Below are 66,478 nucleotides of genomic sequence, written 5' to 3' on the forward strand. Positions count from 1 at the left end.
TAATAAAAATAAATATTATAATAAAAATCCTAGCACCGCTGGTCCTAGGAACTGCGTATGCTTAAATACGCGGTTCCCCCTAATTATAACACAAATGCTTAAACTGGGCTGAGATCCCGTAAAGTCATGAAAAATGACGAAAAAGTGGAAAGCACCAAAATTAAGAGGAAAGGCTATAGTCAGGCATAAAAATGTTTTTGTTGAGTTAATGCTATTGTAAAAGTACCTCATTTTTTGGTATTTCGCCCTTTTTAATGTTTTCCTGCAGCCCTACCTCCATATTTTGGAATTTGAAATAATTTTTCCAGTTTTAATACTGTATTTTTCATTTCATTTTTATTTTTTTAAATTGTGTTTTAGACTTCAGGTTTTTTTAATATTTGCACAGAATTTGCATTCGATTGATCATTTCCTCAATTTATGTAAAAATCTATTGGTGTTTGTGCACAAAAGCAAAAACATAAATAATTATATTTATAGACCTGTGGACGTTGGAGAATTAACATTTATTCTTGTTCCACTGAAGCAGAGCTAATGAAACCTGGGTAACAGCTGTTTCAGTGCCTTGTCCTGTTTATTATGTTAAGTTATTACAGCAATAAGTCAAATTCAGCTTTATTTATACAGCGCTCACTAGAACAGGGGGAAAAACAGGTCACATACAAACGGACAGAAGAACGAACATCAACGCAAACAAAAGCATGTCCACTTTGTTCATTAAACAGTCCGTCTTTATTTGGCATAGTTCTCAACTACTAATAATAGGTTCTGTTGGTGAATCGAAACAATACAACATACAACTCAGAAACTCCAAAAGGCATTTGACATCATTCAAACATTTGACAGTGGAAGCTCCAAAACGCAGCAAAAAATGATCAAAATAACAAATGGTGTGACTGCACATTGGCTGGATTGTCTAAGTTTGGAAACGGGACTATATTTGCAACAGTGTCGCCAGATTTCTACATTCTTGGTCCTGGAGGGCTGCTGTCATGGTTGGAGTCAATTACAATTACGGTGACCAGCATTTTTTTCCCAATTACAATGAATTTACAATTATTTTGTATTCTCCAAAAATCAATTCCAAATACGCAAACCTAATAAAAGTTAACCTCACTCTTGTGTTAGCTTTCTGTGAAATACACTAAAAACAAATATATATCATTTAATTTATTTCCTATCTCTTGGTTATCTTGTTAGTCTTCCTAATCAATGAAAATATAGGTTTTAATCACTTAAGTGTGTGCTTCTGAGGGTTTTTTGAGCCACTGTATCCCTCGATTTAATTTCTTTTAAATGGTCAAATGTGGCAAAGCTTGATATGGAACATATTTTAATAATGAAGTACATATGTGTAGAACTGTACACAGAACTGTAACATGGTTCCTCAGTTTTGCATTTAATTATAATTGACAATTTTTCTACAATTTTTATGGCAATTACAAACATTACATTTATAATTCTGCCATAATCGATTATTATTTACTCTTTTACAATTATAATTGACCCCAACTCTGACTGCTGTCCTACTTTGTTTAGATGTTTTAAATACTTCAACACATTTACACATTCATTAGGTTCAGGTTTGTTAGAGCATAGTGTTGATATCTAAACCAAAAACAGATACAAAAGTTGGCTTTTTAGGACCAGGAGCGAGGATTTCTGGAGAAGGCAAAGTAAAAAATTAGTTCATATTGATGTAAAAAAAAAAAAAATTTTCCAGCCTCCAGTCACTTTGTCCTTTCACACACAACCCTGCAGAAAAGTAAATCTGTGGCTGAATGATCAGTTCTGCTTTCAGCCTTCCTTAGACAAATATAGCTACAGTAATGTTGTATTAACACACAATCACATAAAAACTGTTTCACATTAGATGCAAAACAATACAATTGCTAAAAAAAATCAAAAAAAAAAAAAAAAAAATCAGTGCACCACCAAACTTTAAATAAAGCAGTAACTAACTAACCGTACGAAAGTGGACTTTCAATGTGGCTTTGTTATTCCTAAGGCATCTGACACTGCAACCTAAACAATGGCAGCGTTTCAAACTTAAAAAAAAAAAACAAAAACAAAAAAAAAGTTCAAAGGAAATCAAACTGTTAATCATTCAGTGTCAGATTCAGAAATAGGTCATTAACCTGTTTCACAATGAAATAATTGCAATCAAAAAACAAATCGCTGTGTTCAAAGCTAAAAGTTACACCAAGTCAAAGAATAAAACAGCAAATGTGAAGTCTGTAGTTAAGTGAGCTAAAAAATAAAAATAAAAGGAAATATTTGGTGAGTTTGTGGATTCAAGATGGTTACTTGTTAGTAACCAATAAACCTGCAGAAGATTCAGTGTCCAGACTCAGGCAAGACAGACTATGCACACCAGATGAGTGGTAAAACCAAAGCGCCTCATAAACATTTAAAACAGAAAAATATATATCTGGTTGATTTTTCCTTGATTTTTTTTTTCTTGTATTATTTTAAATAAAGAAAATATATACACAGACTGTAATATGTACACGTTGCTCTTCAGTGGTTGCCTGAGGTTCTCTTTATAGGCAGATATAAAAACAGTCTCTGATCAGCTTTGTGCTCCTGACAGCAGTGTATACAAGGCTTAAAGTAACACAGTCCTAATGTCTGGTTTGCAGGTAGATGATACAATAGCAGAGTTCGGTGACGGTGTGCTCAGATCGCTCCTCATAAAAAGCTCCATGTTTGGGATAAAAAAAGGTGAAGAAAAGCAAAAAGCTGCAGTGGAGCGAACTGAGTGTGAGTCACCTGTAGTCACACCGACTGACAGACAAGTGAGCTTCTCTGTGACATAACTGTGCGATCAGGAGCTGTGGATCGAGGGAAGCTTGAAGGCATTGGTGGGTCTGAGAGGAAAGCATGGGAGCAGCTGTTGGTGCGTCTGCAGCCTTCTCCTAAAACTCTGCTACAAACGACTCTTTACTGCAAAAGACAAAATAACACAAGTCAGGGGACGCATTTGTTTCGCTCATCGGTAGCCTCGCTTCCGTCAGCCTGCCACAGGGCAGCTGTGGCTACAATTGTAGTTTACCAGCAAGTATGGAGTGAAAGAATAATCCCTTAACTCTGTAAAACGCCTTTAAGTGTCTATGATAAAGCTCTATATAAAATTGATGCATTATTATTATCGCTCAGGGCCGGCGTTATCGCCAGGCAACCCAGGTGACCAAATTGCACCCCCCAAAAAATAATAACAAAATAAACATTTTAAAAGGTATAATAAACGTGAAACCCACTCTTTACAATCACTGTTCATGTTTTCTCTTAATTAAATATTACTAATATAAATCTAAAAATGATTTGATGAAATATAGATATAGATATTTGACATGAGAAGCAACGTTTTTCAATTTAAATGGACTTAAATCTAAGTAAGCTATATTCGTGCTTGTTTTTGTGTATTAAAGAAAAGTGCAAAATAGTTAGAATATCTGTGGCATGTAATAAATATACCAACTGATGAAGCTGATGAATTTTATTTGAAATTCTCTTCTCTACACAGCAGTTCATAAATTGGGTGCTATCCGTAGCACTGCTTCTAGCCCCGCCCACATCCTGTACCACAGAGAGTGGTCGACAGTCCACTACAATCATTTATCCAGTGACTTTGCTTATTTGTCAATCATGGACTTATTCATTTTGGCAAAAAAAAAAGTAATTAACTGCATTATAGAATTTTTTGTTAGTTATTTTTCTGTAATTAATTCATTGGAATTAACACAATAAAGTCTTAGCACTAATAATAAATAATATAATATAACTAATATAATAGCAGTATTTACTTGCAAAAAAAGAAAAAAAAAAAAAAACCAAATAAACAAAAAAACAAGTGACAGCCAGGATCAGCTGTCATTTATGTCAGTGTCAGCAGATCAGCAGTATCAGAGAATAAGCAGATAAAGGATTGGTTAAATGTGCACCTGGTCAGAAGTTAGTAGTTTTTCACCATTAACGCCAAGAAGAATTGCTTCCTCTGTGTTGTCGCTCTTCATCTCTACCACTATGTTATCTTTGCTGGACTTCTCTTTGGTGCTGCAGAAAAAAACAACCAGTTACCCAGAATGCAAGAACTGAATCAACTTTATTTAATGCAAAAAAACTTCAAAGAAAGGAGTGAGTTGGTAGTGCAGCAAAGTCTGTGTACCCTTCGTTCTTTGGTTATTCCGTTTTAAAACCAAATAAAAATGACAAATAATCAGTGTGGTTATTTATTATTTATTTATTAACTAATAATCTAAACTAATAATACCGCCAGCCACTCACGGCAGCCATCAACACACACAGAAGTTGATCACAAGAAACTAGGAGCACCAGTAGATTCATTACACCACCTCTGGTTCCCTTAATCACATCATGTGCATGTTTTATGTAACATCCATTTTTTGTTTTGATTTATTTATATATTAATAATGTTTAAATTCACCAGATCATCAGTAATGTGACTTGTTATGCGTTGCTGCTTTTTTGTCCAGTAGTAAAAGTCCGCCCTCGTCTGTGGGTCCCCTCTGTGTGGTGAGCTTCAAATATGGAGCTCTTGTCCGAGTTTCCCAGTAAATATCCAAATATCACACACACATAAGATTTAATTTTAAAACAGAAAAACGCTGCTTATCTGGTATTTCTGATTTGGTTTTAAGTCAGTAAAAAAAACAAAAAAAAAAACACACTTTATTTTTTATTTTGATTTGGTTTTAAAACAGAATAACCAAAGAGCGAATGGTACACATGATTCAGTGAGACATGTTTGAAACACACGTGTCATGGTTTATTTTCTCATTGCAGCACATGACTTGTTGGTTACAGAAGTTCTCACACTGTACTTACAGGTCCTGCTTTCCAGACTGTCCACAGATCTTGCCCTTTTTGTAGAGGAAATACAGCACGCTTCCCAAGATGGCCAGGAGCAGGATGCATATGATGATGACAGCAATGATAACACCATTGCTCTCTGTTGGAGAACAAGCACAAAAACAACAGCAGGGTCATACACTGCATTTGAATTGAAAAAAAAATGAGAAAGGGGGCGTGGACTGATTGAGGTGCAGAGTGGACAGAGTTTGACAGCGTGTCCAAAAAGAGAAGTAGCACGAGCATCATTCAAGTGACCTAAACCTGGCAACCTACAGAGAGGGAGATGCAAAGGTTTCCAGACCCGTGGGTGGACAGGTGTGCTTGTTCTACAGCATGACAACATGCAAAGGGGGAGGGGACAGTGATTCATACGCTCAGTTCATCATGAGAGAAGTGTGTGATAAATGATGAGAGCGAGGGAAGTGCACGGAGGAGAAATCAAAGAAAGCTTTGTGTCTTCATCGTGAAGGCGGGAGAGGATCTGCAACAGCGTGACATACAAACCTTTCTTGATTTTCTTTGGTGGGATAGCTGTTTCTGCTTGGACTGAGAAAAACCACATGAGCACAGTTATACCAGTGAGTGAATGAGTGTACGGCATACCACCAGTGTACAATGACAATCTACATCTGACCTTAAACGGGGCTGTGCAGTGTTTTTTTACGGTAACTACTTTAATCCTATTTTTTCTGTGGCTTAAGCAATCTACTTTGATTTAGAACAGTGTTCCTCAAATGGGGGTACGTGTACTCCTAGGGGTAGGTGATGACATTACAGGGGGTACTTGAGAGCGAGTGTGTGTAAAACTAACAAATAAAGTGTCACTGTTGGTTCCACCCCAGGCGGGAGATAACTGGAAATAATAAAAACTATAGAAATAAATCTATTCTGTATCTAAACTCTATTTTATAAACTATAAATGTAGTTCAACTAAAATGCAGCACAAAATATATATCTGAGCTCAAACATTGTTGCATTGAATATATTGTATATTTAAATAAACTATATATTTAAATACATTTTACATTTAAATAAGAACATTTTTATTTTATTTCTTTAAAGCAAAACTGAGAAGATTCTGACACTGAATATTGCCCCACGCATCATGGTTTGGTTAAATAATAATAACAATAATACAAATTTACACACAATTTGTCTCCATAAGTGGGTGGTCAGAGGGATGGAAATGTCATTTCTCACAAAAAATCTGATATATATGACATGAGACTGACTTCACCTTCTGAAATGGAAATAGCAATATGACATGAACTGAACTCTTATCAACATGTTTTGGGACAATATTACACATTTACACATTGTTTTTCACTGTGAAACGGCTGATCTATAATGTCTAGCTCTAGCAAACAGCTGGATGTTAAAAATCTCACGTGATCTAGTGCTTGTTTTCAATACATCTAATTAGGGAAAGCTAATTAAACAATGTAAACCAATGCCAAGATGACATTAAAATGGGTGAACTCCAAAACAGAATTCGGGAAAATCGGAGACTCACTATGAGAAATTTTTCATTCATGAATAATTTCAGATTAAAAAACCCACTAGCAGACTACAAACTGAAGTCATCCTAAACAAACAGGACCTTAACTCATCCTAACTGACCTAACAAATGACAAAGTTTTGATTAATTGGAGAAATAGAAATAAAGATATTCTTCAATCAGCCTTAAAAGTGAATAGTAATATTTTGTAATGTATGCGATGTGTTATTGGTAACCAGTGGAGCTGCAGGAGGACGGGTGTTGTCTGGAACACTCGGACGGACTGATCAATGGTTCATGACTCAACTTGTCTGGAACACTGATGGACTATCCTTCCATGCTATTCTGTTTGCCCTTCTGTTCACTAACCGAACCAGTGGAAGTGGATGTCTGCCACCTCTGAACCTGGTTCCGCTGGAGATTTCTTCCTATAAAAAAGAGGGAGTTTTTTCTTCCCACTGTCGCTAAATGCTTGTTCATGTGGATCTTGTTGGGTTCCTTCTTTCTTACTATGGACTTTATATTTTGTTCAGCGCTTTGAGATGTCTTTGTTGCATTTTGTGCTATACAAAAAAAGGTGAAATAAATTGAATATGGTGAGAAACTGTGTGTAACCTTTAAAGAGAGTGAAGCCACATCGTATGCATGTGTTTCCTCTGAGGAATTACTTTGGTTATTGAGTATTATCAATGTACGAGTGTCACATACTTATGACACTACCACGAATCATATGTAATATGTACGTGGGAAAAAATAACGTTTATTGCAATTGTAATTAAGTTTATGCACCGAATATCAACAGTCCACTGACTCACTGCGCATGTGAATGTTTTGATAGTTAAATCACACATCTCGGTGTACATTTTGTTCAAAATAAATATCTGCACGGCACAACAACTTGATGTCAAATCCACTTAAAAAGACATCAATGTTAATAATGAGAGAAAACAAATCTGGAATAGATGCACTTGGCGGCGATGGCTGCAGACCATCAGTGCTTGATTTGTGGCTTTAGCTTTCAATTTATATACTTAAAGAAAATCAATTGAACCTCCATCTGTGACATGCAGACATTAACAGGACATTTTGTTGAGTTTAGGATTGTGGGTTGAAGTAGTGATGTTCTTACCTGTGGATTGGGAAATAGTGGTAGGTTCTGGTGTGGTGGTGTGTGTAACTGAAAACAGGCAGGGGGCACAGACAGGAGGACACTACTAGTTACAACACTGACAGGTAATGACGGGGGTGCACTGACCGAACAGCCACACAACAACTCCACAGTTTCCCCAAAACAGAGTCAACAACACAGAGTCAAAGAGTCACAGGCAGCACTAAAAACAGTACGTTACATAGTTCAAGGCTTTACGACACGGTTACAACAGAAAAGCCACAAAGACAGGAAGTGAGCCATATGCACATATAGACACTAAAAACACAAACAGGAAGAACTCACTGGCTTTGATGTTGTAGGTGACAAAGTCAGCGCCGTATTTGTTAGACGCATTGCAGACAGCAGTGATGTTAGAGGTGACGTGAACAGTGAAAAGGCTCTCAAAACCTTCTTCAGTTTCTGTTGGAGTTGACGTCACAACCTGAAGAGAGTGAAACAAAGTGGTGGGGATTCAGGAAACCACCAATGTAGGGGTGAGCGATATGGTCAAAATTAATATCACAATTTTATCGCATTTTTTAAATTCAGATTATTTAGAGTAGACTATTGTAAAGTTATTTACTAGTAAAATAAACCAATTCACCTACTTGAAATCATTGGATAAAAGAAATAAAAGATAATTTAGGTCAAAGTACTTTTCAAATATTCCAAAAAACATTAGGTAAGATTTTTATCAAACTGGTTCCAAGTACAATTAACATCCAACAAAAAGTTATTTTAGCCACACTTTTTACTTCGTTTTAAAAAAAAAATAGTGTAGCAACACAGTCTAGTGATTTCCATTGGTTTTTGAAGTAACACACTCATGTTAATAAAATCCTACTTTGACAGGTCTTTTGAACGCCTCATTTCCCACAGTTTGGACAATCATACCCTTTACAGGATAAAACGTTAATGCTTTGGTTACATTAGGCGTGGGTGATATGGACCAATATTTTTCAATATACTTTTACAAAAAAAACAATAATGTACATTGTCAGTTATTTGAAATGTTTACCAAATTAATTGTCTGAAACACTATGTCAAAACACAGCATTAAAATACATTTTAATAACTGTTTTGCAATGTAGGAGCATACAATATTTTGGGGGGTATTGTAATGTTTACATGTAATTTTGGCATTGTTGTTGTGTGTGCGTTCGTTAAATTAGCCTGACCCAACGATATCCGAAAGAGACGTCTTCTCAACGTTGTTTCAACGTTGACTTGCTCAATGGGAGCTTGACATTAAATATTTCTTAAAAAGATCGCAGAGCATAATAAAGGTTTATGAAGTACACCTGGATATATACTGACTGTGGATAATACTGAATAATAATGATTTTTAACCAACAGAAGCACATACACACATCCGCATTTGTCTGTGACTGTGTGTAGAATTGCAAGGCTGTTTAAATTTCATGAGAAGTGAAATCGCTTCAAATGTTGAACATCATATCAAGGTCCAGATGAGGTCGTGGTCAGGATGCTGGCCTATTTTGGATGTCATATAGACGTGCAGATGTGGTCCAGACCGACTGACGTGATATGAATATGATCTGGAGGTCCGTGGACGTCGGATGTTTAGTGGGTAGCAGCACAAAATCAACTTTTTGTGCCACTTTTGACTTTTTCCTTCATTAAGGCTGAAATGTGTGATTAAATTCTGTAGTGTTGCTTCTTTCAGGGCAGCTCTGAGTTGCTGAAAGTAGTTTTAAAACCACTAGTTTTTGAATGACATTCAGGACGTGGTCCCTTTAAGAAATTCACAGCAAAATTTCCGTGAGCTGCAACGCAAAATACCATCTCTCCGTCTTCTACAGAAAGCCCATCCTGCATGCTTAGGGTGAAAAGTCTGATTAAGCTATTCTAGTTGGTGCCATTTGACACTTAATGGGAGAAACAGCGAGATGCTTTCCTCACTGGTACCTTTCCGTCTGAGGTGGTCCAAGTGATTTGTGGAGCAGGGTAACCCTTGCCATGGCAGGTCAGCTGTACCGACTTATCATAACTCTCCAACTCTGTGTCCTGCTCCATGATCTCTGGTGGACCTGGAAACAAAAAACAAACCCTATCAAAATAAAACATGGAATATGGCGATGAGACTCAAACAGTGCAGGTACATTCCTCACCAGAAAGGATTGTCCAGTAATTCCACACAGGCTGTAATCAAACTCACCCTCAACATCGACATGAAGCAGGCTGCTGGTGGTCATTGATTCAATCTCAGGAACCGTCACTACACACATGTAAGTTCCAGCCGTGTCGTACGTGACATCGTTCAGGATTAAAGTGTGACCCTTTGAAATCTCCTCCCCTTCCTGTGAGCACAAAAAGGACATCTCAGTCAGACATTATTAGTATTTAAAGATATATTATACATATCGAAATGAGTGAATGAAGTCACTGAGACAGATGCATAGAATTGTCTTTACTTCATTCTGATATCCCAGAGAATATCGTTAACTACTAGAACAAAAATAGTGTCGAATGAATCGCTGTCCATCATGTCTGGTGAAAACCACAACAAATCACGTGAAGAATGAAGTAAAAACACTTCTAAGTATCCGTTTACGGGACTCAAAATCCCAAAATGCAATGCTCAAAACTTTTCCAAAAATGTCAATAAGAGTTTATAGTGGAAATCAAAACAAACTTTCAAGCCTCAATTTCGACCTTTTGCCGTCCTGTTTGGTGTAAATGATGTTTGATTCATTGATCTATGAGGCTTACACTATGATATGATCTAATTTAATCATAGGTAGCAGCTTTACGCTAACTTTATTAGTATCTGTAGGTAGATTATTTTTTTAGTGGGTCAGCATCAGGGTTGGGGTCAATTATATTTTTAAAATCTGTTGCTGTTGTAATCATTATCAAATTGTAATTGACTTTGAAATTGTAATTGCCATGAAAATTATAATATAATGGAAAACTGGGGAACCATATTACAGTGTTATGGACAGTTCTACACATATGTAGTTAGCAATTAATAATTTTTTTTCTTTCCCACATTTTTCCATTTAAAAAATAATAAATACTTTCATTGACTAGGTAGCCTAACAAGGTAACCAATAGATAGGAAAGAAATTAGATCATATTTGTTTAGATATTTGTTTTTAGTGTATTTTACAGTTGATTTAGGACCCGTTGTCAAAGAGATGCTAACAGAAAGCTAACACAAAAGGAAGGTTAACTTGCAATTGTTTCTTTATTTCAGACTCAGTAATTGTGATTAATTGTAATCAAACTTTAGTAACTGAGGACCTGATTGTACATGACTTTCTGAGGATAAAAAATAATTGTACTTTCATTGTAATTGGAAAAAATTTTGGTAACTGTAATCGTAATTGAATTGTAATTGAACATGGGTAATTAAAAACGTATTTGTAATTGAAGAAAATGTTGGTACCTGTAGGTTTTATCACTCAGTCTTTATACTCACGATTACACGCTACAACTTTCAGCTTCGCTCGACTGCAGCTAAGCTTTAGCTGTTCTGCAGCCTCACTATGACTTCTGTATTGATTGAATTAGTGTGTGTGTGTGTGTGTGTGTGTGTGTGTGTGTGTGTGTGTGTGTGTGTGTGTGTAACCTTAAACCAGGTTGTCTCTGTCTGAAGAGAAGAGAGTGCATTGCACGTGGCTGTCAGCTGCTCTCCATGCACAACTTTTCTGTCGTCAGTCATCACCACAGCAGAATCCAGATCTAAAGTCAACAAACAGAGAAAACCATAATATGATAAAATAAATAAGTAAAGCACTGACAGGTGAGGAGTGTCTGGTGTGTATATCAGAGTTGAGGTCAATTATAATTGTAATTGCGTAATGGGTAATAAATTACAATGAGGACATAATTAAAATTGTAGTAGGAAAAAAATGTTCCTGTTGTAATAGTAATTGAATTGTTATTGAGTTCAGGTAATTGACTTTAGAATTGTATTAAAAATTATATAAAAAACTCATAATTCAGTCTAAACACGTCTTTTGGTTTAGAAACGATGACTGCCAAAGACGTCTAAAGACGTTAATTGTGTTTTTCGGCTGGGGTTGCTAGGAGACAGTGTGACAAAGGTCTCCGGTGAATATCTAACGTGTACCATGATGTAGTGACCAACTGGTGACATGTAGGTGGCAGCAGCGCACCTTTGGATGAGAGATCGCCCGTGATGGGCAGAGCTCAGAGGGAGAGGAAAAGAGTTTACGAGACAGAAAATGGCGCTACAAGAGTTGATGCTGAAGCTCCCAGCAGCTAGCGCACACTCGACCAGAACGCATGTGGAACTTAAGTGGACTATTGAGTGTCGTGATGGTGAGGGAATCAATCAAAAAACATATCATAAGAGATGCTAACAGAGAGCTAATACAACAGGAAGGTTAAGGTTTACAGGGTTATTCATTCGTAATTGAGTTGTAATTAAACATGGATAATTGAAGACATTAGTGTAATTGGAAAATGTAATTGACCCCAATCCTGGCGTGTATTGGTGTAAAACTCTTACAGTTAACAAACACTGTGGTATTTTGAAAGACTTCCTCAGCAGTGTCCGGGTCGAAAACGGTGCACTCGTAGACGCCACTGTTTCGACGGCTCACGTTATACAGCACATACACGTTGCTGTCTGAGCCTATTTCCTCCTGCAAAGAAAACCAGTGATCCCTTTACGTTAACAGGAAACTCTGACAGCACATGGATGGTACAGTGACCAAATGTCAAGATGAGCATGATGTTTATTTCCTTACCATCACGTGCTTGAATGTAAAGATGGAGGATGCAGGGTTTCCATCTCCGCTGCATTGAAGCTCCACTCGGTCCCCTTCCTTAATTTTTCCTTTTGGCGACTCAACCCAGATATCTAAAGCAGTATGTGGATCTGCACAACAGAGCATGGATTAGAGATAGCACAGAGTGGTAACGTAATACCTACCAATAACTGTCAGTTATTCAATATGTGATAAAGCCAATAACACCAACCATTAATTCCATCTATTTACAAATGTCTGTCTTATTTAGAGCTTTTAACTTGTAGAAAAAATTGCCTAGGGACCTGAAAGACATGTCAAATTTGTGCATATTTAAAAAATCTTTAAAATCATCGTTTTTTTTACCAATCTTAATGTACATATCATGTATTTACCGTATTTATTGGTGTAATGAAAATGTGTCTTGATGTACCTTTTTATGTAATGTTTCTGTATTTGTATGTTTTTCTGTTCTTATATGTACTAGAATCTTTATTTTATTTTAATTTTTTTATGGACCCCAGGAAGATTAGCAACTACCACAGTGGAAGCTAATGGACATCTAATGAACAAATAAGTAAAGTTATACAGTTTTAAGCAAAAATCATCTATCAAAGACTTCAGTTAAAAAATACTTTTATTTACTTATCAAGAACATTTTTGAGTTCAAACACCAAATACATGATCAGCTGCAGTTAAAGATAACTTAAAGATATTTTTTATATTTGATGCACCAATGTTGTTAATATTTGTGTTAATAATACTAATACCAAATACAATAAAAGCTGTAATACAAAACAAAAGATGAAATTGCTCAAAAAACTTAATATTGGTATTTAATTCCAACCTTGGATTTATTACATATTAACTTCCAAAGTTGTTCTGTTATTTTTTGGCAAAATATAAACAAATGTAAAACCAATAATTGTTGCAAAGCAGTAAACACCACTGTAATGATGTTGTTAGACACCTTTGTGATGTTTTAACTCACAGTTAACAGTGATGTTAAAGCGGCTGGTCTCAGTCATCAGTGTGGCTCCGGGTACAAAATAAGTGACCTCGCAGTAAAACAAAGCATCTTTGTCCTCCTTCGTCACCTTCATCCTCAACTCGCTAACGACAGAAAACAGTCCGCTGGATTCAGTGGTGACGCTGGACACCATGTTCACCTCTGAGATGAATAAAAGCCACAGGCAGGAAGAGAAAAACAATGAAACTATGAACAGCAAAAAACTAAGAAGATTGAAAAAAGTTGTTTTTGAAGTGCCTCACCGCCTGGCCTGCTGCGTAGGGGTGTGTTATCTCTGTACCAAGTGATGTTCGGTTTGGGGTATCCATTTTTCACCTCACATGTCCCAACCTCATGACAGGATAGAAATACAATTAGGAAAGATTAGTTGTCTTTTGTATTTTTTATGTTTTTTTTTTTTGGTTTTTTTTTACCTTGGATGGGTCATCCTCACTGACTGAGATTCCTGTTTGTACGGCTTCAACGGTCGGAAAGTTCGGTGTCGCTGCACAAACATTGGGAAAACAGTGAAGACAGAAAAAAGTTTCAGAAACAACAATAAAGCAATACTTTGCAACAGAGACGAATTCAGTCCAAATCCTTTCAGATTGTAGGAGTTTAGGTTTAAATAGTTAGTTAAATTAAAGTATCTGCCAATAGGTCAGTAGAGACTGAGTTCATGACAGAGAGACCAATTTTAGTTAGAGAACAGTGTGTGAGTGAAATGCAAGAAAGCTGATAAACTGATATAAGATTTAAACATCTATCTATCTATAAAGCAAAAAACTTTTGTGTGCATGCATGCGTGCGTGCAGGCGTGTGTGTGTAGAGCAAATATCTCCCCGACACGGTATGAGTTCGACCTGAAACTTTGTCAACGGCTTCCAAATCCGAGTGTGTGCATTTTTGAGTCATTTGGTGTTGCAAAATGTTTATTTTAAGATTATGGCTCCCTCTCTGTATTGAGCGCGCTATTTCCGGTTCTGGGTTCATGATGTCACTGTGTCGCAATTTGTTTGGATTTAACATAGAAGGTTAAATTTGCTCAAACCAGATGTTGCAATTAGATTTTTTCCATTATGTTTAAAGTTTAACAAGCAAAGTTAAAAAAGACTGGTGAATGTGAATGTGTTATATTATGATAGAAATATATTGTAACATCCCTGCAGTGTGTTAGTGTTATCTATCTATAAAGCAAAAAAGGTCTGCGTGCGTGCATGTGTGTATGTATGTGGAGCGAATATCTCCCCGACACGGTAGGAGTTCAACGTTCAAAACGCCCATTTTAATTTTAAGATTATGGCTCCCTCTCAGTAGTGACCGTGGTATTGAGTGCGCTACTTCCGGTTCCGGGTCATATGACGTCACTGTGTCGCATTTTGTTTGGGTTTAAAAAAGATCAATATTGAAATTGTTTTTGTACTGCTAAAAGTTATTTAAGTTAATATTTCATGATTATTTAAAATTATCCCAAATGATCCCAAACTTCCTTTAAATCACAAGTCACGGAGTTAACTTCCTCCTCCGTTTCCATTACTGTGCGCAGTGGCACCATATCACAAACTATCTGCTTCGTCAGAGGATTATAACTTTTTTGTGAGCAGATGGGTCCACAACATGGCTCCACGATGATTAGCGTTTGTTCTGCACAAGGGTGTGTGATATTCTTGCAAAAGTCTCAAATTGGAGTAGGTGCATGCACGCGGCAGATATGTGTGTGAGAGACTGCGCCCACAGAGGCGTCCACGGACAGGGACAGGTAGTGAGACAGACAGACACACAAATTTATGTCTTTTATCAGATTCTCTCTAAACCACAGCATTTGTACAAACTTCATTTATCAATTTATCACGCACATGTCCCATAGAATTAAACCAGGGAAATTGCACACGCTATTTTACCTTGCACCTGCAAATATACCTCTTTATAACACTACAGAGTATGTCCACCTTTTTTGTATTTCCAACCTTCAAACACACTCATTTGGCCATAATTGACAACTCTACTTAAGCTCCCACATGAATACATATTTTCGACGGGCAATGTACTAGTCTAATACATCTGATGCTGCGTTCACACCGGATGCATCACAAAATATCCGTACGACTGTTCAGAGTCTTTGTTGACGTCAGATCGTCAACACGGACACTGTTCACCCATTCAACCATGGAGTAGAAGCTGTGTGTGACCTCCTGGAGCTGTATGACACAGCCTTTATAACCGGGACCAGACTAGGAAGGATTTGGCGTGGAGAAGAATCAGCGAGGAGGTGGTAGTAGCAGGTAAAAGTTCTCTCTGTAGTTTTCATCTTTGAAAGTCGGCACAGAGCTAGGATAGCATTAGCCGCTAATCACACTGGCTTTTTTCACTGGTGGTTTATGTTTATGAGAGGAGAAAAGGGAGCGCAGCTCCTCACTTCAGCAGGCAGTGAAACTCACCGACTTGGATGTGTCGCTGGTGGGTGGGGCTTCAGTTCAGACGTGCGTATGATGGGAATGGGAAAATTTTTTGATCCTGCGGACCCTGCGGTACGTTTTGTGCGGCAGATGCATCCGGTGCCGCAGAACACGCATTTGGTGTGAACGCAGCATAAGAAACATTTACTGTGTGTATTTAACAGCAATGGGATGGTTTTTCCTTTTCAGAGAGCAAAATGGAAAACATGTGAATGTGTAACTTTAACAAAGGTATGATGACTTTTATCCACATTTAGTGCCTTGTCAGCTTGGTACTCTTCTTTTTAAAATATCTAGGTATCTAAATCGTTATCTTTTAAGATTTTTTTTTCCAACAGTAATATAATTTTAACTCTTAAAATAAAAATAAACTCTTAATATTAATTATTTATTCATTTATTTAGAACAAACGATCGAAAAAAATGGATGAAAACGAAAACGAATAAACAAATCTCAACAGAAATCTCTATGAAATAAAAAGTCACTTTCAATATAATACATTTGATTCGTTCATTAGGGGATAGGAAGAAGCTTATGCTTGTTAAGTCCTACCTCCATTCTTCACCATTAACAACTGCAAAAATCCAATGAAAAAAACTAAATTCACAATAAATACTCTAATTGAGCCATTAAAATTAAAAAAACAAAAAAAAAAAAACAAAATGCACAGGCGCCATCAACATCTGTCAGATTTACATTCTCCTTCATTTCTGCATATTAATTCTAATCCGAATTTTAGCACAACTAGCGAAAATCTCAACACTATAAAAATATATTTTCTGATCAGGAACAAGATTGTATGTTGTCACACCTTTGTAAAATGTTGTTCAAATGGTTTAGGTATATTTGGAACTTCATTTATTGACTGAAATCATATATGTTATATTCAACTAATAATGGCAGTTTAATTAATGGTAGAGTAGATTTTACCATATAAGTTAAGTTGTAGAAAATATCCCAGCCACACACACACACATCTACAACTCATTTCGTTGTGGGTCAAAAAGGTAAAAATGATGACTATTCTTCTTCAAAACTCAAACATAACATCAAATGTGCAATCCAATATTTTAGAACAGCAATAATAAATTCATAACAATTCATCTTACCAAACACCCTTAGCCTGGTGCGCCCCTCTCCGATCCCATCGGTGAGGCTTTTGATGAGGCAGATGAACTCCAGTTCATCGTCCAGCTGCACGTTGCTGATTGTCAGCACAACTTCCCCCGTCGCTCCAGTCCCATTCACACTGATCCGGTCCGTGTACGGTGTGCCGCGATCCACAACTTTCATGGTTGCATCCTGATAATAGATTCTCTGCTTATCACCTGAACGTGTCACCTGGAAATGAAACATCAAAGGTTTTACACAGACACAGACAACATAGAGTAGTGTTTTTATTTGTATTTGTGTGTGTGCGTGTGTGTGTGTGTGTGTAATTAGGACTCACATAGAGCCACTGCATGATCATGGCACCGATCCCATCGTCCGACGCGAACATGCAGGTGATCTGAGCCGAATCTCCCAGGAAAGCCTCCACCTTGTCTTCCATGTTCACCTGCACGTCAGCCCACGCTGACAGAGAGGAAAAGGAGTTCAATGTATAGGTTTGGAACAGGGTTGGTTAATCGTGTAATTGATCATTCATTTTATTTGTAATTGTAATTTTAAAAATCTGTTGCTGTCGTAATGATATTTGAATTGTAATTGAGTCCAGATAATTGACTTTGTAATTGAAATTTCCATGAAAAGTGTATAAAACTTGTCAAATATAATTTAACACAAAACTGGGGGACCATGTTACAGTTCTACACATATGTAGTTTATTATTAAAATATGTTCCATTTTAAGCTTTCCCACATTTGACCATTTTCAAAAAATTTAAATCGAGGGGTAAATTGATTAAAAAAAAAAAAAAGGCTGAGACGCCCACACAAAATATTAAAACCTATATGTTCAATGATTAGGAAGCCTAACATGGTAACCAATAGATATGAAGGAATTAGATGATAGCTATTTGTTTTTCGTGTATTTTACAACTGATTTGGGACCGCTTATCATAAAAGATGCTTTTATTAGGTGCTGTTGGTCTGGACCAGATCTCAGACAAACCTGACTATAGTTCCGGCACATCCTGTGCGTCCGAATGCGCAGTAAGCCGAATGCCGGTAGTTCTGTCACTGCCGGACCCGTCCCTGTCACGGCCATGTCCTTGTCATGGCCGCGTCCATGTCCTTCTAGCTATAGTTCCGTCAGTTTATTTTAGCCCTAACCCTAACCCAGGGAATACCCTTAAATTGTTTCTTTTTTTTCGTATATGTAGTTTTAAAGGTGGAATTTGCCATGTTAAGTATGTTAAAATGAAAAAAAAGAAAAATCCTTAAATCTAGCACCTTAGACCACTCGGCAATCATAATGCGGTGGAAACACAGGCACATTACACTTATGTAGAAAAGGTCCGGCAGTGACAGAACTGTGCATGCGCACAGGAAGTGCCGGAACTATAGTCAGGTTTGTCTGAAGTCCAGAACTATAGACACTTCATTAACTTATTTGTAATTTAAATTTTGTAATTGAGAACGTAATTGTAATTGACTTTGAGGGTAAAAAAATAATTGTAATTTAATTGTGATTGGAAAAAATGTTGGTCGATTGTAATCGTATTGAATTGCAATCGAACATGGGTAATTGAAAACATAATTGTAACTGAAAAATGTAATTGACCCCAACCTTGGTTTGAAAATTATCACATTGGATCATGTTTGTACTAAAAATATCAAAAGGGGAGGAACGTTCACACTATTCTTTTATTTAGAATTATAATTACAGGTAGTTGTTCCTTTGAGGTGAAGAATTGTCCTGATGTAGTTCATAGACTTGTTTATAGAACAGAACAGAACAGAACCGAATGATGAATGAATCCTAAGGAGCAGATACTTATACCTCCCAGGCTCTACATCATACAGCTGGTTGCACTTTAGCAGTTTGTGCCAATGCCAGGAAGAAAATGTACTATTTCAAAAATATGACTTCATTCCAGAGTTTCCCACTAGGTTTGTGACTGTGGCAGCTCACTATAACTCTAACTTGGTTTACCGCAGGTCCTAATAAACCGTTTATGGCGTCACACTTCATGACAAACGCAGTTGTGTTTTGCTTCATTTCAATAGATACGCATTTTGGTTTCTGTGACTTTTTTTATTTATAAGAAAACCCTTTTTAACAACATGCTTTTATAAGCGTTGACAGTTATCAAATACCGTCTACACAATATCAATCACTTTTGCCTTACAAAAAGCATAAAAATCACTCTTTATATGTATATAAACTAAGGAAAAATAGCCAATTGATCATTAGCAAAGCTTTAAAGTCTCATTATTTTATTTTCTTTGGGAAAAATATAACTAATATAATATAACCAATAACCAACCATTTGAATGGGGATGTAGGTGGTATTTACTAGTTTGTGATCAGACTGGCAAAGTAACCAAAGCTCCCCCTGTCTAGATCAGACATAGGCAACTGGCGGCCCGGGGACCACAAGTGGCCCTCGGTCTTATTGTGTGCGGCCCCCCAAAACAAATCCCTAATAATTACACAAAAAAACAAAAAATTACAAAAATACACAAAGTTTATCATAAAACACAAAATGACAACAAAGACAGACAACAATAACTTAAACAAACAAAATTACTACGAAACCACAAAAAACAACTTTACATTACAGAATATCTCCAAAGACACACAAACTGTCAACAGTGACCCCAAAAATGCACAAATCAACAGCAAAATGCAGAAAATGACAAAGAAATACACAAAATCACAACCAGAACACAAAAAACAAGACAAACATACATAATGACTCCAAAAAACACACAAAAATACTGAAAACTGACGTATTAATTCTCAGATCAGTCATTATTTTAAATGCTGACATAAATGTTAAAAATGTGGCCCTCAGATCAGATACAATTGCATTTTTGTTACCCCGCTGTGATACTGTTGCCCTTCCATGGTCTAGATGGTTAATGATTTAAAAATTAAGTGTGGCTCAAATGGCAAAAAAAAAAAAAAAAAAAGTGGCAAAAACTGCCAATGTTTTACATAATTTCAGATCAAAATTGATCAAATACAATGGAATGGTTCAACTGAATATTAGAATTTGAACAAACATTCTGAAAGCACACAATTAACAGCTGATGAGCTGTCGTATTTAGTTAGATGGCTCACAGGTTCTGTTGAATTTTACACAAAGACCTGCACCAAGCTGGTCAGAACTTGTAAACCAGATATTTTTTTTTATGATCAATAACACTCTGGGAAAATGTATTTAAATAACTCTGTGACTATGTACTTAAGGCACCAGCATTACCAACTAAAGTGATCAATGAAACAATAGCAACTTTAAAATCTATAAATTAATCGTATTGCTGGGAATCAAAGAAAGCATACAGGCAGAAAAAGACATAATGGACATTCAGAGAGACGAGCTAGATGCTATGTATGGCTGGAATGAAAAGCCCACCCATGTCCACATTAATGTCTTGCATTCCAGCATGTCACCCTCTCACAGCAAGAAAGGCTCAATTTACAGGCAGTATAGAAGCTCCACTGTTCCTCTGGGATCCATCGCTGAGGAACGACTGGTTTTCCCCTTCCAGGGTCACTCTTCAAGACACATTGCTCTCGTTTTAAAAAAAAAAAAAGGGACTCCCAAATTTTCACCACACGTAAAAGATGCAACCCATTCATATATGAGAATGTCCCTGAGGTCCCATGGGCTGGCCAACGCCTTCCTGCATGGTGACTGTAGAGTTCCTGATGGCTGAAAAGATGGCAGGCCATGGCTGCCATGTGATTGGCTGCCATCCTACTTTGACCATTCAATGTTCAGCAAGTTTGTAAATGATTGATTTACGGATAAGATCGTATATATTGGGCCTTTCCCAAAAAAAGAAATCATTTTAAATATCTATTTATTGTTTTTATTTCACATAATGCAATATCAAATACATCAGTGGTTCGCAAACATTTTGGGCTCAAATACCCCCTCTCTTATTTCTGAATCCAAGTGCCCACTTATTTGAAAATAACTATAGAGCATAATGATGGAATGAATGAGTGATAACACACATTTTAAAGAATCTCATTTTGTAAATAAGTGGAAAAAAACTGTATTTATTGCAGTGGTTCCCAACCCTTTTTGGATCGTGACCTCATTTTTATTCTTGAATTAGTTTTTGATCATGTTTGAACTCGATTTTTTTATTTATTTTTTTTAACTGTTTTTTAGTTCAACTGGATGTATTGTTCACAAAGCCAAAGTACAGCAATACAGTTGTTTAAGATTGTGTTGTTTTATTTGTATTATTTTTTTAAAGAATAATATTTAAAAAATTCAAAAATCAGTTTTCATTTTTCAGAAATTTCAGGCGACCCCATTTAAACTCCAGACTCCCACACATGGGGTCCCGACCCCAAGGTTGAAAAACACTGATTTAGTGGCTCCTGAATAAATTTATTTCAAATAGTTTTTATCATTTCCTGACATCTCCCGCCTGGGGTGGGACCAAGACTGACAGTTTATTTGTTAACTTTCTCTCAAGTACCCCCTGTAATGCCATCGCGTACCCCGATTTGAGAAACACTGAAATATATAGCCTATTTTATACTCAATATTAATCACCTCCCAAATAATAGTCATTTAATTTACTTCCTCAATAGTGAGCTTATTGTTACTCGTCCTCTGATTAATTTTGCTTTGCTGTTGTTACAGCTTCAGCGACTGTGAATGTGATTTTTTTTTAATGTAGCCTATGATGTCATGTACATGAACCAGAACAATGGTCCCATTTATATAAAAGCTGCTCTGCCCATCTAATCACACTTGAACCAGAGCAAAGAATCAGAGCGGTGATCCTGCAGATAGAACTAATGCTGACGACACCAGGGCAGCTTGATGAGCTCTCATTGGAAAACATCCATCATGCAGGTCCATCTAACCCTATTAGCGTTTGACCCCTGTAAGAACAACAGTATTCTATACACACACACATACCGAACCACTGTCTTCCTCCTCTTGTTTTTCCAAAATTGGCTCCTTGATATTTTTTCCCTCTGTGACTGTCTCCCACCTCTGCTGTGTGTTGCTGTTTACTATGCTCTAATGGAGCAGGATGGATGCTTTCCTGCTAAAGAAATCCAATTAGTTTCCCCAACCTAGACATTTCCTGGCCATTAGCAATGGAAGGACATCGCTGAGTCACTCACAGCCTCCCATCTTCCCCACGAGGAGTTATCTAGAGTGAAAACAAGGTTCAGGAGAGTAATCCACACTCAATAAGTCGCAATCTCTCTCCTTCCTGTCGGACATCTTGATCATATCGCATTAGTAACTTGATCAGTTTCTTTATGACAGATCTAGCAACAAAAAGCTAGCACTGCAACGTCACAGATCAATTCTGAAATGAAGAAAGTCATATTTGAGCCCATCTAATCTAGGTTAATAATACCTTTGAATCTGTGGCATGACACTTAAATTAGCAGAGCTTCTCTTTTAGATAAAAGATACTAATGCAAAGGCTGCTTCAGTCTTCATGAGCTGCTCCTTGCAAAAATAATCCTTTAATGAGTCAACACTACTTGTCAGGGGTAGACTGGGACAGAAATTCAGTCCTGACTGTCCAAATCACACCATGTAGAAGCTGTTAAATCAGTGATGCTCAACATGTGGCTCTTTATGTCTTAATTTATATTATTATTCCCCCAGAAAGCCTTAAAATGGCAAAAGGTTCTGACAGTTTTTTCATATTTTAGCTCCTTTTGCCAATTGATATCTTTTTTTCTTATTTTTTTGTTCAATTTCTTTTTGACACTTTTGTCCAATTGTTGTCCTTTCTTGAATTTCTCTTGGCCACTTTTAATCCAAATGAGCTAACTTTTGTCCAATAATTTTTCTATTTTTAACGTTTTTTCATTTCTTAATTTCAAATACTTTATTAACTCACCCTATGCCATTGACGTAAATATACGTCATTTCAAATCCAAACGTTCACTGCCATTGACGTAAATATACGGCAATTGTGTTTTTCAATGGTGGTTGCTTGGAGACACTGTTACGGACCTCTCCAATGAATATCAGCCTTGTACTATGATGTAGTGACCAACTGGTGCCGTGCAGGTGGCAGCAGTGCACCTTTGGATGAGAGATTAGCCGTGATGTGTACCATCAGCCTAACCCTACCATCACCAAAAAACAACTTCCGTTTTTGGGTCCGCACCGGGACTTGAACCGGCTACCCTCCAGTTCTCAACCCTGACGGCTACTCAGCTAGACGGCCCACCTGGATGATGCCCGGTATGCCAGATGGCCAGTCCATTCCTGATACCAGTATAATTTTATATATACATAACCTATCTCCTATTTCCACTTTTCAAAAAAATGTGATTTAAATTTTACACTTAGTGTCCAAATTAATTATTTACTTCACATCAAGAACTCATACCAAGTACTGTAAGTTCTTTGTTGTGAAAACAGAAAATAGAGTTACTTATATCTGACACGTACACCTTTTAATTTAGCACTGGAGCATCCAACAAACAGCAAAGTCTGACAATATTCCACAGCATTAAACAAAATCAAATTGACTACCTTAAGCTCAATGAAGCATTACAAGTAACAAAAAACCCACTACAAGTCGTGTCACTATACCTTCCCCAAAATAAGGCTGATGCATGTTGTGGCTTGGGACCGAACAATTGCTAAGACTTTAAAACTGAAGGTTTCCGATTGTTTTTTTCAAGTTTATCTTAATAAAACAAGTGGTCAACTATAGAATAACTGATTGAAGTACCAAAATTTAAACTCTGTTCTGCCTGTACGGTGTAGAAATATCAGCCATGTGGGAGTTTCATATCCCATGGGTGATGTAAGCAGTTTCTCCAGGACTGATCTTTCAAAGACACTTTAAAGATTTACCCTTAAAATCATACCTCAAAGGCCAGGGATTAGAACCTCCAAACCCGGGTCAATGTGTTATTGCATCGATTGAAGCTGGTGATCCTACCTCAGACACGTCATTCAACTATCCACTCAAACAGAACATTTCAGATCAAACAGAACAGCTTCCACACACAGACTTTATAAAAAAGATCATTTCAAAGGGGAAACTCCATCAGACAGTGGATGTCCTGAACAAAAGGTTTCCATTGCATTGTTAGCTAAAGAATTCTTGTGTGTCTGCTGAGAACAATGAGCTTCCTGACAGCAAACGCTGAGTGCCAGTGGAAATAGTTTTAAAGTTATTTCAGTCACGTGTCCATGTATACATCTGACAGAGAGCGTGAACACCGCTGTTCATAGGTATTCAACTGGGAGTATTTAGATTTGGATGTGTTATCTTTGAGTGTCATAGACATTCAGTATATTTCATGCCGTGGTTCTTCTGACAGGTACCGGAGATGAAAGAGATGTGACACATGATGGTTGAAGAGTAAAAACTGTTCTGAATTTCTCACTGGGACAGTTTTATCGACTGGCTGCCATCAATCTGCTACTGGCACGATGCCCAGAGAACCAGCTGGTGATCAGTGAGGAAAAGCAGTGGATGTTCACCCTGGAGACGACTGATTTTCAGTTCTGATAGTCACCATGGGCCCAGAATGACAGGATGCTTTAATTGACAGTTCAGGTACAAACCAGAACATGTGTGATGTCTGCTGAGAAGGTCAGTTTACATTGTACAGGACAAAACATGACAATTGTGTCCTCTTGAAAATCATATTTATATTTTATAATTCACTTTTTATGTTCCATATACTGTGACAGCGGAGATGTTCAGTGTTTCCTACGCTTGATTCAGTTTGGATGATATTAAAAGTTAAGATTGTTGGATAATATGGTTCCTGTTAGGTTTATTGATTTAAAAAAACAAGATTTTTTCATTATTTTTTTAAAGTCAAGTTGAAAGTTATCATACCAGAGACAAAGTTATGGGTGACATTGAGCTTTTGACTCTTACTTACTTCTCTGACTCAAAATATTATTTTTGTATTTATTCATTCAAAAACCTTTTCTCTACATAGGAGTGAATCAAAACATGTTTTAAGAAGTCAAAAATAAACTGATTATGTCAATTAGGACTGAACATTTTTGGAAATAATCTAATTGTGATTTTTTTTCCTCAATATTGCGATTGTGATTTAATATGCAATTATTTTTCAAGGGCCTCTTGTCATGTATTTTTCAATGAAGACAAGCAATAAGTCAATCTGTGTCATAATAAAACATTTCAAATTCATTTAAACTTTAAATAAATCTATTTAAAGTTTAAATAAATATAAAATGTAAATTTTAAAGCCCAGATTACAACAATAAATCTAACTGACTTCACGTTTCATAAAACATGAAAATATGTGAACGGCACTTCTTAAACACTATCTGAACTTAACAGGACAGTACAAGACAGGACAAGAAAATAAAAAATAAAAAAAAAAAAAATATATATATATATATATATTAAATAAAAAAAAAAATTGCAGTCTTTGCGATTAGAAAATCACATTTTTATGGCAATAATATCGCAAATGCAATTAATCGTTCAGCCTTAATGTCAATGACGAACTCAATTCAATTTTAATTCAATTCAAAACAGCTTTATTGGCGTGGGAAACCAGTTTGCATTGCCAAAGCAAGTGTGACATAGAACAATGTACACACAAAAAGAATAAATATTAAAAATAGCAACAGTTGAGTTGTGAAAAACAATAAAATAGAATAAAAATAGAGTTCCGCTATATATATGGAGAACAATTGTGTTATAAGTGTTAACAAAGGGGAAAAGGTTATGTACAGGGTTTTACATACTGTATATCCATATACACTGACAGATGAATCCTTGTCTACTAGTAGAAGCATGACAGTACAAACCAGACGAGACACAAACCCTTCGCCTTAACAGAGTCAGAAAACATGATGTGGTTTGCACATACTGAGGCCTCTGTATCCAAACTGTATCTAACCTGAGACACAACTGCAGCACTGCACATGTAATTAATTACATGGTTTCCAAAGGGCTCAGGAGGCCACTAGCACAAGACACTTTTGATTCACTGCTTTCCAAAAGGGAACATTTGGGTTCTAAGCAGAGTGTCTGTGATTTCTAAAAAGAGACAAGGGTTTAGTCGGAGATCCATTTTTTCTCAAAGAGAGCACATGATATTTGTTTGAATTACAGAGTGGCTTTATATAAGCTGTTTGGCCTTTCACTGGGGAAGATTTTAAGGTATTGTATTAATATTTACATAGCAAGGATATCCTCCTGCGTTTACTCCATCAGTGACAGCTCCGTTTCCCGTCCTGTCACGTCTAAAAATAACAACAGCCCATCAAGCTTGTTTGCTTACATGATACGACAGAGTTACAGTCCACTGAACGTGCAGTGATAGCCATCCCGCCTCAGGACGTGGAGACACCAGAGACGGAGAGCATGGGAAAACCATGTCTGCTTTTATGTAATATTGGGAACAAGTCTAAGAAAAAGGAAGACAGTGATGAGGTAACGAGAACGTGAGTCAGGGTAAAAAGAGATATATAGAAAACAAGAAGAGGCCTCTCTGACTGTCACCGTTGCCTGACATTTAGCACATAGACACACTCAGTGTCTCTACAGTGAGATAAAGATAAAAAGTTTTCCAGAGAAGAAAAGCAGAGAGCTGTTTTAACATTAAAACTTTGCTGACTCACTTCCTGAAGTTGCTCCTGCCAGGCTGATAGAGGGGACGTTTATTATGTCATGTCATTTTATGATGGCCATTATTTCCGTTGTCTTCCAAGTACCCCAATTGATGTGGGACCAAGACTCACTTCAGGTTCTAATCAAGATCATTTCTATCATTATTTTGTGCTTTTTTGTGTCATTTTCTGTTTTTGTGTATTTTGCTGTTGTTTGTCTGTTTTTTTTTTATTATTCAGTATATATTTCTCTGATTTTGTGAGTTTTTATGTCTTATTATTCTCTCTGTGTGTATGTTTTTGGTTGCTACTCTATCATTTTTGTGTATTTTGTAGCGATCTTGTGTATTTTTCTCTTATTTTGTGTGCGACTGTTACTGTTTTGTGTGTTGCTGGTAGTAGTAAATATTTTTCTCCCATAGTGTGTGTTTATTATTATTCAAACAGAGCAGCAGTGACAGTAGGGTGAACCTCTGCAGAAGCTGTGTTGCCAGGTTTGGTTTAGAGTTTCTGAAGGAGGCGTTAGGCTACATGTGAGGAGCTTTAAACAAACGCTGACACATGGTTTAATAGAAAAGGGAAATGAAGAAAAAGAGAAGACAAGGTGCTCAATCATGGAATTATTAACTACTTTATTTAGCGCTTGGTGTGTCAGTTTAAAGTGCTAAATGAGCGCTCTGTTTTGATAACTTTATTAGCACAGGCTACACACCTGAGCTAACGTCAGTAAGCTCTTGTAAAGTTATTTTTTAGGGTTATCTGCCTGAAAATTCAGAAGTAAATTTGTCTGGGAGAAAAACTGTTTTGTATGCAGAAAAAAAAAGTTTTAAAAACTGAAAGGAAAATATTATATTTTGTGTGATAAATATTTTCAGCAAAGCAGATTATATAATTACTTAAAATTATTGTTATTGTACTGAAACTTAGTTCTATGAAACTACACTAGAACTGAACTATTTAAAGACAATTTGTTGTATTTTTACATACAATGTGACTCTCAACTCTCTTTTCTCTTAGCGCATCATGTTAACGTTGTGTTATTATTTTTCTGTACATCCTGGCTTTGTTGAGTCTTGTGTCCTCCTTTTTGGTACTATTAAAATGGCCACCCGATATCACAAACAACATATATTTCTATCATAATATAATACAGTAGTCCCTCGTTATATCGCGGTTCATCTTTCGCGGCCTCTGTGTTTCGCTGATTTTTTTTAAAGTGCAATTTTGGATGCATTTTTTACAGTGTATGAACGCGCATTGTGTTTTGCGTCCTTTCTAGTCTGGGCCCGATTATAAAAGCTGTGTCATACAGCTCCAGGTGGTCACACAGCTTCTACTCCATGGTTAAATGGGTGAACAGACCGCTGTCTTCATCTGAATGCGTTCGGTATCAATGTTTGATCGCTAGCAGTGTGACTCTGAAGTGCTGTATGTTTGAAAACAGGTTTATGCTTTAAAATCTACGAAGGACTGAACTTTGAGAGCGTTTAAACAAGAGAGAAATGTTAATTCCTGTCTGAGAAAAGTGTATAAAGTGTGTGGCAAGTGGGTTTACAGCCTTAAAACATGTATAATAATTAAAATTATTATACATGTAAAATTATTTTTAGAACGTAATCCCTGCGATAAATGAGGGACTACTGTATACATTCAACAGTCTTTTTTTTTTACTTTGGTTGTTAAACTTTAGACAACATGGGAAAAATCTAATTACAACATCTGGTTTGAGCAAATTTATCAAAAAGGTCTTAAATATAGCAACATCCTCCACTTGACTTTGACTGCATTGCATATGTGATCTCCACAAAGCCTGTGAATCTAAACAGACATTTTTGAGTGACAGACAGACGCAGAGTAATTTCAGCCGCCCCTCTAATGATCCACTTGCAGAACAATATCCCCTCTTAGTTTAGCTCAACTCCTCTCAGCTTGATGGTGCAGAAGAATGTTATGAGAAACGATTGAAAAATGGCCACAGCAAGCCTCGTCACACAATCATCCGTCACATTAGTCCTGCTGTGAAAAAGCCGAAGGCATGAAGACACACACACGGACACCCACACACAGTTTTACAATAAAGTTTGAATTCATTATTTGGTAAGTTGTGGCGTAAAGATTTGAGATGGCTTGTAATTGGAGGGTTGCTCGACTGAATATTTTATAAAAAAAAATTAAGTAGAAATGAAATTGCCTCACAAGCACGTTTTGGTATATTTCCCATATTTATAAGCAATTTGCCCCCGTCAATTCTTGTGTAAAAACTGACGCGATATGATAGACTTCACCAGCTAAAATGGAAATAGTTATATGACACGGACTAAACCCTCACTGACATGTTTTGGAACAATATCACATATGTACACTTTTTTTGCCGTAAAAAATCTTTAATAGCCTGTAATGACGTCCTATTCGGGAAAGATGATAAAACAAAACAGAAATGTACAAACTGATGTCAAAATGACATGGAAATGAGTAAAGTCAGAAACAGAATTGGGGAAATTTTACCACTACCATGATCAGATCTCTCCTATGGTCCCTCCTACTTTCATACTCACATCCTCTATAATAAAAAAAAACATAATCATAGCAGCCAATATCAAACCTTGTAAAGCTTGGTAACTTAGGCTGATATAGAAATCTTCAGTGAACGTGTCCTGTCATAGACAGAGTTGGAGTGATTTAAGCATAAATACCATTTTGATTGGTAAAGGTGCTTTTTTTTCATCAGATCCATAAGGGAGATCAATGTGTGATCAAAGCTGTGTCTCATTCAATATTACAGCTGGGTTTAAACAAAAAAAAAAATCAATTAAATGATCTGGGAAATCTTAATCAATACCGAGCTCTTGGGTTGTGTATTGCCTGGCATCTGGCGATACGATATATTATATCCCGATATTAAAGTATAAGGCAATTATTGCAATTTTTTTTTAATATATGACTTAAGAAACAACTAATCTGTAAATTTGTACACCGTCATGAGAACATTATGTATGAAATATATTTTATTGGCATATTTTACACTCAAAATATTGGCTTGAACATGCCATGTGCCAACAACTTTAAATAAAAAAATAACATACAATCTGTCTGTGGATTTTAAACCAACTTTGACTTTAGTGCAACATGACTTTAATGCAACATAACTGAGGTATATGCCTAGAACAACAAATAAATGCAGAAAGTTAGTACTTTCTTTACAAGCTGGTCAACATGCCCAGGTTTCAGTGCACTACTTTGTGTAGTTACAATGTCTCCTGTAGTGGAAAAGACTTTCCTGGTTAAATAAAGGTAATTTATTTTTTTTCTTAACTAAAAAAAATTGATATGAATGCATTTAAAATCGATCCGAGAATTGCGCGACGTAATATCGCAATATATCGCCAAATTTAATTTTTTCAACACCCCTACCTAGATCCACCTGATACCATTCCATAAGTGTGCTGTGACGGGGCCTTACTGATGAGGCCAAGAACTTTGATGGACTTTTTGAAGATTAAAGTGTTTTTTGGGTCATAAATTGAATAATTACTATCAAAACCAGTGTGTGCATGGAAGCTGTTTGCAGTTGAGGTGACGTTTCAATTGGTTTCTAAAGGAACGCAGAGACAGACGGTGACAGCTGCTGCGACGCGGCGGCACATTCCTACGATGCCTGTGAGAAAACAAGGTCGGTCAACTCCTCACACGTCACGCTGACCTGCCAGGCACTTTCCCTTAAACACACACGTACACACACACTACACTCACACAAACACACGTCCCTAATGCTCTGCAGCCTAGTGCCAACGCAATTCACTCAACATGCCAGCGGAGTTAACAATATCTAAAAAGGCAGAAGAGACGGTGGACACAAAGAATGTAAATACAGTAAAGCAGAACAGGTCGGACCACACAGCAGAGGAGAGAATGGGATCACATTCCTAAAAGATTTCTCCTGATGATTTGACAATTTAAATCCATTTCATCAGACCACCTGTTGGAGAGAGATCAGCTGAGGAAGGAACTGGCCTGGCTCCCATCATGCCTGACTCCATCTCCCAGGAGAAGCACTGCTGAATCACAACTGAGGCACCACATGGGCTTTAATAGGACACTCTGAATTGACCTTCAAAGTTAATCTGTGTATTCCATGTTGTGCAGTGGGAAAGCTCCAGCACCCAGCAACCCTGAGAGATGCAAAGATGATGGATGGATAGATATTTATATTACTTGTGACGATATCCTGCCTGGCAGAGGTGCGATACTGGAATATGAGCCATATATACACAATAATGATGTGATTTCACGTAGCGCAAAATCAACAAGTTAAGAAATTATTGCAGGAATAATGGGACAGAAATAAGTTTCAGCTCAATGACAGACATAAAACAACAAATTAAGATTGAAAGTCTATTTAAAACTAAACGACTGTAGTCATTTGATTGAAACATGTTGCTTTTGCACTTACAAGACTATGTGAAAATTTGAGTTTCTCATAGAAACAGAGTCTCTACTTCAATTTTCTCCCCCAGTGAATGTCCACTGTGGTCTGTAAAAAAAAAAACAAAGTTTAAACTATTTGTCTTAATGTAATGTGTTTTGGTTTGAAGTTCAGTATCTGGTAAGTGTGGTTCTGTGTAGCACCTGAAACGTTGATAGCCTAGTCGTTGTCAATGCTTCCCAGTGTTCTATGATAACATAAAAGAAAGTGTTCTATTTAAATTCAAATGAACATAAAATGCTAGATTGACATTTATTACATTTGATGAAAACATTCTCAAGACTACAGCTAGTAACTCGTTAGCTTAGCTTACCAATGGGCTGCAAACTGAGAAAAGAATGGTAAACCAGAACTGCCAAGCCTCACACTTTGAGTGTGACAGTCACGCAATTTGACGCATTCTCACACCACACGCCACACTTGACATTTCTCACGTTTATATTTCCCCATTCAGTACTCTTTTAATTTCTTTCATGATAATGAACTTTGGTCCTCATGACTTGCCGTAGCTCGAGTAACTCTGATTGACTGACCGAGATACCCAAACCATGTCTCCTTGTGCCTAAATCTAATCAACCACGACAGGCATCACACAATGAACCAACCAGAAGCAACGTGAGGCGGGTCCGTGTGTGCGTTACAGTGTCAGTTTACACGTCAAAAATATAGAGATATGAATATTGGTCCATATCATCCAGGCCTAATGTAACCAAAGCAGTAACAATTTATCTTGTAAAAAATATGATTGTCTAAACTGTGTGAAATGAGGCGTTCAAACACTGCTTAAAGTAGGATTTTATATATATTATTGAGTGTGTTACCTCAATAACAAATGGAAATCACTAGACGGATATGCTGCCTTGTTATGTAGCAAGTGATGCTAATGCTACACTACTTTACTTAAAGTAAAAAGACTGTGTGACTAAAAGTAAAAAATGTCAGCCCTTTTGTTTGATGTTAATTGTTCTTGGAACCAGTTTGATAAATTGCATACATACAATTTTTTAAAAATAATTTAAAATTACATTTTCTTAAATTATCTTTTATTCCTTTTGTCCATTTAGGGCAATGATTTTAAGTAATTGAATTGGTTTATTTTATTGGTAAATAACTTTAAAATAGTATAAATGATTTGAAAGAAAAAAATCGTATATGTCTGTGCTAGACGTTCACTTAAATTAACATTCATTCAATAAAAAAATCACTTGATGTTTTAATGCTTTTTACATGATTTGCTTTTTAATGACCTCCTTTCTGTTGCAGACAAGGAGAGCTGAGGTAAAGGTTGCACTGCCTTGGGCCACAGTTTTTAAGTGATAGCCCCCTGTCTCTGTCATCAAGGCATCAAACTCTGTGACAAACACCTACAACATGAGACATGTCCCCAGCTAAATGATGCAGAGTTGGTTGAAATGAAATATTGACAAATAAATGTATTTTATCAAAATTCTTGTTAGTTTTCATTTCTAATTTCTGGTTGATTAAATGAAGGTGAGGACATCAGTCTTAAGGTAGAAATCAATGTTAAAACAGGGCAAAGCCATGTTAAAGAAAAGGCCAAATTTTATCTGCATTACAAAAATAAGTCAGAGGTAAAATAGATACATTAACACTAATTATGTTGCTACTGCCAAAATTTTACAAGGGCAGATATAGCATTTGTCAAAAAGATCTATCCAGTTTTGAGGACAAGCAACACTCTTTTCTATCAATAAACACTTTAATGAAGGAAACACTTTAGGGCCCTATAAATACATTTAATTTTTTCCCTAATTCAGTGTTTTCTGCATGAATTTTTTTAATTCCATTTTTTTTTATTTTTAGAAATATTAGTTTTTAACTCCTGTGAGGAAACAAAATAAATACTGATAAATAATTCCGGGTGGTTTAAATGGTGTTTGAAGCAGCCAGGATGGGAGGAGGTGGGCGGTGTATCTAATGAGTAGTCCCTTGAAACATTTCCCCTTAAAAAAACTTATTTTCTTCATAGTGACGACATTTCATCCACGTTCTGTCAATGGATTCCGTTTCTAAGATTCTGCCGGCGATTCCATTAATGTGGATTTTATATCCCTACAGTATGAATCACAGATGTCCAGATACAGAAACGATCTCTTCCACCTGCAGCTGCAGCTGTGAAGATTGAAGGTTTACACGTCAACTGCAAGGGACAGCCTTGGTTTCATTGTCATAAGTCAAACTCCTAATTAGTAAGAACTGTAGCTATTTGCTTGCCTGTCTGCAGAAGTATTCCCGTGAGCAGTAGCCCTGTCACTGACATACTTTAAAAAAAAAAAGAAAAATGTTTAAATTACATTACGTCTGACTTCCTGTAGTCTGAGGTCATTTTCTCATGTCTTAACTCTGAGAATTCAATCAAAGTGAAAACACTGTAAAAATCCCCCTCTTAACCTCACTCTACACCTACTGCCAGACTTTGTTTCGGTGTGTATTTTGTGTAGAACACTTCCTTATGCCTGCTCCCATGGTGGTACAGACGCCCCTTCCATCCTCTTTCCCACGTCCTAGGAACGACAAAATGGTCCCCATACCAGCCGCTGTGTAAAATAACACAAGCTGCCTGGAAGTATGGGAAAGAACAGGAGAGACCATTTTTTAAAGCACAGCTGATTGTGACCCTACAACGGGCAGAGAAATGGAGAGACTCAAGTCCCATGACATCGCTTCTCAAGTATGGGATACGTGTTGCTGGCTGTAGGCATTTTATAGCTAAAGATAGATTAGAGATATACACACAAAGACACACTGAAAGGCTTTTTATGCATTAACTCAGAGGACAAGTTACTCTGAAGCAGCTCTTTCCTTTTTTGGTGACTGCTATAAGCACCTATAAAGTGGTTTTCAGCTAATTCATGGTAATATATCAAATACCTGCCAATAACAAATGAATAATAGATTTTAATCGAGCTATGACGCTCATTCATTGGGGTTGTACATCACAATGGAAGTAAAAACTCGCATTGCATGTTCTTTCTCAAATTATTCTCAAACCTTTAAAGACCACCTAACCATCAAACCGCAGACCATCAAATGCTAAATATCCTCTTAAAAAAACTTATTTTTACAGTTAACAAGCTTTTCCAACATCAGAATCTGTCTCTGTTTAATCCGTTTTATCTGGTTTAATAACACTGTCCTATAAAAGCCACTGATCCACATTTACCTTTAATGCTAACCCAATGGTAAACTAATTCTACATCTCAGGTCACAGCAAGTTTATGGTTGTTTTGGTGTCACAAACCTGACCACTGCACTGTTTCAGTCAAATATTACAACAGAAAACACTGATTCAATTCCAACAAACATGTCAAATGAAGGATTACTTTAAAAAAATATTTCATTTTTAAAGAAAGCAACACATTTAAGGAAAAAGCAGCTTGAGAAACTATTTTAAAATTTAAAAAAGTGACCAACCTCATGGAGCACCAAGGGGTTTGGCTACACATTGGCTGCGTTCGAAAATGCATACTAACGTACTACACACCACTGTCTACTATATACTATCAGTATGGTTAAGATGATTAGGATGAACACTGTCCCCATTGGAGTTTCCCAAGATGCATTTCCACAAAAGTCTGAAGCACACCTTTGAAAGTTCTGAAGTAGAATATCAACATGTGGTCATTTGATCCATAAAATGCGGAAAACACATTTCATGCCAACATTTTGTTGATTTTCAGGGACCAGTCATTGTGCTGCTGACAAAACTTCTAGTTAACTTCAAAACGAGAAGCATTATAAACTAATGGAAAACAAGAAGAGATGCTTTTATTTTGAAACAGGGATGTTTGCCTTTTAGCTTGAAACCGGTGTCACGAACTGAGTTTACCTCGTACTGAGATTATAATAACCCTAACCTAATCCAAACCCTAACATAGTCCAATAAACAAATAAGCCGTGTCCATTCACTTTGAAAACAATAATAATTTTGCAAAAAATTGAGCACATGTGCATATATCCACATACACAATCTCAGTATGATGTGAACTCAGACTATGACACTGAGTTTACCTCATACTGAGATCGATTATTAGTATGTGCACAACTGGAAATAGAATTTTTGCTAGTTCCGCTCTGATTTTTGCTACTTCTGCCGTGCTGAGTGAGTGACAATCGCAGTCAACAACTTGAGTGAAGTAATTGTGTCTCATGCAGCAATCTCAATACGAATATGAATAGTTTATTCTCCAAAAAAAAAATCATTATAATAAAACTTGATGCAAAAAAGAATATTTTATTTTTTTTAAAAAAACAATTATATGATTATAATATACACTGCAATAAATAACAGTTAACCTAGTTTACAATACTAAATTGTTGTATTCATATAAATCTGAAATTTGATCACGACAGTCATTTTTTTTGTCATTGGTCAATTTTCTATCAACGGTCGAATAATGTTTTAAGCGTCATTTTTAAATCAGTAATCTCTATATGACATTGCACATGGCAATTTCAGCACGGGTACATCTCAGTATGTAGCGGTCACGTACTGAGATTGTAAGACAAACTGAGATTGTAAGACAATCTCAGTACGGAGGTAAACTCAGTCTGTGACACCGGTCCCAGGATTATTTTACGTTCCACTCGCAATGCATCATGGGGCAGTTCAGTATGACTAATGTGGCAACCGGGCATACTTCAAGAATGTCCCCGGTATACAGTAGTATACCTCGGGTATTTCTCGCATACTCAATCTTTCCATACTACCTAATTGGAAAGCACTACATACTCTTTAACGTATGTGATTACAAACACAGCCATTGAGAAAAATGAAAAGCCCAATAGGAGCAGATGTCTTAATAAAATTAATATATTGTTTAATTTCTGTCAAAATGAAATAAATATAGTCCCAGCGTCTTTGTAAACACTTCCACTGCTCACATGCTTCCCTCAACCATTCAGAAATTTTCAAATAATGGGTTATTTGCTGCGTATGCTGTCATATGTTATGCAGTGTGATGCAGCAAATACTCTGATAAAAACAATCATCTCTTTTTACTAAATCAACGGCATAAAAGTGTGTTGAGTCACAAATCACGTCCTCCTGGGCATCTGATGCTACTTAGATAGGAAGTACATCTAGCTTTGTTCGAGCACACACAATCCTTTATTTCATTAATCAGCACAAAGGCATGAGACATAAATGTAATAATCCAGTAATCAGTGTAACAACAAAGCAGCAGCAGCAGCAGCACAGGCATCCGTCTGATGTGTGGAGTCAGCGGGCCAGTGTCAGGGCTGACGGCTGGTACGCTGCATTAGATTGAAAGGATCCTAATGTGCATTAGATCAGCACAGAGCATTGTTTGACAAAAACAGCATCCATTATTAAGCAGGATCCTACACTGACAGAGCATGGGAGAGATCCTGACAGGCCTTTAGTCTCTGCTTGTACCTGCGCAGCTCACTAAATGCGACAAAACTTTACCACAGCTGAAGACGTTAAAACATTAGACTTAAGTTAAACATTTCTGGCACTTTTGTTTCAGCCTCAAGTCTTAAAGGGGCAGCACTGTGAAAAAAAATCACTTTATAATGGTTTTCCTACAGTGATTTACATTCCTTTAGCCTCATTCAGAGGACCAAAGTTAAAAAGTTTTCACTTTTTATAAAAAGGATTTTTCCACCCTCCAAACAATCCTGGCTCCTCCTACCCTCCAAAACAATGTGAGCTCCTCCCTCGCAAACTATCTCACAGGTAAAACAAACATAGCGAAGGCAGGTTGATAATACAGTTAATATCCTTGACGTTCAGTTTAAAGATAATTCGAAGAGCAGCGTGAGCACTCGCAATCAGTTTCATTTTTATCAGCCATTATATCGCCTCGTATCGCCTTTATGGGATGCTCTGAGGTGTTTGTGACCAAACGCAATGCAGCGGTTGGACAAAACAATGGACTATCATCTTAAAGGGACTATTCTTGTGGTCTGAAGAGGTGAGGATGACATGGAAGCAGCTCATGTGAGTGTTTGAAACAGCTGACTGTTGATAGTTTACTTCCCTGCGGGGTAGCGCGAGCGGTCATATCAGTTTCACTTTTAGTATCCGTTATACCACCTCGTATCACTTTTATGGGATGATCTGACGTGTTTGTGACCCAATGCGATGCAGCGGACGAACAAAAAACAATGGACTATCATCATAAATGGACTATTCCTGTTGTCAGAAGAGGTAAGGAGGAGAAGAAAGTGACTGTTAATGATTTACTCTTCCGCTGCTATAATATGCCTACTCATGCATATGCATGAAGGCCCAAAAACAGCCTGTTTTTAAAAACGGTCTGAAAGTGACTTTTCAGAGGGCTAAGACTCCAGAAAACAGGCGAGTTTGGGAAAATAAACCTCAAATACTATGTTGTTGGGGTTCTTAGAACAATTAGAGATGGGTGAAAAATAATACTGGACCCTGTCAATATTTATATATATTTATTATATCTTATTTTGTTCAATCTGTTCATTTGGCTGAAAGCTTTGCTCTCAAATATAGCAGATGATCAGTGGAGGCATGATTTCTTCTAATCCAGAGCTTTAACTGCTCAGAGGCTTGTTGATCCCAAACTAACACCTGGTTTAAGGCCCGTCTCCATAACCCATCACGAGCTAATCAGACTGACTTAGCCTTTCCTCTTCTGTCATATTTCTTTGGTCACAGCCGCCTCCAGCAGAGACAGATGATGATGAGTTCATTGTTGGATCATTTTTTTCTACAGCAGTTGAGCCTGTGCGTTTATTAGCAACTGTCACAGGTAAACAAACTGCTCTATATGTCCAATGTTTACACTGTAAATATAAGAATCGTGGTTTAAAATATGTCTTTGCTGCTTGAAAATAGGCTTAACACTCTATAGCAGAGATTCCCAAACTTTTCACAGTCCCGTACTCCTTCAGACATTTAAACTGAAGCCATGTAGTAGCTTACCACCACTAAGTGTGGAGTGAAAGAATAATGCCTTAATTCTGTAAAGTGCTTTGAGTGTCTATGATAAAGGGCTATATAAAATACAATGCATTATTATTCCAGGCCACAAAGTGTGGAAGGGGGATATAGGTTTGAGAGTGGACAGCTTTTCTCAGAAACTGTTAAAAGCAACAATAATCAAATTTGGCTTCAAGGTATCAATAACCTGATAGAGTTCGAAAATGAGAAGCGTGCAATTATTTTCTCCGGAGTTATTGCCCTTGTTTTGTTTTTTTTGGCGGGGGATGTTGATGACTATGTCTTCTTGTTATTATATTAGTATTATGTATTCCCTACCGCTGCAAACCTAAAAACTTGAAATTCAATTGGGGTCCTCTGAATTTTCTTATAATTTATAATAATAAAAAAATACTAATCAAAAACATCTTTTTAAAATGTTTTAAGTATTACACTTTATCAAATTATAACAATGACCAAGCACAAAACAACTTTAAAGGTGTAGAGGATGATTTTCCTGAAGTTCAGAAAAGAAACGCCCTCTGCACATGTGCGACACTTGTTCACGAGTGTGAACAATATATTTATATTTTTTTTAGGCCTTAAAAAGTATTACATTGTCTTAAATTTCGATCAGATAGGTCTTAAATGTGCTTTACTGACTGTGACTGGAAAATGTTATTTTTGAAATATCAAAGAAAACACCAGTTACATTGTGTATTTTGAAATGGGCACCTTTTATGAGAGAGAAAAAAGCAGCCAGCTTAAGCGTTTATTTAGGCAATTTCATTTATTAACAGAAGCTTTATTTTTTTGTATGGTTTAATGTATTCTTGTCGTCACTGATAATTGAGACTTACTAAAAAAAGTTTCTATTTTGAAAAATCACACAAAACACCAATTTGTATTTGTGTAGAGAAAAAAGCAGCTAGCCTAAGCTTCTATTTAGGCAATTTTATTTATGTAAGTTATTTTTTGTACAGTAATAAAGTTTTTATTTGTTTAGCATGAATAAATGTTACCTTTTGTCGTAAGTTTGCATTTGTGTGATTTCATAATCGGAATCAGTTTATTGAAAAATATCTTATATAAACTATATTGTTTTGATGCCATAATTTGCCTGAACACACATGCATTGTATCAATTTTGAATCGAGAATCATTTGAATCGAATCGTAAACTTAAGAATCGGAATCGAATCATGAGACACCCAAAGATTCACATCCCTATGTGCCATTGTAAATCTGTTTCAACGTTTGTAAAAGTGCTTTGCTATTTGGAATTTTTTGTTAGCTAATTATGTAAATTTGTTTTCAAAATTGAAAATTTGTTGTGGCATTTAAAAAAATGTTTTGCCATTTGTTATTTTTTTAACCTAATTATTTATATTTGATTTCAAAATTGTACATTTGTTGCAGAATTTGTGAAAGTGTTTTGCTCAAAAATATTAATTTGTTGTGGTATTTGTAAATGTGTTCTGCACTTTTCAGCCACCATACTAGCATAGCGGTATTTCAAGTGCATTTTTCATAAGATGTAAAGGTTTCTTCACACAATAAACCAGAGCAGTGGTAAATTCATTTGTCTTATTTCGTAATGCTAGCCTCAGCAATGAAAAGAACAGTGCAGGTGAAAGTAGAGCCACTGTAGGAGCAGCCGGTGTGCGTGTGCTGTTTCCATTAAACTCTCCACATCTGGTTTCAGGTTACAAACTGGATGAGAGTAAACACAGTTACACTGATGATATCCTAAAACATTGTTCAGCTCAACTGCAATTTGTCCATGAGTAGTGAAAATCTAAAGGTACAACAGTGTTTCATGTCATATGATTATTTATTGCAGTAAAAAAAATGAATTATGTGGCTCTTAGATTTTTTGCATAGTTACATGAGGTAATAAATCCTGTCCCTGAGTCACAGTGTAACATTACAGACACGACAGATCCATCAGCCTATCCCATTTCCCCTCCGACAGCGTTAATAGTCATGATTTTTTTTGAAATTATGAGGACCAGTGTAAATCCCCAAGAATGTGAATTCTTAGTGGAAACCAAAGCACGCTGTGAAACCCTGGTTTTGACAGTGGAGTCGGTGTGACTGAGAAAAAAGAACAGCTGGCTCATCTTTGGAGACACTAAAAACGTCTGAACCAGACACAAAAAAATCATGACCTGGAGAATTTTTAAGACACGACACTGCAGGTGTCAAATGTCTGTTACGTGCTTAAAACCCCTTTAAACAATAAGCTGCAAACACAGTGTGCATTCAATCTTAAACATCAATAATTACATCTTTTTTGTTTCCATCCATCCATCCATTTTCTTCCACTTTATCCGGGGCCGGGTCGCGGAGGCAGCAGTCTCAGCAGAGATGCCCAGACCTCCCAATCCACGCACACCTCCTCCAGCCGTTCTGGGGGAACCCTGAGGCGACACAAAGCCAGCGCAGAGATATAGTTCCTCCAGCGTGTCCTGGGCCTTCCACGAGGCGTCTTCCCAATAGTACATGCCTGAAACACCTCCCGAGGGAGGAATCCGAAACAGATGCCCAAGCCACCTCAGCTGGCTCCTTTCGACGTGAAGGAGCAGCGACTCTACTCCGAGCTCCTCCCGGGTGACTGAGCTTCTCACCCCATCTCAAAGGGTGCGCCTAGCCACCCTGCGAAGGAAACTCATTTCGACCGCCTGTATCCGGGATCTTGTCCTTTCGGTCATTACCCAAATCTCATGACCATAGGTGAGGGTAGGAGCGTAGATCGATCGGTAAATTGAGAACTTTGCCCCCCGACTCAGCTCCCTCTTCACCACAACAGTCCAATACAGTGACCGCATCACTGCTGACGCAGCACCGATCCGCTCCATCCGTCCCTCACTCGTGAACAAGACCCCGAGATACTTGAACCCCTCCACTTGAGGCAAGGACTCTCCACCAACCCATAATGTTTCATCAACATAAATGTATATGTTTTCACGTCATTTTTCAACATTTCTGTAGTTATTGTACTGAGATATAAAACAAATCTACACCTCAGGATTATCTAATTTATTAACTTTAGATATAAGACAAGATTCAACGTCTGTCCGTTATCAAAAAATGATGGTGGAAATACGTGATACTGTCTCAAAACATGTTGGTGAGCGATTGAATCCGTATCATGTAGTTATTTCCATTATAGGTGGTGAACTTCAACACATTGTGCCATTTGAAATCAGATTTTCTTGCAAGATTTGGTATTTCTGTCTCTTTGCCCACCCATTAATTACAAAAACTTGTGTCTAAATGCGTGACATTTGCAAAAAACATGTCTAAACATTTTTGTCACAATGGAATTTCTTCTTGATTTTGTTTTGAAATAATAATTGTAATTAATAATAATACTAATTACAGTATTGCAATTTCATAATGTTGGAGGCCCTACTCTTCTAAATGCACTTCTGAATAATCAATGCACTTTCATACTGGTCTGGTTCCAGGGACAAGATTTGATGATACATAGAATGCTTAAAGTTTCACACTTACTAAACGTTGTTACCTTTCACACCAAAGTCCAGACACAATATCACAGAGTCACAACATCTGTTTGTAAAGCAATGTTGCCCCAAAAGTGCAATGATAAAGAAAAGAAACATTTGGCAACAATCAGGAATAGAAGTCTGAAAACATGTTCAAACCTAAAGAATTCTGCCAAGAAGCTGTTTCTCATGAGCAGCAGATGAGGTTAGAATCAATTCAGCATCTCAGTGCATTTGATGAAACGAGAAGTACCAAAAAACTCCCTGGCACTACATCACTGCCTCTATTTTAGTTGTCTTCTGCTTTTTGCCTAGTTGGGATAGTCTTTCTTCCTATTCACACTTATAGCAGACCACAGTCACCACACCACGCCAGTTTGACAGATTGCTGAGTACATACTAACCCAGACCTTCCCCTAAACAAGCCACACTACAGAACTCACTCACACATGCTGTCCCTTATAGAAGAAAAAGCCAAAAGAGGCACATAATGTTTGTCAATTAATTAGGTTAAAAAATATTGAGATTTATATCGTATATCGCCATTTTGAGAAAAGATAGAGATATGAGTTTTGGTCCATATCGTGCAGCACTACTGCCTAAAAACCCCAGCCTATTTGAGTGTACAGACCTTGTTCCTTTTTAAAGCGAACCAAACAGCTCTGGTGTAAAACCACCACTAAAATTATAACACGACTCACATTTGTGTTTGTTTGTGAAGCCGTTCCCCTCCTGTGCACCAACATGTCCACATCCCTATTAAAGGCAGCTGTCATGTGCTTCTGAGCAAGTGACACTCCAACATCCTTTTACAGTAACAATCAATGACCTTCTACTTTCACTCACTTTTCAGACCGTGCATGTTTAGGGAATATGACAGACACAAACGTCTGTACAGAATCATCCATGGTCCTGTTACTGTAGTTTATTATTGAGACAAATTCAAGGATCTCATGAAATCAAAACTTGTTTCCTGTCAAATTATTCGTTACTTATGATCGCATTGCTCAGTTTACTCAGGACACTAGGTGATGCAACATAATTTGGGCGCAACCATAAAACTAACGAGTCCCATTTGAAACAACTGAGCATGAAAAATCAATTAAAGTAGATGCTTTTTTGAATATCACAGGACAAATACATTATTATTGCAAGCAATAATGGGATAACATGCAAACTACACACAGGAGACGCCTGGTTCAGGATGATTCATGCTACGCTGCAATAACGCAACGGTTTTAAAGTAGTTTTCGCCTCTAATCTATCAATATTTATATATTGAAAACGCTTTAATTAATTTGTCTGTAGAACGATAAAGACCAGAGGAAACTGGTCGGAGTTTATTTTAGACATGATGCAACACAGTTCCCGTGGTATATGATTTCAGCTGTGACCTTAAAGTAACTCCAGTAACTAACATCCCACAGATCTGCCACATACACACAAACACAGTTATCTGAAGTAGTTTACACCTGTGTTTATAAGCAACCCAATTCTAAAGATGTTTTCTAAAAATAGATAAGATAGGTTATAAAAGATGATCTGTGTTTATTTGCCACTAGGTTTATTTGTTTGTTTGTTTTGACAGCTGCACAAAAACACTGCTGGACTAGAATTAGTAATAAAAGAACCACATTAAGTTAGGTTGTTAGCTCTAGTTGGTACTCAGAAAAAAAACACACTGATACATGAAAATAATTGTTCTTCTGAAGAGTTAACACTTCTTTTGCTGCAGTAAATAATGGAGGTTTCTATATTCAATGTTGCATATATATATATATATATATATATATATATATATACGGTACTACACCATACAGGGTCTATCTCACAATGGCATGAATTGGCAAAAAAAAAAAAAATCACAAATTATTTGACATTTTTATATTTTTTAAATAATGAAAAAAAAAACATTATTGTGCATTCTTCAATTTCTTGGGGGGAAAAAACATTAAAAAAAATTATTTGAGGACATTTCACAATTCTTTGCCAATTATAAGAACAGTCCAGAAACTAAATTATGTAAGTAATCTAAGGCATGATGTATATTTTTGCTATATTGACTGATGAATGATGAATATGTGACTTTAAATATTGAAAAAGGGTGTTTCGAGAGGAGGCAAGAATGTAGAACAGAATAAACTAAATCTGGTTTCATGGTTGGAAACAGACAATCAGAAAGACTGTGAAACATCCATCTAGCCTCATTCTGTACTTGCCATGTGCGTTACCTTATTTCATCCCACCGTATAAGCACTGCATTAAAAGGCCAGGATTTCATCAAAGGCTTACTTCAAAGGATAAATTCACTTTTATCTCAATTTCTACTCACCGCTGTATCATAAACAGTTGAAATAACCTTTAAGGCAAACACATGCTTGTTTGACTACTCAACAAAAGAGTCCACAATGATGTGCATCCTCAAGTCTTGGTAATCAATACTCAGTCTTTAAAATGGCACCTACACCCAGTTTGTCCCTCTCCCACCCCCCGCAGTGAGGAAACAGAAACCGCCCTCTAACAAAAATAACACATGATGACAACAGGTCATTAAATAGCTGCTGTGAAACCTGAGCGTGCACAACGTTTATCGTTTTCTCTGTGCGAGTGTGTGCAGCACGTGTGTGTGTAGCACGTGTGTGTGTTCTCAGAGGAGTGTGTGTGAGTGCACCAGGTGTACACAGCTGTCCGTCTGATCCCGGCTCTTCAAAGGCCAGTAAAGCAGCATCGAGCTGAGGTGAGAGCCGACCCTGAGAGGTAATCTCTAAACTGCCAGTTAGGAATGGATTTCCCTGCAGTCGATTATAGAGGCATACATCAGAGCACACCGGAGCTGTCCAAAAAACGGACTTTGAGGTGAAGAAAAGCCTGCACAGTTAAAGATGAGGCTGATACTGTTAAAAGGCTTTCCTCTGAGTCCTACTGACAACATGTTTCTCATAAACCCCAGCTGTGGTGATAAATGTTTTTAAAAAGTTTTGAACGAGGAACAAGCAGTGCCAGCTGCAAAAAAAAAAAAAAATCACTCATTTTAAAACTGAACCATTTTGTCTTTTATTATTGCAAACTTAAGCTTCCTTCTTACCCTTTAACACTTAACCCCGCGACAAAAGATAATAATGTGAAGTAACAAAGCCTATAATACTGCTATACTGTGTATGGCCATGATAACAGCTGTGAGTCCTTTCTCCCTCCATGCCTGGTTTGCTGTATTGACCCTGGTAATGGTGATGATAATGGATGTTTATTTACATCACTAAGAAGATCAAACAGTAAAAGGAAACTTTCAGCATCAACAATTCAGGCTCCCGTGTACAACTTCAACCCATTATACGCTTCAGCTGGGAGATACTGAAACTTAAGCCGCAGGAACCATGAAAATGGGTCAACATTCCTGATTTTAATTCTAAAAACATGCAGCAGTTGCAGGGTAAGCGTTTGATCAGTTCTGTAATAATACATACGGTGATGTATGTGACATCAAAGCAGAGATCAAAGCACCAATATTACAATTTTAATCCAAAGTAGAATATTCTGAATAAAATTCAGATGATTATCACCACCTACAATACATGCGTCCAACTCAAGGCTCGGGGGCCAAATCCAGCCCTTTAGAGCTGATTCAGGCCCCAGGAGCAAGTTAGAATGACATAGCAAACATGAATCATTGTGTAGATTACAAACTAATTCAGTTGTAGATATCGCAGACCCTCCAATTACACAAATGTAATGAAACTCCATAATATTTGAGGGCTCACAGTTTTACCATTTTTCCCAGTTTTACCTCAAACTGTTGCAAGAACTCTCAATTTTTCCAAAATCCTGCAATTTTCCTTAAATTATTCCACAAGGTCCAAGTTAAATAGTAATCGGTCACAAAATCAAGAAAATTAAAGTGAATTTAAGTGTAAGGTCACTTATTGTTTGGATATTGATGGTGTCTTACATACTTTACATATTAGTGACATGAGGAAGTGTAAACATGGGCCCTATGGATAATGTTGAAAATGCTTGTTCTCCCACCTTTAACCTGCGGCTCATTTATAGATTAAACAGGTCCGTATTTGGCCCCTGAACTAAAACACATTTTCTACAATATATAAGCAAATATAGAGTGGGAGTAGGCCTATTTGTTGTGTTCTTAATCAAGTTATAAAAGTATTGATGCACATAGACATGATGCATGTTGACGTCATTCTTAACTCATGTAAACATGCAGTAACTCAAGACAGTTTGACCAATTCATTCTGGAGAAAATGTAAATAGACTTCACCTTCAACAATTTATTATCACTCTAACGGTCAGAAAGTGGTTTAGATTTGTAGTCATATTTAGCCACATACCCTCACATTAGTAATTATAGAGCTGCGATGGTTAAGATGTAATCCTTCTAGTGTTTTCACAAAAACATTCAATTAGTACGTCTGTGTCTTCTTACGTATGGAGGTCAAGGTAAAATAGAAGAACTGTCAAACATATTTTTCCGCCGTATTGTGCATATCCTCATTTTTGTGTTGACAAACAACTCTTGTTAAAGACTGAAGCTAAACAGTCACTGCACTGGTAGTTGGTTTAAGTTTAAGTGTTAAGAGAATGAAATATTAAGAGGGCAATTGGTGAAAGGTTTCAAGGATTTGGATAAATTTGATTTTAGAAACCAGGTTTAAGCCTTGGTTTGATGATCAACTTGATACATCTGAGTGCTGTTAACATTCAATTGAAAAGGTTTGCTTGGTGAAACTTCTGCCACACTTCACTTCCATCACCATCACACAATCAAAATGTTCATTCTAAAATTAACGACTGCCATAATTCACAGGGGATCTGGACTGTTTCCCTGATCCAAGCCATCACCAGGATGCCTTTGGACATCTGCAGATCGATGTTTCTCTGTCACAGCTCAGTTTAACTGAGGTGGACTGCTCCTATTCTCAGTGGAGAAAGATCTGACCAGTCGATTGCACGAAAACACACAAATGGAGATTTTGATAAGAGACCATGTGACCCTGATAAACTTTCAACAGAGAAGACCTGATTTCAGGGAATCAGAAATATTTCCCATAGCTGAATGTTAGAAAGTAACATGACCTCTACACTAGACACATTCTATACACAGCAATCAAACAGTCCCATTCTGCATTAGTCACTTCCAACAGAAGCTGGTTCTGCTCGGCTGATTCCTTTGCCAGATTACGGGGCCTTAAGGTCTGCCATCAGGACAAACAAGGGTATCTTTTGTCCAATATAACCAGCTCTTTCCTTGTTTGGAGCACATGAAACTGAGGTGTAGCTCCTTCAGACTTTGCACAAAATGATGACCTTTAAATGAGAGCGAGGTCTGATGGCAGCTATGCAGCTCGGCTTGATTAGCTGATGTCACAGGAAGTGAATAGTGTCATTATGAAGGCTCAGCCTCAAAGTCCATCAATGCCGCTGACTTTCCCATGATGTCATTGAGTCCTGGCGACACAATTGCACCCATTCGGGCTCCATTTTTTACAAATGCACGTTTATGTATTCAAACTGAGTCTTAAACAGCTTCCTCAAAGCTAGCATTGAACAGCTTGTGTGCAGTGTTTTAGTTGGACTAATTTGATTATTCATGGCTATAAAATAGTTGATTTAATAGACTTTTCTTTGAAAGGACGTTTTGAAGACAAACTGAATCGCAAATTTGATATCGTTCTATAATTCATTCAGATTCCACATGACAAATTCATTAGTCCATCTTAAATCTCACAGACTGAGACAATTACAGTCACACACTCATATTTACTCCAATTGACCCAAAGCCAACCACTACATACTCTTCCCATTAAAAGCTATGTTTAGTTGTAAGTTTGAATGTTTTTCAGTTTGTATTTTATTTATTTGTATTTTCCAAAGAAATGCTGGTAAAAGTCACATAAAAAACAATAAAAGCAACATTTTTAAAACCATTTGGGAGAGATAGTTTAAAGGGCCCATGTTACGCTAAATCGGGCGACCGTGGCTCAGGTGGTAGAGGGTTGTCTTCTGATCGAGAGGTTGGGGGTTCAATCCCAGTACCTGACTATGTGTCGTAGTGTCCTTGGGCAAGACACTGAACCCTAAGTTGCTCCCAGTGGTCGACTAGCGCCTTGCATGGCAGTCCTGTCCCATTGGTGTGTGAATGTGAGAGTGATTGGGTGAATGAGCTGATATGTAAAACGCTTTGAGACTGCTTCAATGTGGAGATAAAGCGCTATATAAATCTAGTCCATTTAGTCCATTTAAATTGATGCCCAAAGTGTTTTTTTCATTGATTCCCTCAATTGTTAGTCACAGGGTGATTTGCTCCTTTCTTACTGCGGGGTGAGATCAAACACCTCGCTCCAATTTGATGACGCGTTCCCACTTTGATGACAAATTTGACATGGCACTGAGAAGCCACACCTCCAGGAAGCTCTCTGCCGTGATTGACATATAAACAGACACGCCCATGAAGGTGAGCATTTCAGCATCCTTTGCACAAATACTATGTTTTTGGGGTTCTTAGAACAAATGGAGATGAGTGAAAAATAGCATGACATGGGACCTTTAATGTTTCAGTGTCAGACAGCATTTAACCTCAACAATCCTTTATTTGGGTGAAATATTTGCTTTTCATGAAATAAACTTTGCCATATTCCCATATTAAAAAAAACCGAGGCCTAACAACCTTTACATTGAGAGGTAATGATTTATACATAAACATAATTTTATAATTTATTAAGGCTGCAGTGCCAAAACGAATTAAGAAATCATTATCCTGGATATAATATTCATTTATTTATTTATTTATTAATGGGCTCAAATAAAGAAAAAACTCAGAATTGCTTGTCACAGAGAAACATTTAGCATTTGATCTTTGCTGTTCAGGCTGCTAACGTGTGTACTCTCACATTTTAAATTACAATAATCAAGAACATTAAGAACAAGTGATTCTAGACATATATACTCAAATATGTTGCTTTCACAACAACAATGAAAGATTTTCTTTTCAAAACTTTCACTGACAGAGATATTTTGTTTACAGGAAAGTTTTTGAAATTTGTATTTCAACGTAAACATTCTTCACGTATGGTTAAAATAACATTAGTCACTCCGAAAACAATTAAAGGCCACATTTCTGAGTGACACTGCATTTCCTGCTATTGACGAACAGCAGTTTTTGGGGATAATGAGAAACAGTGTAAAATAAAGGCTATGACAGTTAAGGCGTAGCGCGAGGAGGTCGGAAAGCGAGAGAGGCACAAGTACAGGATGTAGGCTTGATAAGAGCTGGAGATCATCACGCACAATGGTTTCTACTTTAACAGGAGGTCAGCACAATGGCCCGCTGAGGTGGGAAAGCCTCGTGTGGTCGATGATAAACCAGGGTAAGGAAAAAGTAGAAGCGGGAGGAGTGACTGAGCGGAAAAGGAGGAGGAAGTCCAGCTCCTAAAGAGGACGTGAAGGTAAACACACAAATTGACCTGGCCTGTTAGAACAAATAAGAAAAAAACATCAAGATGAAGGATATCTATGAGACATTATAAACATGCCCACTCATCTGAAGCTCTAAAACAGAGATAAGCAACTTTGTGTGGACACAAAAATTAGATTTTTTGATGAAAGGGCCAAATTATCAACATTCATATCATCGTTTAGAATGAGGACCAATCGTAATGAGGTTTTGAGCGTCTTTATTGTTGTTTTGTGTATATTTGCTGTTGTTTTGTGAGCTTTTCGCTGAAATTTTTTGTCGTTTTGTGTATGTTTGCTGTTGTATTATGAGCTTTTCGCTCTAATTTGTTCTCATTTTGTGTATATTTGTAGCTGTTTGTGTGCTTTTCACTCATTTTTGGTTGTATATATATTTGTTGTTGTTTTGTGCACTTTTCTCTCAATTTTGTTGTTTTGTGTATGTTTGCTGTTGTTTTGTGAGCTTTTCTCTCTAATTTGTTGTCATTTTGTGTATATTTGTAGTTGTTTGTGTGCTTCTCACTAATTTTTGGTCGTGTAAATTTGTTGTTTTATGAGCTTTTCTCTCTAATTTGTTGTCATTTTGTGTATGTTTGTAGTTGTTTTGTGTGCTTTTCTTCATGTTTTTGTTGTGTTGTGTATAATTGTTGATGTTTTGTGTGTTTTTCTTTAATCAAATATTTTTGTTGTCATTTACTATATCGTTTTGTGTGTTTTTGGAGTCATTCTGCGCATTTTTGTTGTCGTTCTGTACAGTTTTGGTGTGTTTTGGAGTCTTTTTTTATAGTCGTTTTGTATATTTTTCATTGATTCATTTGTCGACATCTTGCGTGTTTTTTCTTGTTGTCCTTTATTGCGTATTTTCCTGTGATTTTTGATGTTTTTGGAGTCGTTTTGTGTTGTTTTCTGTATTTCTTTTTGTCATTTTGTGTACTCTTGGTGTAATCTTGATCATTAACGCCCCACAAAATTAGACGGAGGGCCGCATGTGGCCCCCGGGCAGTCAGTTGCCCATGTCTGCTTTAAAATATGAAAGTAGACAAATCTCTAGAACACCCACACACTCACAGAGCAGGAGCTATATGTAAATATGACACTGTGAACCCGAGCAGTGAGAGGCTCGTCTCACCATCTCACAACAGGAATGTGTTTGACTTGATGTTTCTGTGTGAGACACACAGTCGTCTCCTGGGCTGCCCTGAGCCACTTGATCACTGCTGGGAACAGACGAGAGCTGATGGAAAGCAGGCAGAGAGCGAGCCCCTTCACTACCAACACTGCACCTCAGCTCTAAAAATACTCACAGAAAACTATTCACGCCAACTTTATGTGCCTCACACAGAACTATTATACTGGGCAAGGTTTAATTAGAGCGTTTTAATGGATTAGATGTGCCACAGTCTTGGCACAACAACTTAAGCATGCCACAAGTCAGCAATGGGAGTCTCCATTGCCCCTTTTTATAAGCTTTAAACCAACAATTCTCAACTGGTGGGTCGGGACACAAAAGTGGGTCGTGAACAGCTGGCAAAAATGTACTTTTATCTCAAACAAATGCAAAAAACAATATTACAATAAACAAAAACAAAACAATTACATATATTACTTCTGCATACACATACTTTTGTGTTTGTATAAAAGTATTAGTCCCACCCCTTTTTCTACATTAAAGTTACAAATAATACATTTTCAGCATTAAATACATAATATCTCGCATGTGGGACTTTTATTTTGAAAAAATATACTGTGAAGTGCATGTTGCACAAGAAAATATATACATTTATGTTTAAAAAAGTTTCCAACAGCTATTTTTGAAAAACTAAATGTGGTTGGTTGATTTCTTTTAAAAACAGTGGGTGGGTGGTGGCAGAACATGGCTCCCAGGGTGAAACCAGTTGAGAACCCCTGCACTAAACAACACATCCAGCTGTGCATGTGGATTATATTTAAATAATGTGTATATATAATAGGTCACTATAAACAATGTCTTGTCAAAGTGAAGTCAGTGGAACTTCATTTCAGTGCTGACAGATGTGGGATGGCACTGCTACAGCAGCAACAGGCTCGTTAATGAGGGACGGTGTGATCATCAAAGTGAGCCACAGCTGCAGGGAACACACCTCATTAACAGTAAACAAGTCTGTGTAGGGGCTTCTATAGCGGTGGATAACCGTGAGAATCCACACTACAATAAGCACACTCACGAGCTTAGAGTTAACTCTGTGCACGTAAATATGCGCAAATTAAAAAAAAAAAAAAGAAAGAAAAAGTTTCCCCCATCAGCAGTTTGAGCCCCCGGTGTCCCCGTGCCCCCACGTGTTCCGCGCGCTCCTCACCTCCACAACAAAGCACGAGCAGTCCGAGCAGCAGAGAGGAAACATCCCGTAAAGCCATGGCTATCCTCCGCTGAGTGAGCGTGTCAGTGAATGAGTGCACTAGTGGTGCAACTGGAGAGAGACTGGGAATGTGTGTGTGTGTGTGTGTGTGTGAGAGAGAGAGAGAGAGTGAGTGAGTGAGTGAGAGAGAGAGAGAGAGAGATTTATGTGTAAACATAATGCACATATTTTTTTGGGCTGAGAATGTGTTAAATCATGAAAAATGACAAAAAAACAGAAAGTACCAAAATTCGGAGGTAAGGCATAAAAATGGAAAAAAGTAGATTTTTTTTTTTATTGAGTTAATGCTATCATAAGACCCTAAAGACTAGTAGAAATATAATACAAATGCTTAAATTGGGCTGAGAATGCGATAAGTCATGAAAATGACAAAAAAGCGAAAAAAAAAAATAAAATTCGGAGGTAAGGGAATATGGTAAGGCATAAAAATGGAAAAAAGTTGACATTTTTTTTTTATTGATTTAACGCTATTGCAAGACACTAAAGACTAGTAGAAATATAATGCACATACTTAATTTGGGCTGAGAATGCATTAAGTCATGAAAAATGATGAAAAAGTGGAAAGCACCAAAATTAAGAGGTAAGAAGATTAAAATTTTAAAAATAGATTTTTTTTTAAATTAAGTTAATGCTATTGTTATGTCTATATGTATGTACAATCAGACCCATATGTGTGTATATTGATATGTGTAAAAATTCTGTACATAACCTTTCATAACACTTATAACTGTAAATTGTATTCAACACATAGTGAAACTCTTTTTATTCTATTTTATTGTTTTGAACATCACAAATGTAGCTATTTTTTATTTTCATTTTATTTTTTTTGTGTGTAAACCGTTCTGTCACACTTGCTTTGCCAATGTAAACCTGTTTCTCTTGCCAATAAAGCTGTTTTGAATTGAATTGAATTAGTACTGCTGCAGCAGTCTTCCTCTGTTGAATAAGTAATGCTATGAATTTGTGTCTTTATTATCCAATTAAAAAAAAACATTTTGAATCAAAGAAAAACGTGTTCCAATGCAAATATATATTTTTGACACCCAAAATGCTGTTGAAGTTGAACATTTTTTTAAACATATATATGTTGAAACAGGCTGTTTTGTTTTATTGAAGTGAGTTATTTTTTATTCGATTTTTTTTTATTATTATTATTATTATTATTATTAATAGAGCAACTTTTTCAGTGAATGACAAAAATGACAAATTGATTTTATTCATTTATTTTTAAGAGGCCAGTTTAAATAAAACTATTATTATTGATGTTATATTTCATATCTTCATATCTTGTGTATTTTTAATCAGGGACATGACAGTACAACTTTTTACTGCCAATACAATACCGATATCGTAGTCTTCAGTGGTGGTCAATACCGGTATCAACTCAATACGATATCAGCACAAATCATACATACTTTTATTACTAGTTTTGTACTGTAGAATGTTTTAAATAAAGCATTGATCAAATGATATTAAACAGACAGAGAGCAATGGTCAGCAGCAGTAGGTTTGGGGAAAAACTAGCCCATTTATTATTAACCAATGGATTTTTTTTTTTTTTTTAGTTTTTTTTTGCAGCAAGCAGAAAAGGAATAACCTTCAGAATCAAAAACAAGGTCAATCGAGGTGAGGACGCTGATCGAGCTACTTTATGTTGCACATGAAATCTAAAGAGCCGGTAGCTTTAGCTTTATCACAACATTCATAATCCGTCCTCACACATTTCACGGAGAGAGGATTATGAGAAACACTGGTTTAATCAAATGCCAAGTTTATTTTTAAAGCACATTATCTTATCTAAGTTTTAGGCCACTGGTGCCCGATAGAGCCACAGCAAGGGGCAAGAATACAACCAACCACCCAAATAAATGACTGTCAGTATCTTCGTAATTTTAAATCCACCAAAAGCGTCTCATTCGTACGATGAACTCATGTATTACCAAGCAGCTCTTTAGACGCTGGTTGGTAAACAACTAACCCTTACGTACGCTCCTGTATTAAATGCCAGGTTTGGAATGACTGCTGTATTTGCCAAACTGTAAGAGAGCTCCTGTATGTCAGATGAATGCATGCAGTAAAAATAAATCCTCGCGCAGCAGGAACTGATCTGTTGAGCGTTTGGCAATGAAACAAGTTGTTCTGTTTTGTGTAAACAAGCTAGAAAACTTCTAGAAATGTATTTAGGCTGATTGTAGAAGACTGAAGAGAAGATGAAACACACGTGGGAGAAATGCTGACCTTTGTCAGCATGAACAAAGTAGGTTTTAGGTGAATCTGAAGCTAAATTTAGACTGGCTGCTTATCACCAAAAGAGGTGGAATCACTGTCTCCCAGCCAGAGGGTCGTGATTCAATTCCCTGTGGCCACACCCTGTTCTCTCTGCGCAGTTTGCATATTCCTCTTTAGCATTTTTTGCTTTTCTCCCACGGTCCAAAAATATATGTTAGATGTTTTTAAATTCACTGTCGCAATGAAAGTGTGCGGATGTGAAACCGTTTGTGTGTTATCAGCTCTTCCGTGAACTGGCAACGTCTTCTGGCTGTGCTCCAAGAAATAGAAACATATAAAAAAATGTTTAAAAAATAATACAGATTCTAACATTTCTGCTGTAAAAAGCAAATACAACATGGATCAAATGTATTCATCCACCCACAACTGCTTCTCCTGGGCTAACATGCAGAGACACTCAATCATATTTAAATGTACAGAATAATATGGAAACAAATATACTTAACACAATATAGAGAAGATGAATAAAAATGTATGTTTAACATAAGATTCCAGCTGAGAGGAAGTATTGTTATACCTCTCTACTACCAAACAGCCCCTAAATACCTACATTAAAAAATCCATATCAGGAAAAGAATTAAAAGAGCGTTTGCTCCTTCTTTAGTTTTAGTTTTTTTTTTTTTTTTGAAACCTAGCTGCTTGTCTGGTGCAAAAAGTAAAATGACAGCATGGGAGAATTTTGTCTAATTTATAATGGTTAAATTCCTGGACATATCTGACTTCATGTCTTACGACCCTGACACCTAAAGCTAATATCCGGAGTTTCTGAGAAATCTATGTTTATTTATGATTCTTTTGAAAAGCGAAAAAATACCTAACTAGTCTTTTACTATGGTCTACTGTTGGTGGTCATTCATATACATTAATGTATTTAAGTCCCTCCTTCGTCCTATAGACCCCTATATAAATAGAAACGATCGCCGAGTGCCCCCAGCCAATAGGCTTCAACTTCCTGTTTTTGAGACTGTCAATCAAAGTGAATGCAGAACTGTGCACGGAAACAAGGCCGCGCCTCACAACAGCAAACAGGTAAATATGATTTTGGCTCTTACCTGACCCATAGACCTATGTCAAGTTGACCCGATGCGACCTTGTTTTGTTCCGCGATACGCGTGCAGAGAAGCAGAGGCGTGGCTTCTAGTAGACTGCAGAGGCAGGGGTAGGAAGTGAGGCTGTGAGGACGGGACATCGAGACGTCCACTCAGATACTCCGGATATCAGCTTTAATTTAGTTAATGTGTGTCAACATCGAGCTACCTACTTAAGGTTTATAAAAAAAGTTGCTTTGAAAGCAAACGAAAGCTGCTAAATTGTTTAATTCATTATTAATTTGTTTGTTGGTTTGTTTGTTTGTTTGTTAGCAGGATTAGGTCAAAAGTACAGAATTTCAACAAAAGATGTACCTTATGTCATGGAAGATTCCATTGAATTCTGGAGGAGATCTGAATGATAACACTGATCCTGGATCAGTTTAAAAATAATAAAAACTGTTCATATCTGGCAAAGAGGATATTTGGTGCTTGGCGGAAGTTTGTGCTCTTTGAGTACTCTTGTTTTTTTTTAAGCTGGTATAAATGTATTGAAAATGATCTTATTTTAAATACATTGCACAGCAAACGTTGCTACGTACATATTACACAATTTTAGCCGTGGCTATTTAGCCTTTGTCACTTGTTAGGCCTTATAGCAAAAGCTTTAAGCAATGATTAAATGATGAAATATGTTAAAATGTTTGAATAAAAATATAAATAAAAGATAACAATACAGACAAAAATGGTACAAAATGCACAGTTTGTGCTTCAGTCAACTGGTATCCATTACCGGAAGTAATGGAATTTTCTATCATTACAATCATAAGCTGCTGTTGTGTTGTGATTTTTGTTCCAATATTTAAAACAGCTTAGGTTTACAGTACCTATAAGACACCATCATGTGTCATATTCAACAAATCTAGCCCAGACTTCCCACAGTTGGCATTAAAATCTGAGCTGGGCAGAGTATCCACGGTAGTTGTAAAATTTTAGTATTATTTGATCCTGTGTGAAGTGAACCCTCAGCCTCAGTGTGGCTGGAAACACATCAAAGAACGGAGAGACGTGTCATGTACGCTTATCTCTGCAACCTTCACTTCTGGAAAACATGAATATGCCTGCCATCTACTGAGCCTGCCAAGTGGATCGTCAGGTCAGAGTGACTATGTGAGGAGTGGATATTATTATCAACATCACTACGGCCAAAGGGAGCAAAGAGAGAAGCTTTCTGCTTAGAGAGGAGATAGATTACCAGAAAACAAAGCAGCCAAGATTTTGTTCTTCTTCCTTTTTTGTCCAGCTTTGGTTTAAAAAAAAAAAAAGAGCAGCTGATCCACTGGAAGCTGAATAAATCTTGTGGTGTGCTCTATTTATGTCTTCTTGGGATATTTAGTGAAGATCTAACATACAGTATGTTATTCTATCCCAGCATTCATGTTTGTCTTCATCGTTTCATTCAGATTTTGTGTTTGAAGTTGTGCCATTTCAGAAGGTCTTCTGAATATTTAGTGTATTTATCGTCCAGCCGTAAATGTAGCTTTCGTTGAGCAAGCTAAAATAAAGTTAAGATGATTTATACTAAATTGCAAAACAATTAGTTCTTGATTGTGGGCATCACCACATTTGATTGTTGGGAAATGAGAATACTCAGAGAAAATGACACACTTATGGGGAGAACAGACCATTAACCAGAGCATTCTGGCTAAAGTGCTAACAGTGGGACCAGCTGTGCTGCCGTACATTAGGATAGTTTCTGAACATCAGGATACTTCAGGGAACTTCTTCTTTTTTTTAGAAATTTGTTGAATAGCCTGTCAGAGAGTATTATTTGGCCCAGAGGTTACATTTTGGACTTGAAAGTTGAAAGATTGGGGAGATTTTGGTTTAAATAATAATAAAATAAAATAAAAAATGAAGAATCTCAATTTTATTTAAATACTGTACAAATAGAATATGAAATAAAAAAATTTTAGGCATTTTTGTGGTACAGTGTTCGTTTTTCCATCCATCCCAAAACCATGGGAAAAAAGCACATTTCACAAGTTTAGCTATTTTGTGATTTCATGTCAGTTTGAAGCTAAAACAACAACTCACATCGACTATGAATATTGTTATACTGTAGTTTTAACTGAAAAACACATTTCAATAAATAATATCTAAATCCACAGATATTATCTTAAGTACCTAATAATTCCAATGTTTAACCTAAATACCTAATACAGCCTAATAACCATTAGAAAAATCTATAATTGAGTTTAAAAACTGCATCTTAACATTTGACTTGCAACACTTTTTTCCCTTTGATGTTTTGCTGCATTCTCCATTTTGTCTCAGTATGAAACAAAAGTTCCCATTATCCAATTTCCAATTTTGCTTTTGAAATGTCGTATCATCTTACCCAGTGTAACAGCTTGCTCGCATTATTCTCCTGACATTGTGATTGTATTGTCAGCTGGCTTCTCTGTTGTTGGAATCTAAACACAACATCCTCCATAAATTGTTGTATCAATGCCATGGGATGGGAAACAATTGCAATTGTCTGAAAACTTACAATGCGCATTGAACCTCGAGATATTGCATCAAATGTGTTTATCTAAACAAAGTGTCTATTTGTACGGTTGCCGTACGGTCAACCCCCGGTGTTATTGGTACATTTACCGAAGTATACGTACGTAGCGTCTTAGGGTTAGGGTTAGGGTTAAGGTTAGATTTATTTTTAAGTTTAGGTTTAGGGTTAGGATTAGGGTTAGGGTCAGGGTGAGGTTATAACCCTATATTGCAACAATTCTAAGGGTTGGGTTAGGGTTAAGGTTAGGTTTAGTCTTAGTCACGTGACTGGCCAATGAGGGGCGCTGCTACGGATAGAATGTCGGTATATTGATACGGCAACCGTACGAATCGCCACTGCCTTATCTAAAAGCAGCCAACATAGAACAACAGCGAAACACATGTCGTAAAGGAAGGTTTAAACCACAGTGTTCATGCTTTTATTTCCTTTTGGGTAAGACTCAGTCCTTATGGGTGGCCGTGATAGCAAAGAACTAGTTGCTCTCAAAACAGACGCATTGTTTGCCACTCAAGGTCAAGAAGTTATGACTGAAGCTTTACACTGTGGTCTGGGTGTGGCACAAGCAGCACATCTACAGCATACAAATACGTTAACTGGGATGATCTTTGTCTTTTTAGGTTTTTTTTTTTTTTAACAACCCTCTTAAAGCTCTGTGTATCTTAACTGAAAGAATGTCCCCTTTTCACCCTTTATTTAATATGATACATCCTGGATTGGGGGTTTGGGAATATCAGTGGGGCCAGTGGGTTTGGGAATGAAGCGAACAGAAGCAGGAAAAGCCCACTCCCTCCCACGAAATGTTCCCATGGAGGGACTGCACTGAAACAGTTTATAAAAATCAGATATAATCCTGCTGACAGAGGAAAACTCACACTCATCAACTCTGAGATTAGCTTCATCAATTACCAATCTGGACTTTCATTATTAAGTTTGACACGATGTGCTCAGAATCAGATATTATTAGCCTTTTGTTTGTTAAAAACCTTTACATCTGACTCATGCCTTAGTTACCTTTGAACATAGACTCTTATAGCCAAGAGGAAACAGGAAACTGTGGGAAAAGTCCTCCCATATAAATTGATTCATAGAGCATCCAAATGCTATACTGTATCTTAAATACCTGTATTTAGTTTCAACTTTATATGAATCAATTAACAGGGATCTACCCTCCATTTTGAGTAAACCTCACAACAAAAAGGCATATGAAGAGAAAGAATAAAGAAAAAATAGGCAGATGAGATGAAAGATAAAGCATTGTTTATAGAAATATATGTTACAGCCCCTCCAGGACTAAACTCTTCACTTGTTAAGGGTAGAAACCGCAACATATGAAGGACACAGGACAAAAATTTGAAATTTTGAGGGGTTCTCAATATTCAGTAAAAACCAAATAGCAACAACCGTGTAATCAGTGAAAGAAAAGCGACTGGATTTCCTGGCCAACCTGAATAAAAGTAGGGAGGATGCTAGGGAGGCCAATCCCTCGTAGAGCCGTCATACTTGGCATCAGAGCACTATTCCTAACCCTATAAACTTATAGTCCCCTAACCTAACTACAAGCAGACAAAAGTGTAAAAGCTATATCAAAATAGACACAACAACAGCACTATTGGCAATCTCTAGTCCAAAGTCAAACCAAGAGCCAAATAAAAAAAACGTTTAAAAAAAAAAGATAATCCAACATTTACTGACAGGATTTGACAATAATGCTAATTGTTGATGTTTCCACTTTTTATAATTGAGAAAGAAAAACTTCTAAAACGAATTCAAGAACTTCAGGTATCTTTTATACATTTGTCAAATGACCCTAGTGAAATACATTTCAACATGTAGTTGGATTTACTGCATATTGACCGTGTATCATTGACAACGATTAATCAGTGCATTAACAAATGGCCTTCTTGTGAGGCAATAATGTAAATATATTTGGTTGCACCTTATATTTTGGGTTTTTTTTCAAATGTTACAAATTCTTTTGCAAAGCGCATCTCTCGCTGGCTTTGATGTGTTTTTGTGGACGACTGACCTCCTAGTAAGAATTTCAGCTATTCCGTCATTATGTGGAGTCAACATTTTAAAAAGTCCTTGCTTTAAATCGGACATCACACGCCGCATCTTCAGAGAACATCCTTTGTTTCTCCTGATTTGTGCGTTACCCTTGAACCTGGCTTCTTATAAATACCAGCCTTTCTTCTCTGATCCGTGTGTCCTCACCGTGGACCCCAGCGTGTGATTAATGATCACACACGACTTCTGTTTATCTCAACAGGGTGGACAGCGCTGTGCTCAAGGGCTGAGGAAAGGAAGCAGAGGAAAAGGACTCATTCTTTCCAAGCCACTGAGGCCAAACACAGGAGCAAGTTGCTTTGGGGTTAAGTCTGCTGGACATGAGAGGCAGCTATTGTCTGAGCTGGTGCTGCTGTGCAAAGAGAAGAGTGGGAGAGAAATTTGAATTTCTGCTCAGCTTCGTCACAAACTGCGGGAACTGTGACAAAGAAACACTTTGATACTGACTTAGGCCAAGAATTGGACTTCTTTGTGTGATGATTGTATGTAATAGTGGCATTAATCATAATAAAGCCTATGGCATGTTTCAACAGTGTTTCAGTGCAGGAAATCCTAGGATAAATACTGAAGGCCCCCACATATATCTATAAGTATCTTACAGAAAAGTGATTTTAATGCAGATTATTTAATCCCATCAGTATATGAGTACACATATGTATCCCTTTTTCTGGTGTTTACCACTGATATTGTTAAATGTCTAAACAAAATAAAAAATGAAATATGCACTTGTAGTCTGGTGCGATATGTTAGAAATGTGCCTAAAATTAAAAGTTCTTGCCAAAATTGATTTTATTGTATAGTAACTTAGAAAGGTCATTATGTGGCCTATTTAACTTGGAGGCGGCAATTTTCAAAGTTCAAAATGGGGTTGAGGGATGAAAAAGTTGAACCCCAATATTTCTGGTTTATTTGAACCCCAACTAAAGCCTCAAACATACTCGGTCGGACCCCGCGCACAACGGACTCAGCACGGACTATCCGCTTTCCTCAGAGCTTACATACAGTACTTTGGCGCACCGCCGCCTAGTAGTTTTTATTAAAATCCTACATGTTCCATGATTCTTAGCGCTTCTCTGTAGCCCTTGTACTCCTGGGACCTGTTTTAAAGGTGTCGCTACAGTCGTAGCTCGTTTGCCAATCTCTCCTCTAAGCTCGTGTTCATCTCTCCTCCTGTTTCACCAGGAGAGTGAAATGCAGATTGGTGATAGATTTAAGGCGGGTCAATACATTGCCTAACAATGTTCTGTGTGACACCAACTACGCGACAAAGTCCGCGCGATAGTAAAACCTGAGCTTTGCATTTAATTGGCCCTGCGGACTCCGCTTTGTGGGTGTCCGTCCGAGTATGTTTGAGCCTTATGTTTGAGAGTTAAGGCAAATAAAAAAAACAATAACATCAATTTTGGCACCAGAAATGACCACAATGACATACTGCACTAGACTATAAACTCACTTTCTAATACTTGTATATTGTCTCCAATTCTTGTTATGTAATGTTTTGGACTTTAATGATTTCTCTCTGTGATTATTGATGAGAGATGTTAATAAAAGAAAAATATTCTATGATCAAACAAAGTTCCCACTGAGTCCTGGGACAGATGGCAAAGCGTAATGACTCATGCGACAGGAACTAATGGACATCCTGCAGATGCTCGGACGAGGTCCTGTGAAGACAAACTCAAAGAGCAGGAATGTCACACTGAGGGATTTCCACTAGTTTAGTCATCCTATTCATATCGCTTCGAGTCACATCAAAAAAATCGTCATCCCATCGTCCTTCTCAGCGTTTAAACATCACTTCTGTGACTGAGGCAGAGGAATGCAGAGTCCAGCTCTCGGTCTTGCCCTCATCTACACTGCAGCGATTTCTGTTGTTCAGAGTTTGTGTTTTCCCAGAGACGTTTGTAGTCTCGCCTGCCCTCAGTCCTTTTACTAAACACACATCGGTCAGCGGTGAATGTAAGTTATTAAGGGTCTACTAAACTGGCTGGAAGCCAAAGTCATCACAGCAGTAGAAGATCTAAACTGCAAGGCTTAAAATAAACCCACCAATCTGGGAACAAACTCAAATCTGACCATCACCTCTACATCAAGATGGTGGAGATAAAGGTTTTTTTCAGCAAATTTGCAAAACCAGGTTTTTTTTACCAGGTTTTTTTATTCCTTTTGAGGGAAAATCTGGAGAAATCTTTTAAAACCTTTAAGAGTTCTAAAAATCTCAAGCCTGATTCTGCGGATTATAATGAAATTGTTCAGGATGGAAAAAACGAGACTTTGACTTATTAATACACAGTTCAATAAAGCAATGCCAAACTGGCTGCAGACCTGTAAAAATATATTTCACTTTATTTTTGAAATTATCAAATGGTAGACAGTTACCCCCATTGAGACAGTAATATAACATTAAACCTATATATATATATATATATATATATATATATATATATATATATATATAAATATATATATATATATATATATATATAGAAAATAACAATAGCGTACTCAATTATATATGTCATCATATAGACATACACAAAAATTTAATCCTGAATAGATTAAAAGAGATGATTGTAAATTTTTGTCATCATTAATTAATTAGAAATATACTTGTGTCAAAGTATAAAAATAACTGAGTTATTTCTTTGATCATGAGGGTTGAATGATGAGTTGCTTTGGGAAATGTAAAGCTGACAAAGCGCTCAAAGGTAATTTATGATGTTGTTTTTTTCTTTTTGTTTTTTTTAAAGGGAGGAAATGTCTCAGCAGGTGATGAGTCCAATAGTTGTAAAGCGGTCATGCGTGGCTCTTTGGCTCTTTAAGGCATAGTTTGTCTTGCTGCCCTTTCATCATCCTGTGTAACTTTTCTTACTTTGTTGTGTATTTTTTAATCTTGTAATAAAAAAAATTGTTTATTTCTTCACTGAAGAAAAAGTGTCCAGGTTAGAGTTTGTGAAGAAGTGTGGGAGTTTTTAAGAATCAAGAATAAATATTAAAAGTGCACTCCTGAAGTAAAAAAAAAAAGAGAGTAACTTGATGAGTGCTTTTATATTAAATGTTCCGACATCAATGCCACAAACATGTCACATTTATATACTAATTAACCAAATATATAATTGCTCTTTGGCTTTTAAAGATGTGAATTCAAACAAAGCTGACTACGCCTTAGCTCTGTGTTGATTTGGGAAATGCAGCAGAGGCCTGAAGACGAAAGGAGCCTCTGCTGCTCTTTCAGAGAGGAAGGATTTGGTAGACCAGAAAACAAACAGAGGAAGCTGACTGCTGGCCTCCTGTTGGACCAGAAGGAAGGTTGGCTACCATAAAAGGAGCAGATCTAGAATCTCTCAACAAGGGACAAAGTAATGCACAGGACCTTTTATAGCATCTTGCCCAGCTCTTATGTATCCCTCTTGCATCATTAAATGCTTTAACAAATGCCTTTGTCGGGCGTCCAAAGGTTCATAACAGGATTTCCCATGATCGCATCAAGCAGAGTTCCCCTTAGCTGGAACAAGCAACACCACACTGATGGAAAGGATGAGCCACAACAAGGCATGGAGAGGAAGTGCTGATGATATGGTATAGGATTGGAATTCTGTTTTGTTTCATTGTCACTGAGGTGTCTGAGGTAACGGATGAGCTTAAGTCACTGAGTGATGGTTTATTAATATTTAATAATTGGTTAAAGTGGTGGCACTCAGACTGGAGAAAAAAAAGTTATTGAAGGAAACTATATTATACAATATGCTCATGTTATATTATATTATAAATGTTATATTATATTCTATTACATACATATTCTATTATATATACATATTACATTATATTAAGCTATATTATATTTAGGGATGTCCCAATACAACTTTTTAACTTCCAATACGATACGGATATTGCGGCCCTACGTATCAGCCCATACCGATATTGATCAGATACGATATCAACATGAATCATACATACTTTTATTACTTATTTTGTAGTGTGGAATGTTAGAAAAGGCTTGATCAAGTGATGTTACTTAAAAAGAGAACAATTTCCAGCAACAATAGGTTACTTTGTCGGAGTGTGAACCACAGTCACCTATGGATAGAAGTGCTGGAGCGGAACATTTTATCGGAGAGCTTATATCAGTGATTTTAGATGCGGTCCGATAAATCTGATATTCATTTTCTGGCTGATATCGGACTGACATCCGATATCAATATCGGCTCGAGACACCTCTAATCATATTATATTATTTTACATTGTATTATATTGCATTACATTATGATATATATATATATAAATAAATGCTTTATCATATATTGTATTTTTTTTCAAATATATTATAATCAGGGCTTTAAAATCACTTTTTAGACCACCAGCCAGCATGGCTAGTAGATTAAAGTTACCAGCCAACCAGATTTTCCACCAGCCAAATTTTTTTCCAGCAAAAATAAATTACATTATGAGCCGCAGAATAGATTTAGGCGTTCATGTTTCTTTAAACTGTTTTTATTTTAGTTGATTGCAGAAATACATTAAAATGGTATATATATATATATATAAACATTTAATTTAAAAACAATGTTGTAACAATGCCTAAAAGGTGCAATATATAAATATAAATATTTTTTATAAAGTATATTCTCATAACTTAATAAACAAACTTAACTCAGATGAAAATTGGATCCCTGGAATACTGTTTGAAATTAGAAAGAATAGAAGTAATCACTTATCAGTACTAAGAATGACATGTACTGTAGAGACAAAATGTATTTCTAACATGTATGCTCTTCAAAACTAAACCAATCCCACACCCCACAAACTGTATAGTGCACATTTTAAAGGTGAATAAATGGTCGAATACCATCCACTCACGACCCGACATCCAATTTAGTATTAAAACTCCTCAATTTCTTCTTAATCTTTTCAGATCCTCTTTCATCTACATTTTCCCGTGTCCGCAGCAGCCCTCTTTTTTTGCAGTTCAGGTTTTTCAACAAGCGATAAATATCTCCACATGTTTGTTTGTTTTTTCCTAACTCGTTTTACAACTTATTTTAGCTCCTATTGTTTGTTTTGCACCGTTCTATTTGTCTTCTCCGATAACCACGATCACGCTAACGTCAGCACGTAGCCAATTGTTGAATGATACGTCATGACAGAGTGTTCATGGGAAATGTAGGATTAGTACAACAAGCAGCGTTGCCAGATACACATTACGTTTTGAAGTCTAAACACCATCTTAAACACAAACAGAAACCCTCAAATGTCTTAGCGGAAAACAGCCCAATCTGGCAACAATAACTTTCTGCAGCCTGCCGATTCAAACAAACACAGCAGTGGTGTTTCATTCTTCACCAGCCAAAATGGCTAGTAACGCTACAATGTTACCCGTAACTGGCAGTTTGGCGGGGGTTAATTCAAAGCCCTGATTATATTATAATATAGCTCCGAGTTGTTGCGCAGACTCCGTAGACTGTTTTGACGTCACCTGACCAAAACAAATATGGCAGGATAGACGGTAAGGGTAAACACTCCCGAGCTTTTCAGTGTTTTCTTTTGCACTTCTTGTTTTTAACCAGTGTTTTTTTGACAAGTTACTGTCTTTATAATGTCACAGTGCATTAATTAGTTTGATTATCATTTGTTTTTAAAACCGTTTTTGAAAACGAAAGACGGAGGTTGAACGGAAGCTCATGCCCTCGTTTAAAACCAAACATCCGGTCGCCTTAACGCGTGTTTGTGTGGCTACACTCCGTCGTCTCGGCAGCACGAAGGTAAACAAAGTATGAGCGAGAAAGATGTTCATCTTAAGGACATTACATTCTTAATTTGTTTGTACAACGGAGCGGAGGGAATGTAACTGCTGTACAAATAACATATGATGGACTTTGATCTGGAAACCAGCAGAGAGCTCGGTGTGAGTTTGACACACCGCCATGGGCTTGGTGAACTTTGTGATCTCCACTGTGGGTAGATGTCTGGACGCCGTGGGTCTGCTGCTGGATCTGAACTTTTTAGTGGTGCACACGGTGGTCCGGACTCTGCTGGCTATCGTTGCTTTCATCAACAGCCTGCCCACCCTCCTCATCTGCTCCCTGCTGGAGGTGGGGGACTTCCTGGTGTTCTGTGTGGTGTCCACCATTGAGGCGAGCACCAACCTCGCCCATGGCACAGTCAGCACGCTGGCCAGCCTGATGGAGAGCCTGAAGATGGTGGGTTACCTGTCCATGCATGTGTTGCTGTGGGGCAAGGATCACCTGTGCAGGGGTTTACTGTCAGTGATGGAAGGTTGTGGCATCGCTGTCAGCCTGGTGGTCTACCTCACCAACACGGTGGTCAACTACACACTCATCGCCATGCAGAATGTGTACCTGGCTGTGGTCAGCGTCTGGCAGACTGTCTCCAGCCCGCTGCAGAAGATTCTGGAGCTGGTCCTGACGTCCTTCACCTTCCTCTACAGCAGCCTGGTGGGCACCTCCGCTGCCCTGTGGTGTCCCTTTAAGCTGCTGCTGGACTTCCTGGTCTCTCTCGTGCACATTTTCATCAGCATCTTCATCCTGAACTTCTACGGCCTCCTGTTGACAGTCACCATCGCTTTGACCACCACCGCCTACCTGAACCCAGGTCTGACTCGGCAGGTGGTTCTGCAGCTGGTGGGTTACGTGCCCTCGTTTCCTGCTGTGCTGCGTAGACGGGGTTCCTCCCTGCAGCACTTCTGTTTTGCTTTGTGGAGATGTCAGCGTGCCGTACACCGTAGCATGCAGCGCCTCATGAGGATACTTCATCGTGCCTACCTGTTGGAGAGAGAGCTCTGGCATCACCTGTCTCATCACGGCAGCCAGCTGCGCTCAGCGATCCGCTCACAGCTGCTCAGGGGCAACAACGACGACCACAGAGCAGAGGGCGATGGCGACGCAGCAGATGAAAGGCGCGACCCGCCCGATGGCAGAGCAGGAGACGGTGCTCATCAGGAGGGGATGAATTTAGCTTCAGCCTCAACGAGCACAGATCATCAACCTGTGAAGAAGAATAAGAAACCCTCATCAGATGAGGAAACGTCAGCTGTGCCTCAAGAGAACCTGATGACTCTGTTGAAGGAGCAGGAGGAGAGAAAGAAGTGTGTGATCTGTCAGGACTGCACCAAGACGGTGGTGCTGCTGCCCTGCAGACACCTGTGCGTCTGCAGAGACTGCACCAACATCCTCCTGAGGCAGCCCGTCTACCAGCAGAACTGTCCACTCTGCCGGCACATGATCCTCAACACGATGGACGTGTACCTTTA

General features: G+C 37.3%; 2 protein-coding genes across 3 annotated transcripts in view; one reads left to right on the forward strand and one right to left on the reverse strand.

Annotated features, from left to right (window-relative positions):
- Positions 1–706: 706 nt before the first annotated feature.
- mcamb (melanoma cell adhesion molecule b) lies at positions 707–51,313 on the reverse strand. Of its 2 annotated transcripts, XM_028464124.1 has the most exons (17): positions 51,196–51,313; positions 17,181–17,305; positions 16,840–17,071; positions 13,709–13,779; positions 13,538–13,625; positions 13,257–13,436; positions 12,266–12,396; positions 12,025–12,160; positions 11,119–11,231; positions 9,703–9,844; positions 9,453–9,574; positions 7,827–7,965; positions 7,503–7,550; positions 5,380–5,421; positions 4,849–4,972; positions 3,945–4,056; positions 707–2,946 (listed from the first exon to the last, which is right to left on the reverse strand). In XM_028464124.1, exons 1-17 carry the CDS (start codon positions 51,251–51,253, stop codon positions 2,944–2,946), a joined length of 1,866 nt encoding a protein of 621 aa, XP_028319925.1. In that variant the 5' UTR covers positions 51,254–51,313; the 3' UTR covers positions 707–2,943. The 2 variants fall into 2 exon arrangements, with proteins under 2 accessions (XP_028319925.1, XP_028319926.1); XM_028464125.1 differs by lacking the exons at positions 5,380–5,421; positions 7,503–7,550.
- A 13,208-nt stretch (positions 51,314–64,521) lies between these two features.
- Positions 64,522–66,478, forward strand: part of rnf26 (ring finger protein 26) — a 2,986-nt gene continuing 1,029 nt past the window's right edge. The window contains exon 1 of the mRNA XM_028464909.1: positions 64,522–66,478. This exon is cut by the window's right edge and continues 1,029 nt beyond it. Within this exon, the coding sequence (XP_028320710.1) occupies positions 65,133–66,478 (1,346 nt within the window). The 5' untranslated portion in view covers positions 64,522–65,132.

The sequence above is a fragment of the Gouania willdenowi genome, chromosome 13 (genome assembly GCF_900634775.1).
Source record: "Gouania willdenowi chromosome 13, fGouWil2.1, whole genome shotgun sequence".
NCBI classification, from domain to species: Eukaryota; Metazoa; Chordata; class Actinopteri; order Blenniiformes; family Gobiesocidae; genus Gouania; species Gouania willdenowi.

What these genes read in the sequence shown, in the direction of transcription:
- mcamb (XM_028464124.1), bottom strand. Translation starts at nt 51,253, where the DNA reads ATGGCTTTACGGGATGTTTCCTCTCTGCTGCTCGGACTGCTCGTGCTT. An exon ending in GTGAGGATGACCCATCCAAG is followed by an intron (nt 13,626 to 13,708) that starts GTAAAAAAAAAC and finishes TCCTGTCATGAG; the next exon opens with GTTGGGACATGTGAGGTGAA. An exon ending in CCTACGCAGCAGGCCAGGCG is followed by an intron (nt 13,437 to 13,537) that starts GTGAGGCACTTC and finishes TATTCATCTCAG; the next exon opens with AGGTGAACATGGTGTCCAGC.